This window comes from Gossypium hirsutum, chromosome A11 (genome assembly GCF_007990345.1).
Source record: "Gossypium hirsutum isolate 1008001.06 chromosome A11, Gossypium_hirsutum_v2.1, whole genome shotgun sequence".
In the NCBI taxonomy this organism is placed as follows: Eukaryota; Viridiplantae; Streptophyta; class Magnoliopsida; order Malvales; family Malvaceae; genus Gossypium; species Gossypium hirsutum.
In genome coordinates, this window is record NC_053434.1 from 62,450,913 (window position 1) to 62,523,001 (window position 72,089).

A 72,089-nucleotide genomic window follows, 5' to 3' on the forward strand; every position below is an offset into this window, starting at 1 on the left:
GCATACGAAATTTGGTTTTGCCAAGACCAATTTATTCAACAGGTAATGATGGCATCGGTTGATCCAACCATCCACCCAACCGTTGTTGCTGCTTCCATTACCTAGGAAGAATAAAACTTGCTTCATACCTCTTATACAAATAAGAGTCACACATGAATCTTTAGCCTATGAGATCACCTTTAAAGTACAATAAAAGAATCCAAATCTGACGTGATCCTTGCTACGTAGGTACTCTTTCGAGATTTGATGGAAATGCGAAGAAAAATAAAAATAAAAGATAAAATTGGGATATAACTCACAAACTTAAAATGAACTAGAAACAAACCAATGTTTTAAAACAACGTGACCTAATTTCTATATGGTTGTTTAAAACTCAAGAAGTTTGAGAAATGAAGAACCTTAACCCGCTATCTATATAGAGATAGGAACCAAAGGTATAGGGTTGACCGCCATACTCCGGAAAGAGATGAGAAGGGGAGTGAAAAGATCAGTTTAGGTTAGTGGCACAAAAACGAATTCTTGATAAGTTCGTGATAGTTTTTAAAGAACAAAGAGTTTAACACTCAAATGTATATTAATCAAAATAGTCTAACCTTACAAAATAACATGTCTGAAATATTTATAGGCTAAGGTATACAAATGGAAAAATTTGGCCTTTAATGTGAGTTACATGAATTAATGGGACTTTAATCTCAAGTATATGTTCCTTGCCGTCCATGCACTTGGAATTAATGGTGGAGGCTGCAAATTTAATTTGTTGGGACGAAATTCATGCATGCTTAAGGATGAAGAAATCATCAAAGGTCTGATATTCCCCCCTTAGTGGAAGATGGCTTTTATGATGCATGGGGATGACAAAAAAACTTCTTCTAGAAAGCTTTCAAAGGTCTCATTTAGCTCCCAAATTGGATGGTGTAATTAAAGAAGTAATGCTTGGCCAAATAGTATCTTTTCATGCCCAAAACGAACAACCATATGTGTGTGAATATATTTGATTCTCTTGTCAAAATCGAACAGTCCCTTAGTAGCTTTAAAAGGTAGCTGGCCATTGGATTGTCTAGGACACAATTAAACACACATTAGGACACACTAATTATCATGTAATGGAATTGGACACATTAAAGACTCAAAAGACTAAGACAAACATTAATGACTCCGTAATATATTTTAAGACACATTAAAAATGCAACAACTAGACATATAAAAACTATGTAATAACAAAACACATATTAAAGACACACTAATAAATAATCTTAATTTTTAAAAAAAGCTGTAGAATTAAAAATACTAAATTAAAAATGACTAAATGGCTTCAAACGCCCACATGCAAAATATTGCATGGACTTAAACAATTTTATCTTGCATTTGGGCCCTTCAAGCTTGGCCTATTCAACTTTGCAAATGATTTGGTCATGAAGGCAATATGAGTCGCTCCACTTTACATATTCATTTTGAAGCTTGAACAAATTTCTCTTCAATTCATTCATCAACCAAATCTTAGATTCTTGACTCTGGTGTCATTTATCATGAGTCAACAAATCCACACAATCTCCATGAGTATACTGGAACAAAAGAAGTAGTTATGGGTGATGGACTCACACTAGTTCAACTGAGATACATGCTTCTAATTCTAATTTTAAGATTTCTAACACTTTATGTGCTCATTCCGTTATACAAAACCTTATCTTTGTTTCAAAGTTTTGTTAAGATAATCTAACATCAGTTGAATTTTTTTATTTTCATTTTCTTATGAAGGATTTGCACACTCGAAAGTCACTGGTGCAAGGTTGGAATCAGAACCCACTACCATCTGTCTGTCACTTATCTACCCAAGTTCCAATTCAGTCATCCACATTAAAAAGTTTTACATTTTTTGAATAAATTTTCCCTACTAGTCTTTACAAAAGACAAATTTCATTTTTGCAATGCTTATTCATCTAATGGAACACACCACTTGCCATTTCATATAATATTTTGTGATTTATGATGATCATCACTAGTATTATCCACTGATAAAAAATATATATTATTGTCTATTTATTGATCACTAAAATAAATATATTTGGCTTTTTACATTGTACAGAAGAGAGTGAAGTTCAAATATTGTTTGAAAAATTCCGACCTTTAGTGGAAAAAATTTTCAAAACAAAAATCATTTCATTTTATATTGATGGGTGAGGTAAATAAAAGAGTTTAAATTTTTACCTTGAAGAAAATGGTTTTTAACATTTGTTATCACCACCTTATACACCCCAAATGAGTTTTCATAGCTGAACAACGTCATCGACATATTGTTTGAAACAGTTAAAACCTCTTTCCATGAAGTCTATTTATCACTTGAATTTTGGTTCTTTACATGTCACTATGCCACATACATCATAAACAGACTCCCCACACCTATCTTAGATAATGTCTCACCATTTCAAATATTATTTGGCAAAAATCTCAAGTATGTAGCCTTTAGAACTTTTGATTTCCTATACACATGGCTTAAACCCTACACCACTAATAAACTTGATCCTAAATTCAAATTCCAAATCATGTATTTACTTAGGCGTATAGGAAATTAATATAGGCATGTGATTAGTTGTATCACGTTGTATAACTAATTCTTAGGAGATTAGTTACCTAAAATACTGATATTCTATATTCGTTAAGATTTTGTATTATAAATCCTAATTTATAGGAGCCTATCAAGGCCAAATGTACATGATATTATGTATATATATAGGCATTTAGCTTCACGTAAATGATAACAAGCATTTTTTAAAATTTTCACAAAACTTCATGTATCAAAGTTGTAAGTTTAAAAACCCTACCCTTCCACTGTCAAGTCGTCACTTTTAACTTTCCTCTCTTTTTTTCCCGAAATCATCTCTTCATGGTGGAATTTGAACAAACATCAAAGGGTTCATCTGCGTCTAATCCCTTTCTCAATACTTTTACAACATTTCGGCTAACTCCAGCCATCGTAGAGAATAATCTCGTCACTATTACCACTTATAAAATAAATGACCACAACTACCTTCAATGGTCTCAGTCAATGATGATGTTTATAAGCGGGCGGAGTAAAGATGAATATCTTTGTAACACCCCTTAACCCTTATCCGTCGCTGAAACAGGATTATGGAGCATTACCGGACTTAACAGTTCAAATACAAACATTTCTAAATCATTTAGCATACATGTAATAAATTAATCAAATTGTCCCTTTTATGAGCCTTCGAGCACAAAATATGTGTTAGAAACAAATTGGGACAAAACCGGGTACTCAAGAATTTTTTCCAAAAACATTAAGATTTTTCAAAGAAACATAGGACACATCCTCGTGTTTCCAGGCCGTGTGGCTCAAAATGAACCTTAAAAATCAAGTTTACCCTTTCCTGCAACCTTGAACACCAAGCAACTCAAAAACAATAGTTCAATAACTTAAAAACACGATTAAATACCTTTAAAACGTGTCAAAATAATCAACCTAATGACCTAACCAATGTACCCTCATAGGTACTTCACATATATTATCAAAACAATCCAATAAAACTTCATTCAAGCCAATTCTAAAATCAAGTCAATTTCAACCCAAATTTTCCTTTATTATACTCAATTATGCATCAACTTAAAATTTTTATATTTAACTTCAACGCAACACATATATTCATGTATATAAGTGATCAATATCATCTTATAACATCATTTACTTTCGCTTCTGAAAATGACAAGCATAAGACATCCTAGGTACATGCCGACACAAAAAGAAACATACATCACCATGTTTTGAGTTTCGGATTGTTGATAGATGCTGAAGCGGCAGTTTAACTTTACCTAACCTGCGCACAGAAAACAAACTGTACGCTAAGTATAAACTCAATGGTATTTCTGTAATCTGAATGCTTAAAGGTAAAATAAGATAACATATAATAACTATAGTCATACAATTATTCAATTCAATAAGGTATTTATAACACATTCAATTTTTATCATTTGCTAACCTAGATAGCTTTTCACAATAAGAACACAAATCATTTGAACAACAATATTGTTCATTCATATTCAATTCATAAATACACAAATCATGTGTCTCTAACCATATTTCAAATCACCACTCAATATCAATCATAACACTATTTTATTCAATAACCCCAATTAATATGACACGGACTCGGACGGATACATGGATCCAACTAAAACACATCTGTTTGGCACCCAGTCCCTCATCAGATAATTCGAAGCAATAAGTTGACACCCAGTGTCTCATCAGCTATGCCAAAGTACACTGGTACCTAGTACCTCATCGAATTTATCGAAGTAATAATTTGACAAGTGTCTCATCGACTCAAAGTCGAAGTATCCCTAAACTCTTCTAATCCTATAGCATGCCATCTATATCCGATTCAGCCTGATACAATTAATAGGGTTTCAATTCACTTTTTAAATGCCACAATTATCCAATACTCAATTATCACATTAATCACAATTTCACATACATTCAATTCAATATAAAAAATGCTAACACATACCCTATTCACTTACCATAAACATTTAAATCAAAATACAACAATTAATAATTAAATTCGGATTATAGAAATACAAACCAAAATTTCCAAGCTACTCATCGTCGACTTTATTTTTTTCTTTCTTAGTTGAAGTTTCTGATACAATGTTAGCTACGGAAATTAAAACAATTAAAATTCATCAATACAATACAATTCAATTTCACATTAAATATTTCAATTTTTGTTCAACTTTTGCCTAAATTCCACTTTAGCCTTTAAACAAGACTAACTTTATTTCTTCAAAACTAAGTCCGTATTTTCATTCAATTTCCACTTTAGACTAAATTCAACTCTTTAATTTCACTCAAATCCCTAAATTTCAAAAAATTTACAATTTAGTCCCTAATACTCAAAATCTACAATTTATTCCATAATTCAATCTTTTTTTTTTCATTTCTAGCTTAAAAAGCTATCAATTTAATACCTAATACTCTAATTATTCAACATAGACAACATTTAAAACTCAACATTTTCAAAAATTTTGACATAGGTTAAGCAATATCTAATACCGAGATTTTAAAAACATAAAAAATACAAGAAAAGCGACTAAATTGACTTACCAATTGATCTTTGAACCTTAAAACCCTAATTTCTCCTTCTTTTTCTTTCTCTCATTTCCCCCTATTTCGTTCTATTCTCTGTTCTTTTTTTTCTTTTTTTTAGCTTATTCTTTTAGTTATTATTATAATATAATATATAATATAATATATATTTTATACATATACTTAAATATTAAGTATACATAAATTATTATATTCTTATGTATTTTATTTTTACACTTGTATACACAATCACCATACACTTGTTAATTAGGGTTTAATTTCTTATTTAGTCCCTTTACTTTTTTAATCTATAATTAAACTTTCACCCTTTATTCAATTTAATCCTTATACCTAATTACCCTTAATCTGGTTTACAAAAACGGAGACCCGAAAATACTCTTTCCGAGTACCTGTGACTATCGAGTTGTTACAATCTTTCTGGTGTTATCCCAAAACCAAATTCAAACAATGCTAAATACAAAACCTGGAAAGTAGAAAACAATCTGGTTATGTCTAGGTTGATTAGTTCCATAACAACTGATACAAGAGAGAATTTTTTGTTGTACATCACGAAAAAAGATATATGGGAAGCAACACGAGAAATGTTCTCTAGTAGTGAGAACACAGTCGAACTTTTTCTTGTGAAGAGTACTCTTCAGGATCTTCATTAGCATAAAAAACATGTGATAATCTATTTCACGATTCTTACTCACTATTGACAATAACTAGATTTATTCGAGATACGTGAATAGAAGTGTGTTAAAGGTCATATGTATTTTAGAAAGATTGTTGAGACTAAATGAGTATTCAAATTCTTGATGGGGCCTAAAAAATCTCTTGATGAAGTAACGGCCAACTAAACCTCTACCTAGTCTACAAGAGACTTTTTTATAGTGTGGAGAGAGGAAAGTCGAAAAGGGGTTACGTTGGGACAATCTCATATTGTCTCCAACCCTGAAGCTTTAGCCTTTGCATTAGTTAAAGACAATATATTAGATTTTGGTTCTTTTGCTGCTTAAAGTTATTCACAAAAAACCAATGACAGTCGAAGCAGAAATGGTCGTCTTTGGTGTGATCATTGTTAGAGACCTGGGCATTTGAAATAAACCTGTTGGAAATTGCATAGAAATCCCACTGATTGGAAGCTAAACCAAGATCGCAAGGAAAAAAAGAATGTTGTTTTTTTTTGAAACATCTTAACCTGGTAATTTTGCTCTATTTAGTAAGGAACAATTAGAACTTCTCTAGAAACTCAAACAAAAGGTAAATAACCCTACACAAAGCTAAAATAGTTTTGCACTACATGCAGCAAAATCATCCTCCTTGTCTTGGATTGTAGACTCAAGTGCATCTGATTACATGACAGGTGGTAGATAACTTTTCACAACTTATTCCTCTTTTAACAGCCTTAAAACAATGTCTATTGCCAATGGTACACGGACTAAAATGGTTGGAACATAAACTATTTGTATCTCAAATACCCTTACTATTAAATTAATGTTATTTGTGCCTGAACTTGACTGTAATGTCATATCTATTAGCAAGCTAAACCATGACCTAAACTATGACACTAAATTCCTTTTTAAATCTTGTATCTTTTAGGACTAGAGCTCGGGGAGGACAATTGGGAATGCTAATTTTTGTGTGGGCCTCTATGTTCTAGATGTCAACACTCCTTTAATCCATTTTGTCAGTCATTAGTATTTATTGAGTCATAGTTTTAAGTCTGCTAATTATTTTAATAAGAAAAGTGAAATCATGATGTGGCATTTTCATCTAGGTTATCCAAATTTTCTGTATTTAAAATGTTTGTTTTCATCTTTATTCATCCATAAAACTCCCAATTTATTTCATTATGAATTTTGTCAATCAATAAAGCATACTTGGGACACTTATTTACCATGATCATACAAACCAAGTCACCTTTTTTTCTCTCATTCACAGTGACATTTAAGAGCTATTTTGTATTCTTAGTATAATTGGTGCTCAATGATTTTTATTGTTAGTTGATGACCATACTCGATTGTGTTGGATGTTTCTTATAAAAGAAAAATCTGAAACCAAACACATATTTTAGCACTTTCATGGCATGGTTCCAACTTAGTTCAAAGCCAATATTCAAATCTTAAAAAATTATAATTCAAATGTAACACCCCAAACCCATCCTAGACGTTATGGCCGAATCTAGCGATGTCACATGAGAGTGTTTTTGAAAATGCATCGATACATTTATACCATTTCAGTTATTATCTTTTACTTAATCCAAAAAACGTGTTCTCACTGATTTGCTTTAAAACATATCTCTTTTTCATGGAAGCTTTAGAAAATCTTCTATTTTAAGAAAACTGTTTGCTTTAGAGAAAATCAAATTTTAATCGTGCTTATCAGTAATAAAAACACCAACAGTTCAAAAGTCAAAACTAAAAGCCAAAAAGTCTAAAGTCTAGAAATTATAACAAAACCCCAAATAAACAAGTAATCCAAAATAAAAAAAACCAATGAAAATAGTCTAAAGTTATTACGTGTGGCCACCGTCGAGTCCTCCGATACACCGATCTGCTAATTCTGAGGAGTACCTGAATAGATTAAACAGAAAAGAGTGAGTTTTGCAACTCAGTGTGTAATCTTCACAGATATCAAACATACAGAATAATCATCAGAAGTCAGAAATAGAGAGTTTAGGGCCGGAGCCCATTACAGTATTAGTTCGGGCCTTAACCCATTCAAATGTAAAATCATATATAAATTAGGGCTTTAGCCCAATCAGATACAGATGTAGAACGGAATATCAGAATCCTACCTACCAGCCTCTACACACCATCTCCGTCCAGCCCTACACACTATGTAGAGATATAATCAACCCACCCAACCCTACACACCATACTGTATCGAAATGCGACACATAAATAGAATAATGCAGCTGAGCTGCCAGATAACAGGCTTAAAGCCTTTCAGACACTTCTTCCGAAAAATCATCAACCCAATTCTCGATGCAATGCAACATACCAATATGACATGCTATAATGCAACTTAACAAATCATACAATCGGTCAGATACACTTGCTAAAAATAACATGCTTAATACATACATTTCATAGTCAGACCACAGAATCAGGGGTCTAAGTAATGCTTACCGACCCTACGGTAGGTCACAGTCGACTTGGGTGACCCGTGCAACCTTATAGATTATTTCAAAAAATTGGGCTCATACGCCTATGTGGCCTGCCTGTGTGGGCCCATACCCCCGTGTAGCCCACTCGACCCAAGTTGGCCATCCACACGGCCTGGTCCAGAATTCCACACGCTCGTGTGTTTCACATGGCCTTTTCAGCCATCATACGTCCGTGTCTTTTGCGCACGGCCTGGCTCGTCGATCACACGCCTGTGTACTATCACACGGCTTACCACACAGGTGACTACACGTTCGTGTGGCATTGATAGATTCATTTTTCGGCTCTTGTTATTTCTCATTTTTTGTGATTTCGGGTACACACCTAGTTTGAATTTGCTGTTTGCAGAATCCTAAGAACATCAGCACCTATAATCAGAATATTCAACCCCTTTAGAAACTCAAAAACGAGCCTTAACACTAATCTCAAAATGAAAAGTTGACTTACCACTACTAGAACGTTAGCCACTTCAAGTCAACTTGATGAACCATTAATACCAGCCTCACGAGTAACTCCTAAACAGTAACCAAAACCCCATTAAACACTTAATCAGAGTAACATACGAGTTAGTGAACTGAAAACTTACCACACGCTCCCCAACAGTTAAAAAGTAGGACGATTGCAAGTAAGGAAGAATGTAAAGTCGAACAAAGAGGGAAACAAAGGAATTTCGACAGCACAAGAAGTAAAAGGGAGGGAAATCGACAGTAAAACGAGAGGAAAGAGAGAAAGGTAGCCGAATTTTTTAAAAAGAAAATAGCATTCAACGAAACTGTTAACCCCCCAATTTATTTCTCCTTAATTATCTTCTCCAACTACCGACAACTTAGATTTTCTGTCAAACACAAACTCTAGCTAAGATTTTGTAGCAAAAATAATACCCTTGCTACAGCAGAGGTTCGAACCCCAAACCTTCAACACACCAACATACATCTTAACTACCAGACTAGCAGACCCATTCTGATACACATTTACTAACAATTATTTATAAGCCTATTAACCAAGGGTTGGGCTTTATTCATAAAAATATGCCAAAATTTGGCCAAGTCAGACTTGAACTTTGGACCTCACACACACACACCTAGTACACTTAACCATTAAAGAAAATACATAGTTGTGTCAAATTAACACAGAAACATATACATATATTTTTGGGGCGTTAAAATTCTACCATTCTAAAAGAAAATTTCAGCCTCGAAATTTTACCTGATCAGAAAAGGTGAGGATACTGCTGACACATCGCATCCTCAGGCTCCCACGTAGCATCCTCAGTGCTATGATTATGCCATAAAACCTTAACCAGTGGAATAAATTTCCTCCTAAGAACCTTTACATTGCGATCCAGATCTGAATTGGCTCCTCCTCGAAGGTCAGATTTGGCCGAACCTCAATTTCCTCTACAGGAATAATATGCGTGGGATCAGAGCGGTAACGTCTCAACATCGTGACATGAAAAACATTATGAATGCGATCTAACTCTAGAAGCAGCTCCAACTGATAAGCAACTAGTCCCACTCGTATCAGAATATGGTACGACTTAATAAACCGAAGGCTCAGCTTGCCCTTACGTCCGAACCTCAGTACCTCCTTCCATGGCGAGACCTTGAGAAAAATAAAGTCTCCTACAAAATACTCTATCTATTGATGTTTTAAATCCCCGTATGACTTCTTTCTAACAGGAGCCACTTTCAGTCGATCTCAAATCAAATGGACGTTGTCCTCAGTCTTAGAAACCATCTCTAGACCCAGAATATGTCGCTCATCTAACTCAGTCCAGCATAAGGGAGTGCGGCACTTACGACCATATGATGCCTCGTAAAGTGCCATCTGTATACTAGACTGGTAGCTGTTATTGTAAACGAACTCTACTAAAGGCAAGTACTCCTCCCAACTGCCTCGAAAATTAATAATACAGCCCCTCAACATGTTTTTCAGTATCTGAATTACCCTCTCCGACTGACCGCCTGTCTAAGGATGGAAAGCAGTACTGAAGTCTAACCTTGAACCCAGAGCCTCATAAAACTTCTTCCAGAATTGAGATGTGAAACGTGGATCCCTATCAAAGATGATCGACGCGGGTACCCCATGAAGTCTCGCTATTTTTGATATGTAGAGCTTGGCCAATTTCTGTAGAGAGAAGTCTATCCTGACCGGAATGAAGTGAGCAGACTTGGTCAATCGATCCACGATGACCCATACAAAATCCTTCTTAGTGGGTGTTTGAGGCAACCCACTAACGAAGTCCATCGTTACTCGCTCCTATTTTCACATCGGTATCTTAACCGGCTGCAGCAAACCCGAAGGTAACTGACGCTCAGCCTTAACCTGCTGACAAGTCAAATAGTGGGGAACAAAGTCAGGAACCTCATGCTTCAACCCTGGCCACCAGTATACATCTCACAAATCTCGGTACATTTTATTTTCGTCGATATGCATAGCATAAGGGCTACTATGCATTTCCCTCAGAATTGATTGTCTTAAATCCTCATCATTCGGTACACAAATTTGACTGCGAAAACACATTACCCTATCCTAATTAATCCTAAAATCCGTAGTAACACCACTCTCTATTTGACAGAAACGCAAATCTAGAGACTTATCCCCCATCTATTTATCTCTGATCTGATCAATCCATGTCAGTTTCATTTGAAGTTCAGCTAGTAAACTCCCATAATTAAAAAGACTCAGTCGAGTAAACATTGCTCTCAAATCGGTCATAGCCCTATGACTTAACGCATCGGCCACCACATTGGCCTTACCATGATGGTACTCGATAGTGCAATCGTAATCCTTAAGACTTTCAACCCATCTACGCAGCCTAAGGTTTAACTCCTTTTGAATGAGGAGATATTTGAGGCTCTTGTGATCAGTGTAGATAGTACACTTCTCTCCGTACAAATAGTGCCTCTAGATTTTCGGAGTGAAGACTACCACTGCCAACTCCAAATCGTGCGTTGGGTAATTAGCCTCATGCGTCTTGAGCTGACGAGACGCATAAGCAACCACCTTCCTATCTTGCATTAGGACACAACCTAGACCCACATGCAACGCATCACTGTAAGCCACGAAGTCTTTACCGGGCTCAGGCTAAATCAGAACAGGAGCCTGAATTAAAATAGTCTTGAGCTTATCAAAGCTCTCCTGCTGTGCATCAGTCCATACGAAAGGAACTCCCTTTCACAGAAGTTTAGCCATCGAAGCCACGATTAAAGAGAACCCTTCTACGAAACGTCGGTAGTATCCTATCCGCCCTCGAAAGTTGCAGATTTCTGACACATTCTTCAGTTGTTTTTAATCCAAAATCGTCTCAATCTTACAAGGATCGACTCGTACTCCCCCAGCAGAAACTACATGTCCCATAAATGTCACTTCTCGAAGCCAGAACTCACACTTGCTGAACTTCGCATACAACTATTTCTCACGAAGAATCTGTAAAACCACCCTGAGATGCTCATCGTACTCGTCCTTAGACTTAGAATACACAACAATGTCGTCGATAAATATCACCACAAATTGGTCTAGAAAAGGCTTGAACACACGATTCATCAAGTCCATAAATGTCACAGGTGCATTAGTCAACCCAAAAAGCATATTAAAAACTCATAATCTCCATATCGAGTCCTAAATACCGTCTTATTCACGTCGGCCTCCTTTACCCTCAATTGATGATACCCAGAATGCAAGTCAATTTTGGAGAACACAGAAGCCCCTCTAAACTGGTCGAATAAATCATCAATCCTCTGAAGTGGGTACTTATTCTTAATTGTTAGCTTGTTCAGATATCGATAATCAATGCATATCCTTATTGTCTCATCTTTCTTCTTTACAAAAAGAACATGTGCTCCCCATAGAGACACATTGGGACAAATGAACCCACGGTCTAACAGTTCTTGAATCTAAGCCTTAAGTTCTGTCAGCTCTTTTGGTGCCATTCTGTAAGGGGCGATAGACATTGGAGCTATGCCAGGAATAAACTCAATCCCAAACTCCACCTCGCGACTCAAAGATAACCCTAGTAGCTCATCAGAAAACACATGTAGAAAATCCCTCACTGTTCTGATGTCCCTAACCGAAGAGTCCCCGGAATAAAAAAATACTAACATAGGCCAAGAATGCCTCACACCTTTTCTGAACTAACTTTTTCGCTACCAAAGCGGAGATCACATTAGTCAGATAGTCTCCTCATTCCCCAATCACCACTACCTCACTGTCCTCCTTGGTCCTCAAAACAATTGAAATGTGATATTCGCGACAGGTTTTAAAAATTTATAATCAATCGTTCTTGAAACTAACTATTATCACGATGAAGACAAATGTACCTATCGAACAGTAGTATAGCTTTAGCAAGACCGGATTGTCGAACCCAAAGGAACCAAGAGTACTAGTAATTACTTTTTTATTATTATCTAGCCTAAAAATTAAGGGATTTGTTTATCTAAACTAATTAACTAAACTAAAGGTGCACAAAGAGAAAATTGGGGAAAAGCTTTTGGGAAAACTTGATTGATTAAGACAATACCTAAGGAAAAATCCACCTAGACTTCACTTGTTATGTGACTTTGAATCAGACGATTTATTCATTTGACTTGATCTCTAGAAATTCCTAAGTAATATTATTATCTATCTTGAGACTAATAACGCCTAACCCTAGGTTGATTAATTGAAATCTCTATCTAATTAGCATCCTAGTATTGCATTAACTCTATCTATAGACTCCCTTATTAGGTTTCACCCTAATCCGGTAAAATCTTGTCACCCTATCTCTAGGTGTGCAATCAACTCCGCTTAATTATGACAAATTTACTCTTAGACAGGGACTTTTTCTCTTCTAAATAAGTGCATTAACTTGAATCAATATCCTGGAATATTAATACAAGAATGAAGAACACATAATTAAGAACAAGTCAAATATTTATCATACAATTCAGATAATAATAACAAGATCTGTTTTAGGTTTCATTCCCCTTAGGTATTTAGGGGGTTTAGTTCATAATTATGAAAGAAAACATCTCAAAAGAATAAAGATAAAAAAACATAAAGAAAACCCAAAACTCTTGAAGAAAATTAAAGGGAGATCTTTAGTCTTGTCGATGAATCCGGCTCCTGAGATGGATCAATCGACTTTCTTCGAGTAATTCCTTGCCTCCTACTCCGTCTGTCTTTTCTAAGTGCTTCCATAGGTGTTTAAATGGGCTTTAGAATGCCTAAGAGCCCTCAAAAGTGGCCTTGTCCGAATAGGACTATATTTGGGCTCGATAGGGACACGCCCGTGTGTGATTGCTTCAGACCGTGGTCAAGGCTGCTAAATAGGCACGAGCGTGTGGTCTACCCGTGTGAGGAAGTCCAGGCCGTGTTGATTTCTTATGTTGGCCCATTTTCTCCAGTTTTGGCCCGTTTTTCGCTCTTTTTACTCTTTTATGGTCACCTAAGTATAAAACATGAAACTAAGGGATTATGAGCATAGAATTCACCAAATTTAAGGAGAAATCATCCATAAATGTGCTAAGCATGGGATAAAAATATGTATAAATTACGGTTTATCAAATACCCCCACACTTAAGCGTTTGCTTGTCTTCAAGCAAAATCCTCAACTCACAATCAAAATAAATTCTTCTCAACTTATAATCCCCATCAATAATATCTCAAAATAAGCCATAAGTAATCATACATTGAGAATTCAACTAGAAGAACATTTAAGTTTCAAACATTCCAAGTTGAGCATTTTATCACGAAAACATAGGTGTCTTCCCTCATCTAAGTGATTACCTTTGATTCAAAATATCACAAAGTTTAACATCCTCACTAAAGATTCACTCAAATCACTTGAGGTGTTTAAGGACAATAAATGAAGCACTCATTAGTCAATATCAAAAGTTATTACCATAGGCTTGCATGAAAATCCAATCTCCACCACTATATATATTGAGATGATACGTCAATCAAAAGGTCTTTAGAGGGTTGAAACGTGGCTTCGGTTAGGGGGTGTGGTCACAAGCTGAAAAAAAAGGTTAGAATCGAGATTGAATTAAAAAATTACCTAACTAGAAAAATAACTAATCATTAATTGAATACAAGTGAGCTTCTTCTCAGAATATGGAATTAACACATAAGCTAAAAAAAAAAAAGATGAATTACTACTAATATATATGTATGTATTGTAATTTTTTTTAAGAACAAGTCAAATAGCATAGAATTTTTGCTAACTATTACAATGAAAAATAAAACATAGCTAAGCAATTAATTCAAATCAAATCTCGACAAAAATAGGGATCAAATTAGGGAATTTCAACAATAATGGGTTATGGGTTAATATTGAGGGTAAATCAATGAATGGCTTGTTAGGCTCAATAGGGTTCAGCAAGGGTTAATTGTGAAGGTAGACTTTTATGGAGTAAGTGAGTTAAACCTAAGTGCCTTTATCATCTTGACATAACAAAACAATGGTGTGGTCTTGACATTCATAATCAAACAAGTTCTAGAATAACGATTCGATATTGACGCACTCAAAGCAACAATAAAAGTGAGCATGAAAGAAATAAGATATGCTCTAAAGGCTCAAGATCTAACAAAAAAATTATGGCTTTTTGATGTTAAACCTGTGAATTTCAACTCAAGATAATATCTATACTTGGGGAAACAACATAATTTTTTTTTAAAAAAAATCAACTTATCTTGCTTGATTCTCTAATTCCCTTAAAGTTTAAACAATCAATGCATAAATGCCTATGTTTTAATTCAAGACATATTAATAAAAATCAGAAATTAATCAAAATTCATTCTAATGATGATATGAGAAAATTATTTGAGAACAAGATAAAATTCAGGGATTTTCTGATAATGATATAAATGATCCCCCACACTTAAGATGTACATTATCCTCAATGTACAATAATAGATATACTGAAAAATATAGATATATAATCATTAGATAGGGAGAGAAGTGAAAGTTCCAGAATGATGAATGAACTCCTTGAATTGGAGTTATGGAGAATAATCGGCTAAGGCAATGATGAGAGTGGAGGAGGATACTCCGGTGGTGGTAGAGGTTCATTAGTCCATATGTCCTACACCAAAAGAATATTATATCTGGTAGTAGCTATGGTCGTGGTCGAATAGGACATGGCAGTCGTAGAGAACCTTTTCCAGTGGAGTTTCAAGTTCCTAAGTGATGATAAGCTTTGGAGCTCTGTATAACTATGATAAAGTCAAAAACTCTTTAGAAAATATAAGGAAGCATAATTACTCATAATGAAATAGCCGAAATTATAAATTGTTTAATAAAAATTATAAAATCTAAAAATGAAATAATATTAAAGGAAAATAAAATAGAAGTACTTAAAGAAGATAAATAAAGATAAAAGTGAAAATAAAAATAATAAATAAAAAGTTCTTAAACATCGTCATTGCCGGATGGTTTGCGAGGTGGTGGTGGCGATGAGATATGAAGGTGCTGACAAATCTGATGTAGAGTAGCATCAATGTGATCAAAGTACTGAAAACACTGTTGTTCAAATCGAGTAAGGCATTCAGAGATGTCAGAGTATGAAGCCGCCGCATGAACTGGACGATGGATGGGTGGTGGCTAAGACGGTGGGTCCTTGTGCTGTGGAGGGGCATCATCAGTATTGTCCTCTGGGTTCTCCTCCTCGATGAATTAAACCAGGCGGTGCTGGGGAGGGTCAACTCCACGTCCTCGCTCGATCATCCTCATATGAAGCATGCTCGAGATGCCCTGTGGGAACATCTGGCCGATGAGGGTGAGGGAAGATGATTGTGCTACTGTGTTGACGAGCCCGAAGTACCGTGCCAGTCTAGTTACATAGGGGCCAATGGAGATGACTTCTCTCCTATGCTGGTCCGTCTGATGGCGAATGGCGAGGGCAATGAAATAGGCAAGGTCGAAGACATACCCGTTCGCCATACTCCATAAAAAGTAGGTGTCGTGAGTGTTGACGACGCCGGTGCTCTCGTGCCGCCCTGTCATAGTGTAGGCTAAGATGGTGTGTAAGTACCTCAGGGATGGGGTGAGGGCGGATGCCTTGGAGCGACTAGGTTCGTAGGTGGAGTGAGACAAGTGGATGTGGCGATGGAGTGTTTCAAAATCATCGTCGTCCATGAACTCCTCCGTATAGAGCCCCAAAGTGATGCTGAACTCAGGTACTCTCAACTGGCGACTAAATCGTCGAGACAGAACTGGACCATTCCTGGATCATCGAACTCCGTCATAACTACTTGGAGGTGGAAAGTCGAACAGAGTTTGAGTGTGAGCTCGAGGTATGTCGGCTCGATGATCTCAAAGAATAGTCCCCACGGGTCAGTCGTCAAGAGGTCTCGGACCGCATCAGCCAGTTAGATTTGTTCAAGTGCGGCCCAGTCAATACAGCGGCCCGCACCTAGGGGTCAGGCCCATAGTATTTGAAAAAGTTCCTCCTGTGGTCCCAGTGAGGATTGGAGGAATTGGTGTCTGATTTCAGTAGTAGGACCCGAGGATGACGTTGCTCCTTTCCTCTTCTTCGAGGTGGGTACAACGGTTTTCTTGCCGCGTGGATTTGACTTAGTATCTGCAATGAAAACATGAAGTTATAGGAATAAACCGCACGAATGGAAAAATATGCAAGTATGTTAAAACAAAATACCAATATTTCATGGGAGTTTTCTGACTAAAGGGAAAGTCTACCGAAAAACAACCAAGTCCTAATAGATATATTAAATCATTATTGTGGATACAAATACGAGAATGATGCTAAGAGGAATAACTAGTGGATGCATGCATATGAGAACGATAATGAATGAAGGTTTCATAAAAAATGGCAAAGAACTATCATTAGAACTATGAAGATAACAGATAAATAAAACAAGAATAGATCATAAATTTGGAAAAAGAAATGAAGATAATAAAGAGAAAAGAGTGAACAAACGCAATAGGTTGTTGGAGGGAGGAGTTAGTCGTCTGAGAAGAGTTGTCGACCGGCAACAGGCGTGGGAGTGAGGCCGTGTGAGGAGGTGCGGTAGCTAGGGTTAAGGATTTTGGGGAAGGGGATGATGAATAGTGAGGGGTTTATATAGATTTTAGAGCACACGACCATACGACACGCCCGTGTGCCCTTATTTTAGCCTGTGTGTTTCATAATTTCAAATTTGGGGGCGTCTGAAATTCGTCCCATGCCCGTGTTCTTTGGGCGTGTCGATGTACATGGCTGTGTCGCATGGCCGTGTTTTGCTTTGTTCGCTTCTCCTACGCCCGTGTTATTTTATCAGTATTGAGCACGGGTGGTGGGCACGAGCTTGTCACACGCCCGTGCAAAATTTTCAGTTTTAACCTCGATTTCTAGACATGGGCGTGTTGCACATCCGTGTTGTTTTGATAGACTCGCCCACGGCCACGTCGCACGACCGTGGCAACTTATCACATCTCGTGTTGGAGAGAAATTTTGCCCTATTTTCACATGGCCGTATCGCACGGTCGTGTCTACGCCCATGGTGTGAGCATGGCCTAAAGCATGCCCGTATACCTGGCCGTGTGGATTAGAAACCTGTGGCCAAGTACTCAGTTAGTGATTAAATATTAAAAACTAAAAATTAAAGAAGTTAACACCATTAGTGATTGGGTTACCTCCCGAGAAGCGCTTATTTAGAGTCTAACCTCGACTTACCTCTCTTTTGCATGGTCATAGTGGTGCGAGGAGTTTACACTCCTCGTTCCTGTTATCAATTTCATCAAAATAAGGTTTTAGACGAGTACTATTTACCTTAAAAGTACCGAATTTGGGATGAATTACCTCGACTTTACCATATGGAAAAATGCTAAGTATCGTAAGAGAGATTGCTCCGTTAGGTTCAGGAGTGGTAATACGAGGGTTTTCTGCATCTAATAGTACTTTGTCTCCAACCTTAAGTTGATTTGGTGAAATATTGAGCTCGTCATGTTGTGGTTTTGGTTTATCGTGTGTCCTTGGTTTATGTGTTTTCCATTCATCTAGTTTCTCGATTTGCAGCCTCTGTTCTTCATAGATGGTTTCTTTGTTGTTACTTGAATAAGGCTCATGTGCGCTCTTCATACCTATTTTCTGCACAGAGGGTTTCACCACATGATCAGTACTAGTGGTATGATTTATGCAATCACCCTCGATTTTTGAGGTGTTACTTTAACTACGAGCTTGAAGAGTGATTGTTTCATCACCCACACGAAGTGTGAGTTCACCTGTACCAACATCAATTATCGTTCTAGCAGTTGCTAAAAAGGGCCTCCCTAAAATTAAAGGCACGTTACTATCCTCCTCTATGTCTAGAACAACGAAATCAACTAGGAATATAAATTTGTCAATTTTAACGAGTGCATCTTCAATAATACCCTTAGAGAATCTGATTGTTTTATCTGCTAATTGAATGCTCATCCTAGTTTCTTTGAGTTTCCCAAGACCTAGTTGCTTAAACATTTTGTAAGGCATGACATTGATACTAGCCCTTAAATCAACCATGGCATTATTAACATCTAAGCTACCGATTAAACAAGGAATCGTAAAACTCCCTGGATCTTTCAATTTGTTGGCCAGCTTATTCTATAGAATGGCTGAGCAAACTACATTCATCTCCACATACGACACCTCATCTAACTTCCGCTTATTTTCTAAAAGCTCCTTTAAAAATTTGACTGCATTCTGCATCTACGAAAGAGCCTCAATAAACAATAAGTTAATATGTAATTTCTTTAAAAGTTTAAGGAATTTACAGAATTGGTCATCTGAGTGGTCTTTCCTTGTCGCATTGGGGTATGGTACACGTAGTTTGTACTCTTTACTTACCTGTTTTTGGTCATTGTCTTGCACCTCACCTTTACCTTTACTTACCACAGTTTCTTGCCTCGGTTCTGGTTCAGGTGCAACTAACCCTTTCTCATCTTGAATGGTAATCGCATTGAGATGCTCTATTGGGTTAGATTCAGTGTTACTCGGTAGGCTACCTTGTGGTCGTTCAGATATCAATTTAGTGAGCTGACCTATCTGAGTTTTGAGCCCTTGGATCGACGCTTGTTGATTCTTAAGTGCTATCTCGGTGTTCTGAAATCGAGTTTCTGACACTGAGATGAATTTTGTTAACATCTCTTCAAGGTTCGGGTTTTTCTCTTGTTGGTAAGGTCGTTGTTGGAAGCTTGGAGGTGGTGGTGGTCTCTGATTTCCTTGGCCTCCCCATGAAAAATTTGGGTGGTTCCTCCATCCTGCATTTTAAGTGTTGCTATAGGGATTATTTTGAGGTCGAGGATTATTACCCATATAATTTAATTGGTCGTTTTCCATGTTGTGCCCATAAGGTGGGTATTCTGAATTGCTCATTCCTCATTCACTTGCATTGCATTGTATTACTGGGTGAACCTGTGAAGAACCAAGGAAACCGTCAATTTTTCTATTCAAAAGTTATACCTGATTAGAGAGCATGGTGACCGAATTGACGTTAAAAATGCTGGCTGCTTTCGTTGGTTTTGTCCTCATGACTTACCACTGATAATTATTCAGTGACATCTCTTTTATAAATTCATAAGCATCCTCAGGTGTCTTATTATTGATAGTCCTGCCAACGGTTGCGTCAACCATCTGTCTAGTCGAAGGATTCAACCCATTGTGAAAAGTTTGAACCTGTAGCCAGAGTGGTAATCCATGGTGAGGGCACCTTCTCAACAGATCTTTGTATCTCTCTCATGTATCGTAGAGCGTTTCTAGATCCATCTGCACAAAAAAAGATATATTATTCCTTAATTTAGCCGTTTTAACTGGCAGAAAATATTTTAGTAAAAAATTTTCGGTCATTTGTTCCCAAGTAGTGATTGACCCTCGTGGTAACGAGTTCAACCATTGTTTAGCCTTATTTTTTAATGAAAAGGGAAATAACCGAAGGCGTATGGCATCGTTAGAAACGCCATTGATTGTAAATGTGTCGCAAAACTCCAGAAAATTTGCCAAGATATTGTTTGGATCCTCATGCTGCAAACCATCAAAATGAACAAATTGTTGTATCATTTGAATTGTGTTAGGTTTCAGTTCAAAATTATTTGCAGTAATAGCAGGCCTAACTATACTTGACTCAGTTCCTGTTAAATTTGGTTTAGCATAATCATACATAGTGTGTGGAGCATGATTCTAATTTATTGGATCAGCGGCAATTGTAGGAGGTAGCGGATTTTCTTGATTTTCAGCCATCTCCTCGGTTGTGGTTTGAATATCGTCCTCTTGCTCTTCCTCTATGTATCTTAAGCTTCACCTTATTTCTCTTTGATTTCTACGAGCTGTGCGATCGATCTCACTATCAAAAAGTAGTGGTCCTGACGGGTTTCTTCTGGTCATAAACTAGAAAAACCTGTCAGAAAATAAAAGAAAAGTTAGAAAAGTGGAATTAAACTAAACTAAAAAATAAATTGCAGTAAAAGTAAAATGGCTAAAATAATAAAAATTGAGTGTTCCTAATATCTTAAGTTCCCCGGCAACGGCGCCAAAAACTTTGAAACATGATATTCGCGACAGGTTTTAAAAATTTATAATTAATCGTTCTTGAAACTAACTATTATCACGATGAAGGCAAATGTACCTATTAAACAGTAGTATAGCTTTAGCAAGACCGGATTGTCGAACCCAAAAGAACCAAGAGTACTAGTAATTACTTTCTTCTTTTTATTTAGCCTAAAAACTAAGGGATTTGTTTATCTAAACTAATTAACTAAACTAAAGGTGTACAGAGAGAAAATTGGGGAAGTGCTTTTAGGAAAACTCGATTGATTAAGACAATACCCAAGGAAAAATCCACCTAGACTTCACTTGTTATTTGACTCTGAATCAGACGATTTATTAATTTGACTTGATTCGTAGAAATCCTTAAGTTATATTATTATTTCTCTCGAGACTAATAACGTCTTACCCTAGGTTGATTAATTGAAATCTCTTTCTAATTAACATCCTAGTGTTGCATTAACTCAATCTATAGACTCCCTTATTAAGTTTCACCCTAATCCGGAAAAATCTTGTCACCCTATCTCTAGGCGTGCAATCAACTCTGCTTAATTACGACAAATTTACTCTTAGACAGGGAATTTTGCTCCTCTGAATAAGCACATTAACTTGAATCAATATCCTGGAATATTAAAACAAGAATTAAGAACACGTAATTAAGAACAAGTCAAATATTTATCATACAATTTAGATAATAATAACAAGATCTGTCTTAGGTTTCATTCCCCTTAGATATTTAGGGGGTTTAGTTCATAATTATGAAAGAAAACATCTCAAAAGAATAAAGATAACAAAACATAAAGAAAACCTAAAACTCTTGAAGGAAATTGAAGGGAGATCTTTAGTCTTGACAATGAATCCAACTCCTGAGATGGATCAATCGGCTTCCTTCGAGTAATTTCTTGCCTCCTACTCTGTGTGTCTTTTCTAAGTCCCTCCTTAGGTGTTCAAGTAGGCTTTAGAATGCCTAAGAGCCCTCAAAAGTGGCATTTTCTGAATAGGAATATACTTGGGCTCGACAGGGACACGCCCGTGTACGATTGCTTCATACCGTAGTAAAGGCTGTTAAATAGGCACGGGCGTGTGGTATACCCGTGTGAGGAAGTCCAGGCCGTGTTGATTTCCCATGTTGGCCTATTTTCTCTATTTTTGGCCCGTTTCTCGCTCTTTTTACTCTCCATGGTCACTTAAGTATAAAACATGAAACTAAAGGACTAGGAGCATCGAATTCACCAAATCTAAGGAGAAAACATCCATAAATGTGCTAAGCATAGGATAAAAATATGTATAAATTACTGTTTATCAACAACCCTTTTCGTCGCACATTTCAGACTCACCCGGTGTTTAACCAGCCAGTCTATTCCCAGAATCAAGTCAAACTCCCCAAATATAAGCTCCATCAAATCTGTCAGAAACACTGTCCCTTGAACCTCTAACGAGATGTTTCTAAATAGTTTACTCAGTCGAACTGAGTGCACCAACAGACTCACCACAGTTACCTCACTAGAAGTTCTCCCAACCAGAATCCCCAAGGTTTCAGACACAGTACTAGCTACGTATGAGTGCGTAGAGCCTATGTCTATCAATGCCAAATAAGGTACATTAAATATTAAAAACGTATCCGTAATGATGTCCGGAGCATCTCAGTCCTTACGGTGACGAGCAGCATAAACCAAAGTAGGCTACCTCGCCTCAGTCAGTCCAGCACCTCTGCCCGATGCCCTCTGTCCTTAGCCCATGCCGTTACCACCCCTGGCCTGACCTCAACCCCTAGATGGTTGTTGAACTACTCTCAGCGACTGTACAGTACGAAAACCCAGAGCTTGCACCTGATTAGTTCTCAATGGACAATCCTAAACACGGTGCTCAGTCGACCCACATCTCAAGCATACCCCAGTAGTCCTCCAACACTTGCCCGGATGGCTTCTACCACAATGCCCACACAGCGCCACCCCAGTAAGTGCAACAGGAGGCCCAAATCTCATGGGCCCATCAGATCTGGACTTTTTCTTAGGCCTTATCCCAACTTGAGGGCTCTGAATCCCTATTGTTCTTACCCCTCTCGCGATCCTTGTTCTGGTGCTTTATGCGTTTAACATCCTCAACAATATTGGCCTTCTCGATTAAAATAGAAAAATCACGCTCCCTCTGCGGAGCTATCAGCACCCTCAGGTTATCCCTAAGGCTATCCTCAAATCGGACACATCTCTCACATTCAGAAGCCACCATGCCTCGCGCATAACTGCTCAGTCTCAGAAATTTGGCCTCATATTCGGCCACTAATCGGTTTCCTTATGTCAGATTCAGAAACTCCTGTCTCCTAGAATTAATATAACTGGGCCCCACGTACTTGCCCTGGAAGGCAGTCTGTAAGAGATCCCATGTCAATCAGTCGGGCTGGGTGCCCTCCTTAACAGTCAACCACCGCTGGTATGTTTCGTTGCGAAGCAGAGAAACAACCCCCTTAAGCTTTTGCTCAACAGTAAAATCTAGGTCATCCATAATTCTCTTCGTGGCCTCCATCCAATACTCAGCCACATTAGGGGTGACTCTAGTGACACCTCTGAATAACTTAGCCCCATTGGACTGGAGTCATTCCGTAACAGACCCATGACTCTCAGATCCAGTGTTGGGCCTAGCGACCCTCTCTAAAATCTGTAGCATGGCTTGGGACAGTGCGTTGTCCCCAGCCTCACGATCATGAGTCCCAGATCCAATCTCTGTCGCAGGTGATACCGACGTCTCGCTAGTATCCAGATTCGAGATAGTATCAGATACCAAGAACTCAACTTGAGCCCTTCTACGACCCCTATTACGTCCTCTAGTACCCCGTCAATGAGTACCACATACGCTCATCATAAATTTTAGAATTTATCTGTATTAACAGTTTTATACATTGGTTAACAGTTTCAATATTTTATTAACAGATATTTTATGCAGTACAATATCAGAATATTCAGAGTCGATTATCGCAAGTAGTAGTCTCACTACAGTTTTCAGCTTACCCTGCCTAGAATGGTTTTAGTATATTATACTACTAATGTAGTTTCAGTATATTCTAATCATACTTTTAGACAATTCTAAATAGATTTTTAAGAACTTACAGGATAGACACCGGAGACTCGGTGTACCACATACTTATTTCAAAAATATTTCAAATTATTTACAAATCATTTTTTAAAACCAATCTTTAAAACCCAAATCCACAACCGGGTTTTGCAACCAGGCCGTGATACTACTAAATGTAACACCTTAAACCCTGCTTGAACGTTATGGCCGAATCTAGTGATGTCACATGAGAATGTTTTTGAAAATGCATTGATACATTAAAATCATTTCAGTTATTATCTTTTACTTAGTCCAAAAAACGTGTTCTCATTGATTTGCTTTAAAACATATCTCTTTTTCGCAGAAGCTTTAGAAAATCTTCTATTTTAGGAAAACTGTTTGCTTTAGAGAAAACCAGATTTTAATCGTGCTTATCAGTAATAAAATATCAACAGTTCAAAAGATGAAATTAAAAGCCAAAAAGTCCAAAGTCCAGAAATTACAACAAAACCCCAAATAAACAAGTAACCCAAAATCGAAAAAACTAATGAAAATAGTCTAAAGTTATTATGTGTGGCCACCGCCGAGTCCTCCGATACACCGATTTGCTAATGTTAGGGAGTACTTGAATATATTAAACATAAAAGAGTAAGTTTCACAACTCAGTGTGTAATCCCCACAGATACCAAACATACAGAATAATTATCAGAAGTCAGAAATAGAGAGTCTAGGGCCGGAGCCCATTAAAGAATTAGTTCGGGCCTTAACCCATTCAAATGCAAAATTAGATATAAATTAGGGCTTTAGCCCAAATAGATACAGATGCAGAATGGAATATCAGAATCCTACCCACCAGCCTCTACACATCATCTCCGTCCGGCCCTACATACCATGTAGGGATATAATCAACTCACCCAGCCCTACACAACATATTGTATCGAAATGCGGCACATAAACAGAATAATGCAGCTGAGCTGCCAGATAACAGGCTTAAAGCCTTTTCAGACACTTCCTTCTAAATATCATCAACCCAATCCCTGATATAATGCAACATACCAATATGACATGCTATAATGCAACTTAACATATCATACAATCAGTCAGATACACATGCTAAAAGTAACATGCTTAATACATACATTTCATAGTCAGACCACAGAATCAGAGGTCTAAATAATGGTTACTGACCCTATGGTAGGTCATAGTCGACTTGGGCGACCCGTGCAACCCTAGGGATTATTTCAGAAAATTAGGCTCACATGCCTGTGTGGGCCCACATGCCTGTATAACCCACACGGCTAAGGACACGGCCCAAGTTAGTCTTGGCCATGTGGATCACATGGACTGGCCCAGAATTTCACACACTCATATGGTTCACCCGTGTAGGCCCACACACTCGTGTGGTTCACCTGTGTGGGCCTACACACTTGTGTGGCCCATACGGCCTAATAGGTCGAGCCTGTGTGTCGTACACATCCTCTTCGGCCATCACACGGTCGTGTCATGGGCTTGTGTCTTACACGCACGACCTGGTTCATCGATCACATGCCCGTGTACTGTCACACGGCCTACCACACGGGTGACCACATGGCCGTGTGGCGTCGACAGATTCATTTTTTGGCTTTTGTTGTTTCTCGTTTTCTATGATTTCGGGTACACACTTGGTTCAAATTCGCTGCTTACAAAATCCTAAGAACACCAACACCTATAATCAGAATATTCAACCCCTTTAGAAACCAAAAAATGAGCCTTAACACTAATCCCAAAATGAAAAGTCGACTTACCACTACCAGAACGTTGACCACTTCAAGTCAACTCGACGAACCATTGATACCAGCCTTATGAGTGACTCCTAAACATTAACTAAAATCCTATTAAACATTTAATCAGAGTAAAATACGAGTTAGTGAACCGAAAACTTACTACACGTGTCCCAACAGTGAAAAAATAGGACGATTGCAAGCAAGGAAGAATGTAAAGTCAAACAAAGAGGGAAACAAAGGAATTTCAGCAGCATAAAGAGTAAAAGGGAGGGAAATCAGAAGCAAAAAGTGAGGAAATGGAGAAGGGTAGCCAAATTTTCTAAAAAGAAAATAACATTTAACGAAACTGTTAACCCCCAATCTATTTCTCATTAATTCTCTCTACTAACTACCCACTACTCAGATTTTCGGTCAAACACAAACTCTAGCTGAAATTTTGTAGCAAAAATAATACCCTTGTTATAGTAAAAATTTGAACCCCAGACCTCCAACACACCAACACACAATCTTAACCACCAGACCAGCAGGCCCATTCTGATACACTTTTACTAACAATTATTTATAAGTCTATTAACCAAGGGTTGGGCTTTATTCATAAAAATATGCCAAAATTTTCCCAAGTCAGGCTTGAACTTGGGACCTCTTACACAAACACAGTATACTTAACCATTGAAGTAGATACACAGTTGTGTCAAATTAACGTAGAAACATATACAAATATTTTTAGGGCGTTACATCCAAAAACTTCTTCAATTCAAACCTTGGTCTTTATCTCAAGTCTCACAGTGTCATTCAACAATGTTTTTGTGTTGACACACCACAACAAAATGGTGTGGCTAAACGTAAAAACTGTCATGTACTTGAGGTTACCCGATCTTTATGTTTTCAAGCCAAAGTGATACATGCATGATTGGGGTGACCGCCTATAAACGTGTTATCATTTATAATTAAATATCACACAAAAAATATATCAAATTAAATTGTCGTGTCTGCAAGTGTACGAGTGAAATTGTAATATAATAAAGTTTACAATGAAACACTAGTAAATATTCTAAGGATCGTACCGAAGGGATTGTAGATAGGAGAAATTATTATTAAATTAATTACAAAATATAATTACTAATCTAATCGAGTCACGAATTAGTAGTGTGAATCTAATTTAATATTTTAATTAAACTAAGGGTCCGTTTGGAAGCCAGGAAAACATTTTCCGGAAAATGTTTTCCTAGTTTTACTGTGTTTGGATGCTTGAAAACATTTTCCAAAGGGAAAATGTTTTACTAGACACGGGTAAAATGGCCTTCAATTTGGGGAAAACATCTTACTGATTTTTCATCTCCCCTTCATCCAGGTAAGCCTTGTTTTTCTTCCATTCTTCAACTTTAAGCCTTATTTTTCTTCCATCCTTCAACTTTTTCCATCTCCTTCTTCATACAGGTAAGTCTTCTTCTTCTTCTGTTCTTCAAATCTCTTCCCTTTTTCTTTAGTCCGTCGCATATCTTATCTTCTCAGGCAAATTTTACACGCTGCTGTTTCGTTTTCTATCTTCCCCTCTTTCTCAGGATCTCATTCCTCTTCGCAAGGTATGACATTTTCTTTAATTCTGCTTTTTCATTTTGTTTTGGTAATGGGTTTTATGATGTGGGGTTGTGGTTTTGGTGCAGAAACTGATATAGTTCCTAACCTGTATTTATCCAGATCCAAAACCTTAATCACCATTCTTTGGTCCTCTTTAATCTCAGGTTTGCTCTACATTCTTTCCTGTTTAATCATTTTCTCAGTTTTCTTTGCATGTATTATGGATTATAATAAAATCAATTAAACCAATGCCTTAAAAAGAAACCCAAAAGGAACTTAAATTCTACAAAGTAACTAAAAAAATAAATCACTTGTATTACTGTTTAGGGTGAGAATTTTTGCCATCGCCGTAAAAAGAAGAGGCGGAGGAAGAAAAAGAACTAACCCAATTGCAGGTAATTTGACAAGGCTTCTACCTTCTCTTTTAATTTACTTTAATTAAAACATTTTACAGAGAGCTTAAAATTAGAAACTTTAGAGTTAATTATAGTATAATAATAGTAATTTCACTATTTAGATCGTAATAATTGGTGATGGTGACTTTATAAAATTAGGAAATTTCGAATTTACCTTTGATTTCATTTGCCCAAACTCCCCATTCTCTCTGTCTTATTTATACTTTGTATATATTTATAGGAGTTCTACGTTTGTTCAATTATTTATTTGTTTACGAGTGTGAAGTAATGTAAACGAATAATGTGATGATTATTATTTTTAAATAATTCATGTAAAACTTCAAACTGAAAAAATTGGCTCGAGGCCTTGAACATGTGTTTCTGTTCATAGTTTAACTTTATGCTACCCAGGCACGAGTACACTTTTTTTTCTTGGTTTCTAAAATTTTCTATATATTTGGATATCATCTCATGGTATCTGTGTTTGAATATGCATCAGACATAGGTGTTGTACACGTTACATAAGTACTTTAAAGCAAATGAAGAGCTTAGATGACATAGGTTGAGCTAGGGTTGTAAACAAGTTGAGTCATAGATAACTCTTTTCGTTGGTAAGTCTCTAGTAGTATATGGAAGTGAGCTCAAGTATTTCAACATCGGGGCGCTTGTTGGTTCTCAAGTTTATCAATGTTGTTTTTTATATGATATTTATTGGTCTTTATTGAGGTGTATTAGTTCATTTCAACTTTAGTTTTATACCTCACTTGGTTAACAGTCAGGGGGTTGTAGATTTATGTTTTATGCACCTCTCTTTGATCATTTTGTCATCTAATGGGATTTAATCCTTTCGTTAATTATGACATCTATTCTACTTCCTAATTTAAAGAGATTGGATCGATTGACTTGAATTAATTTTGGATATCTCTAAATACCCTAGACTTTATAAGGATATTCTTGATGCTACTTTTCTTGCTACTTTTGGGGATTGTATTATGATTGATCTCAATGTTAGTAAGTCCAAAAAAGCTTTATATTCAAGACTTGCATAAGAATTATATATCAATATTAGTAGACTTGCATAAGGAGGAAATAGTGCCCTTTTTGTGAAATAAGTTGTTATGCTATATCTTAGATCTTAGGTTATACTTGGAGCCATATGGCTTATCTCAACATTTGTATGTATGAACCGTAGCAGGGTCATGCGAGATAGCCCTTTAGAACAACTGATAGGCCTGCCAACTACAAGAAAGCTAGCATTGAAAAACAAGATTGTGTTTGGAACTGGTGATTACTGGTGTGCCCCAACTTTGACTGCAAATATGGCATTTGTGAGAGCAGTAGCATAGACAGGGATGGCTTTGTTTACTATTGAGCATAGTCTACAGGCTTTAATAGGTAACTAGATGCACTAACCAGTCAGACATGCCGGTAAGAAGAGATCTATTTTTGGTTAAAGCGCTCTTGGGCTATGTTTATTGTTGTTACCTACAACTTATATACAATTAACCAGACTTGCTTTTTTACTAACATTTTGGCTGTTTCAATTAATGAAAGGCATAGTTAGAGAACATTTTAAAGGAAGATGGTCACTTTTGCCTATTAGATAGAGACAGATATATATAATAATTTAACCAAAAAGGCTTAAGCTTAAGAGACATTAGCCTTTATGCTTGATTATATCATATTATGGTTAACTAGCTACCCTAGAAGCTCTGAAGTTGCGGTAATAATTTGCTGATCCTCTTCAGTTAGAAGCTTGCCCATTATTTTGCAAACTTTATTATATGTCATTGTCACTAGGGCTGAAGAGAAGATTGTAAAAACCAAAATAAACTGCAGTGTTCAGTTTGCTTATGTATGGCTTTTAGCTTTTTTTTAATAAAAAGATTCACAATACTGCGTATTAGCTGGATTTTTACTCTAGAAGAACGGAGTAAAACCGTGATTGCTCTTATTCTTCACTTTTGCTTGATAGAGTAACAAAGTTTGAGTTGGTTAGATGTTGTGAGAACCAACCCATAGAATAATGGAATTGGTATGATGTGCAACATTAAGGCTTTGCTTTTATGTTATCATTTTAGCTTGGAATGATTTGTTTTTATGTATTAAGGTAGAAAATGGCTATCTCTTTCATCTCATTTTTCAAAGAAAATTATGTAAAAGATATGTTTATAAAAAAAATTCATGTAAAAAATCAACAATTAGGCTTTAATTGAAAGGGTAGAGTTGAGGTTTATGAAAATCTTATTGTCTTAGGTTCAATTCTAAGATTTATTTTGGGTTTAATTTGTTTTTTTTATTATATAAATTTTATATAAAAAGACACAAATACGTTTATAGTAATATATTTTTTTAAAATGTCTTTTAAATTTTTTTATAACTAAATTGGTGTTCAATTAACTCATGAAATTAACTCAGTCAAAATAATAATATAGATAAAAAATACAATAGGAAAAGGTTACACAAACATAATACATATACAAATATTAAAATTTGTATAAAATAGAAATAAAGTACACGAATTGCCCAAGTTAGGGAGATTTCCACATTTATTGATACAATCCCATAAATGGAAAACTAATTTGGCATGTGAATGACACACCGCAAGCATTTTCCTTCTCTCATCAGAGTGAAAGCTTTGTTGATGTCCTCAAATGGCGGATTATGTGTGATGAACTCATCAACTTGTATTTCCTGTGAAAACAATGATAAACTTATATATAGATAGATAGATGTATGGATGCATGCATGTATGCATAAGATAAAATAACATTCACAGACATGCATGGTTTCCACCTTCAAGCTTGCTGAATGTTCTACAAATTCACAACCATGGAAAATCGAGGTTTATTGTGAAACACCTAAGTCTTGCCTTTTTATTCTCAAGATTTTTCCTTTTAGGTTTTCGTCCATATATTATACTCACTTTGATGATTTAGTCTTTATACTTTAATTTGACATGATTTGGTCCTACTATTATTAATGTTTATGCCTTAGTTCAAATCACCAATATCGTTATGAAGTTCCATTAATCAAGTGATGTGGAATTAACCCCCCCGAAATTTTTGTTATAAAAATAAGTTATTTTTTCACTAATTTATCAATGAAGTAATAAGTACGAATCAATCTAACAAGATGTTATGGAAAATCTTACCCGGTTCATGTACTTGTTTACTAATGAAGGAAGATCAGATTTAGGTTTCCATCCTCCAAATAGGGACCCTTTCAATGTTTTCCCAGAAAGAAATGCTGAATAATTAGATGTTATTTCTGAGTTCATTTTTGGTACACCGTGAGTAACTGTTAAACCCCATCCCTACGGAATGGATGGAAAAGAAACTGGTGAGTTTCAATTTTGATGATTAAGAATCTTCTTTAAAACAGAGAAGGATTATCAAATCATGAGTCAAGGAAATTACGTCAAAGCACGATTGCAGTGCAGTTGTTACCATTCCGGTGTTGCCTATGCATTCGAAGGAGTAATCATATTCGCTTAATAACCTCTTTTAAATGTAAATTTATTAATATATGTAAAAACAATTTAAAATATAAATTTATTAATATATGTAAAAATAACTTTTCCAGAAAATATTTTCAGAAAATCAGCCAAATCACAAAAAATATTTTACACAGATTCATCCAAACACCAGAAAAGTAAATCATTTCCAGAAAAGTAAATCATTTTCTAAAAATCATTTTCCGGAAAATATTTTACTGCCAAACAAACGGAGCCTTATTATATTAATTAACCTAAATTAACCTAATGGGCTTTCCTACTCTTAGTGTCAACAATGCAGACCTCTAGCCTATGATCGATTAAATCCCTAATTCTCTAATTCAATAATTAATTTGTAACAACCTCATTTTTAGTGGTATGGAAATAATGGTTTCAGGACCACAAATCTAACGAGTGAGTTCGAAAATTTTACTAATTAATATTTATGAGTCAAGTATAATATTATTGAAATTCTGATTTAATAAATTTTATTAATTGGTTGTATAGTTAAGTTCAAGTGGTTAATTCCTAAGTCAAGTGATTTTGGAAAAGAGGTATCAGGACCTCGTTTCTATAAATCTAGTTTATAAATATTTTTATTAAATATTTATGGAATTATTATATAGGTGTATTGAAATTTGGTTAAGAAATTTTAATGTTTGGATAGTTAACTAATTGAAAAGGATTAAATTATAAAAGCTACAAAAGTTAAATTCTATTAATTAAAGGTGTTAAATAGTTAAATTAATAATGTCACAATGGCTTATGTGGAAATAATATAATAGGCAAATGGTATTAATGGTTGGTGCTTAAAATTGGTTAATTATATGTTATATTTTAATAAAAAATTAAAGAAAAGTTAAGTTAAAATAATAACATACCATTTTTATTTATTATGTTCATCTTCTCTAAGTCGAAAGAACACCATTGTTGACACCAAGGAGGTTCGGCCCAGCTCTATCCCATACACGTGTGAGATTTTGAGGTCCGTTTTTAATGATTTTTATGTTTTTGTGATCGTTTTAACTTAATCTAGTTAAACCAAGGGCTCATTCGTAAGATTGTTAAAAGTTTAGGGACTTTCCATGAATGATTTAAGTGTGTTTTTGAATTTATTTATTAGATTATTAAGCTTGGTTGTTAAATAGAAGTATTTTATAAAGTAATTTTTAGTAATTTTAATGTTTAGGGATTAAATTGTTTAAATTGTAAAACTACATGAAATTTTTGTAAAAAAATGGTAAATATGGGCTGTAAAGGGTTCCTAGTAAATTCGACTAGCATGATTATTCTTTAAAAATGGTAAAGTTGCAAGTTTCAAGTTTAGAGACTAAATTGTACAAAAGTTAAAAAGTTGGGATAATTTTGTAAAATAGTGATAGAAGGGTGAAATTGTATAAAATTGCTTATTTAAGTGCTAGAAAAGTATTAATTGAATGAAATTACTATTTAGATAAAAACGTTACAACCGGATTTAAATCGAGAAAAAACTAAATTTTCAGACTAGTTGTCAAACTTTTTTTTGCAACTATTTTAGTCTAGGTAAGTTCATAATTTAATTAAAGTAATTCATTTGATTTATAGAAGTAAACTGATACTTATTTATATATGTTTATAAATTGGTGATTGAATTCACAGATTTGAGAAAAGGGAAAGACCATGATTGAGAGATATCATGGCATTATAATAAAAAAGGAATAGACCATAGTTGAAAGATAATACGTTACTATACTGGAAAAAGATCAAGGCCATAGTTGAAAGATACTATGGTATCACTTCGAGATTGTGTAAGACCGTAGTTGAAAGATACCACGGCATCTTCGGAACAATGAAACAATTGATAAGGATATCAAAGGAATGGCTATTATATCAATGTTCTAAGGTTTGGTATGTGAATAAGAACTTATGAGTATTATATTAATGGATTGAAGTTTCTTATGCGAATAGAAGGTTGAATTGAGTTTTAAATAAGTGTACTTTTAATGTTTTATGCCATAATAAAGTCATTTATTTCATTTGGTTCAATGAGTATTAATGAATTAAGGTGAGTTAAATTATATGAATGTTGAAATGGAAGATGATGGTTTAATGCTTTGAATGGAATGTGTTATGCAAAATGGTATTTGTGATGAATGAAAGATATATTTGGTATGTTATTATTATGTGTTTATGATAATATTATGTGTATCTTGTTGAGCTCACTAACTTGTTGGGACTTTTGATGTGTATAGGATATTATAAGTTCATGAGCATGATAATAAAAATTATACATCAAGTTTATATAATTGAGCCTAGTAGGTAAGTTTACGTTTATAATTATACGAGCTTACTAAGAGCTAGTGGCTTATTTAGTTGTTTTCTCTTCTTGTAGATAATCGGAAATCTTGATTGGTTGGAATCTCGTCGAAGTACAATCACACTATCCATCCATCATTTTGGTAGTTTTTGGTTACATTGGTTAATGGTTCTAAATGGCATGTAATAGGAGCTTTCATACTATTTTGCCAAAGTGATGTGGCTTGAGCTTATACTTAGATTACTTGTGTGTACATATGTCTTGATTTTGGATTGTAAATGTCTACATGAATATATTTTTTTGGTCATTGGAATGACGAAAATGTGTAAGTGCACACAATCGCAACAAGTAATAAAGTGACAAGTAAATGTCGAGTTATCGTACCCACAGGGACTGTGACAAGAATTATTTATGAATGCTATTTAAAACACTTTGGTGAGGAAAAATATTTTGTTTGAAGAGGGTGATTAAAAACTAATATTTTAAACTAAGTAAACTAAATAAAAAAAAATTTAAATGCACAATTTCAAAATACGATTTTAATCAAGATGACATAATTGTGTTAGATTAATTACATTTCTTAACTTAGAATTATTAAACTCATATTTATATTGTTACGAATAAATTCTTGGCAACTTGGTAATTTGCTAACTTATGAACACACTCACCTACAAAATCCATTCATTTCTTGACTATATCCCTATGTTAATTCAACCGATTAAACAAATTTTAATAGGCAAATATGTTATTGCACATACATACTTATTAAATCAAAATAATCTCTTAAACATATCCCTATGTCAATTCTAACAATTAACTTGATTTAATAAGCACATAAAAGACTATGTGAGGTAACAAAGTATCCTTACCTTTGAAACAGTTTAATCACAATAATCTTGCAAGTTATGCAAGGCAAATGTATCGTCAGATACCGTTGCTAATTTAACCCTCAACTACCTTAGATGATTAAACATGCACTGATTAAGTACTATGTCCGTTAATTACAATTTCAATCTATTTAAATAATTAATTCATTAGTTACCTAATAATTGTAATGCAAGAGTAATTTAGTCATGATTTTACTTAATCAAGCATCTTACCGAGGCCTATAACAACATAAACACAATTTTAACAATTTAAGAAGACGAAATGCAATCAACCTAACACGAATTAAATTCAAGCTAAATTGATTAAATTAACCATTCCAAAAACATAAATATTCATAGATATGTTCATCATAACAAAAACAAAAATTAAAAAGATAGGGAACAAGAATCAAATCCGGTGTTTCTCCGTGGCTTGACTAGTTTGCTCTGTTCTTCGTTCTCTGTTGTTCTCATTGACTAAGGCTGCTATGAACACTTAATTGTTGCTCCAAATGGCTGATGACTGCCCCTTTTCCAAGAGGAGAAATCGGCAAGAGAGCAAGGGAATTTTGGAATGGAAAAGAAGAGAGAAAGTGGAGAGAAGAGAGAAAAGATGTGAATGCTTGAGATGTGTTGAATGATCAGCCAATGGGGTTTTTTATAGCTAAAGATGGCTGATAAAGTTAGTTAAAAATAGCAGCCAAAGAGCCAGCCCTTGGTCGGCCATACATGTGGCAAGGTTGATTGTTTCAACTTTGCTAAATTTAGCTTGGGGCATATCTACAAAGCCACCAATTGTGGAGGGGTTTGAATGCAACTTGAACAAGTCTTCAAGGGCCTCTTTGCAAGCTTAAATAATCAGATAACAAGCTGATTTGGGTCAGCTCTTGGGACGGTTTTTAGCCTGTCCATTTCTTGGTCGGTTCGGTTCACTCGGTTCAGTTCTACTGGACCACTTTTTTCATAATTAATTAATAATAATTTATTAACCGAAATTAAATTGGATATAAATTAAAATTAATTATATTATGAATTAATACATATAATTTTGGACCTTCTTAGGCTAAAATTTAGTTTGCCTCAATACTTCAAATTGCTTCTCGGTTTTGTGCTTCTAGCAGTGTCTGTCGAGTCATTTTTCGCCCTTTGTGCAAAACTGTCGAAAATAACCAAAATTCATCAAAAATTAGCTAAAATTAAACATTTTCATATTTTAAGTGCACTTTAATTATTTTATAAAAATTTATTATTTTTCGACAAGAATTTTATCGAAACTGTATGATTTTAAGTTAAAAAGGTATGTAAAAATGTGTAAATTTCTGTGTTTCCAGTCACCTAGTCACCTATTTATTCCTTCGAAGTAGGTGACTTATGGTAGAATTGGAATGTGAATGAAATTGTTAACTAGTGTGTATGATGAATGTTTAAGGTTGGGACTTATAGTATTGTTTTTGAATTGATTTGGTGTTTGAATTGTGGCGCCAAGTGATGGCATATTGGTTAGACACATAAGTTGAATGATTTTGGCATATTTTTTGTATGTTTGAATGTGTTTTAACCATGTGAATATGATTGGAAAAATGTTTGGTTTGATGTACAAGAAATTCTTGATGAATACGACCTGGGACACGGGCTGCCACACGACTATGTGTCCTATTAACTTTAAGTGTAGGATGAACCATACTATTACAAAGAATTACGTGGCCTGGCGACATGGCCATGTGATCTAACTTTGAATGTACGCACGGCCTATGACACGATTGTGTAACCCATTCTGAACACCCACACAGGGTGATACACAACAATGTGTCCCATACTTCGAGTTGTACATGGTTGGCCACATGGCCATGTTTTCAAGCCATATGGCTTGACCACACGGCCGTGTGACCTATGTTTCAAAAAATTTTCAATTTTTCCAAAATTTTCTACTTTATTTCTAATTAGTCCCTAAATGTTCCCAACCTAAGTCACCCTTTTGATCTCTTCCTAGGCATAAGAATACCCTTTTGTTCTCACCGCTTGAAATAAGTTATACACAACAGGATACCCTTCTGGTCTCACCTGTCTCGATATTATTTTAGGGGTGTCACTCCTTAATATACTAAGCACTCTTGAATAAACAACCAATTTTAGATAAATAATTACTTAACAAATAAATAGTTTAATAATGAATCATGTGATACATATATAAAACACAATAATCTATTCTAATATTTATAAAATGGTTAATCGGCCAAATTAATGAAATATAGATAAAAGAATAGAAGAAAGAGATAGGAGAATGCGCGTGAATAAATATATTGAAGCACGATCCCAAAGCAATCTCCGTTCATAATTGTCTTCGCATCAGAATAGAAAGGTTCCAACTACACAAACATGAAAAGAAAAGAAAACTAAAACTGAATAGCAATATTGTCTGTTTAAGTCTACCTTCAATTCCAGTGACCCTAAGGCTGCTTATATAGGCAACGACCTACTTAGTGACGGTAACAACCCATTTTTCAGTAAAATCAGAACAGTGCTTTCAGGACCAAAAATCCGATCCGAAAATAAAGTTTATTTTTATTTTGTAATATGGTCTGTATTATGATAGACATGTCGTGTGAAAATTTTGATTCGAAAATTTTATCGATTAAGTGCTTAATTACGAGAAGGACTAAGTCGCATAAAATGCGAAAGTTGAATTCTAGTAGCTATCAGGATTAAATAGCTATGGAATTCAAATCTCAAGGTCCTTATATGCTAATTAGACCATTGAAGAAAAGTATGTAGATTTTTGGTGACTCATCCATGGAAAAATTAGAAAAGAGTAGGGACTAAATTAGAAATTGAAATAATTAATTAATTAAGAAGATGATAAAAGATATCATCTTATTATTTTTGTCATCTTCAACCCCAAAATTATATGGAAACCCTAGGAGAGAGAGAAGAAACTTTCATGGCTTAATTGGGTAAGTTTCATTGTCCCGTTTTTAGTAATTTTGATATTTTTGAAACCAGGATAGCTTAATCTACCTATTTGGGGGATCAATTTGAAAAGTTATCAAGGTGTGAAATTTGGGTCATGGATGAATATGCTAAAAATTATAAATTTATGGTAGAAAATGGAAGGTTGTTGATAGATAAACAACTTTTACAAAGTGATTTTTGATGAAAACATGATTCATGGACTAAAATGTGAAGTTGTGAAATTTGATGGAAAATTTTGATTTTTTATGAATACATGTGCTGTAAATTTTGTAATGGGATTTTGATTAGGCTTGGAATAGAGAGTAAATTGCGTTTTGAAAAAGTTATGGAAAGTTATGGAAAAGTTGTGAAATTTGATGAAAAATTTTGATTTTTTATGAATACATGTGCTGTAAATTTTGTAATGGGATTTTGATTAGGCTTGGAATAGAGAGTAAATATCAAGTTTCATTTTTCGAGCCTAGGAACGAAACTAAAATTTATGGAAAAGTTAGGGGCAAAATGGTAATTTTACTTAGGACGTAAATTGAGTTCAAATAAATATGAAATATATGAAATTGATGATTAAAGCTATTTATATAGATTCGGACAACACAAATTCGAGGTTAGATCAATGAAAAGAAAAGGTTATGGATTAGTAAATTACTTACGCGAACAAGTGTCAAGGTAAGTTTGTGTAACCTAATCGAGCATGTAAATATGTTTAATTGAATGTTGTGTTTGTATGGAATGTGAATTATATCTATGTACATTATTTGAATGCTATAATGAAAAATTTAATACATGCTTGAAATGGTGAAAGAGGGGTTAAGTCCCGATTGAATATTGAATTCCGATGAATATATGTGCTTTCCTGAAATGGATGAGGTCTTACATTTGTTGCGGATGGATTTAACTCGGACGAGTAATCCTACTGACCTCATTATAGAAAGGATTTACCTCGGACAGGTAATCCTGATATAATACCTCTCAAGTATATGTTATGATTAGGGTTTAGCCTAGACTGGTAATCCTAATTGAGCTCTTCTGAGCATACGTTATATATAAAGGATTTAGCCTGGACTGGTAATCCTGTTATACGATATGTAACTCGAGAGTGTGTTCCTTGATTAAGTGCCCTAATGGGTACCCTTGAATAAGAATTGACGGATTATTGAATCGTACGCCTCGAGTGTCCTACTTGAGCATCCATCGAAAATTCAATGATTCAATAGACATAACTCTTGACATGGTGTGAGAATTATGAGATGAAATGATATTGACTTCAAAGAATATTGCATGATGAGCTAATCTATGTTTACTTGATTGATATGAAGATTTTGGTGACTAACATGTTTGATTGAATGCATGTGTTTAGGCAATTTTGCTAATGGATGGAAAACATGATATTGTATGCTTAAATTTAATAAACGGGATTGGCAAGTTTAGTTTTTGTTATACGAACTTACTAAGCATGTAATTCTTACTCCGTTTTATTTTTCCTATTTTATAGTGCTCAGAAGCTCGCGAAAGCTAGAGATCATTGGAGCATCGTCACATGATCAACTAGTTATTTTGGGGTATACATATAGTAGAATCATTTTGGTATAAATGGAATGTATAGGACAACTTGACCATCTGTGGCTTGAAAATGATGTTTGCAATCTAGCCATTGGAATGGGTAGTAATGGTTGTTTTGGTATACTTATAATGTCATGCTATGGTAGCTAAATATATGTTAAGTGGTTGTTCAAATTTTGCCTAACATATGAAATATACCAACGTAAGATTGTTTATATGCATGTAATGATATGCCTTGTTGAATGATGGAATTTTCTTAATTTGAATGCTTGAATTAGTTGGTATTTGGATGTGTGTTTTAGTGCAGGAAAATGGTAAATTTGGGTGACAAATGAGGCTAGGAAATGGCTTTATTTTGTCACATGGGCGTGTGTCTAGACTGTGTGTGATACATAGCCTGGTAACATGGGTGTGTAGTTAGGCCGTGTGTCCCCTGCACCTTGATTTTGAGAAACAAAATGCTCAGAATTGAGCACATGGGCATGTGTCTCAGCCGTGTGTGCTACACAGCCTAAAACACCGGTATGTGTCTTGGCTGTGTGAAACCTGCATCTAATTTCGAATTAAATTAGTTAACCACACGGCTTAGCACACAGGCGTGTGGCATGGCCGTGTGTACAAGTCAGAGAGTTACACGGGGTCAAACACGGCCTATAGCACGGGCGTGTCCCAGGATCACACAGGCGTGTCCCTTGGACCACATGGGCATGTCAGTCCTGCACCTTGGAAAATTTTTGTAATTTCACAAAAAATTCTTAGAGCTCCCGATTAAGTCCTGACTCGATTCTAATGCTCGTATTGGGCCTCGAGAGTCTAATTAAGGGACGTTTTGTATGATCTCGGTTAATGAATGTAATTTACATAAATTATTTTTAAAATATTCTGAAAGTTTTGGTAATGCTCTAAAACCCTGTTCCAATGACAAATACGGGTTAGGGGTGTTACAGTGACCACTCAACTCAAGATACATTTAGATATCAATAAATAAAATATTCTACTAAAAACTAGGGTCCAAATATGTAAATTTCCCATATATGCTATCCAAGGAAATCAACCATATTTTGGCTTGCCATCGTCGCGTCGTCATGACGTAGGAATGCTCCTCGTCACGATGTCGCCATCGTGAAATTCCTCCCATGACCATCGCGTTGTCACGACGAGAGTAAGCTCCTCATCACGATGTCGAGTGTGTTCTAGGCCTTGACATCTTCGCTGTGCTATCGGGTTTCCTTGTCCTGTGGCCCGATCATTTTCCCTTATATTCTTGGACTTGGATTGACATCCTACACACGTTAATAACCCATTAGTCACTCATGAGGCCCGAGTCAACCTTATGGGTCAGCGAAATAGTAGAAAATGTGTAAAAACACTTATTTTAATAAATTTTAGTTCCTAACCTAGGAATAATAAAAATATAATAATTAATTATAAAAGTGCTAGAAAATAAACTCGTTAAGTGTAGAAATGACATAAATCAACTACTACATTTGATGTTAGGTCATGGGTTGAAATTTATTAAAGACAATTCAACTAAGCTACCAATTTTCAAGCTCAAGATATTAGTCAATTTGTAACAAAATTTTGGATGGGATCTCAGCAGTTATGGGCTGAGATGTTTGCATAGAGTTTGAAGAGATATCTCTTAGCTTCGAAATGCACTTTAAATTACTCGAGTTTGAGTTTGAGAGCTCAAGTTATGATCGTTTTAATGAAGAATGAGCGAGTAAAATTTTTGGACGGGATTATTACGGGAAAATACGAGTTTCAAGCTTTAATTCGAGTTTAAACCATATTGGGTTTAATTTTTAAGCTTAATTTTTAATATATACCAGCCTAATATTGTATATATTAGATTTAATTATTTATTTATTCCAAATTTTAGGATATTTTTATGTATTTAAAATTGTTTAGGAGTTTTATATTCTTAGTCAATAAGAAAGTTTAGTTATACTAAAAAGACTTCTTGTTTAGTTTAATTAGAGTTTTATTTTAATGTAATTAACTAGCATATATAAAGGCCTTTTCATAATTCATTAGAGAGATCTTAATTAATAAATTTTAACTCTTTGAGTTTTTTTCTTTGTGAGATTTCTCTTTTATTTATTTTAGAAATATATTTTCTTTTGGGTTTTGAAGCCATGAGAGAACTCATCACCCTCCAATTTACTAGGGTTTGGGCTTTGGGGGTTGGTTAAAGTCATTTGTGGAGCTTGCTGAAGATCCTTCTTCAAAGGGTTTCATAGGACATCGACTTTTCATCACCATTTGTTGTTTTTATTGAAGGCTTCAAGGAGGACAATCTTTCCGTCATTCATCTTTCTTTTCTTTTTTTTTGTTTTCTTCCATTATTCATCCTTTTAGTTTTTTCCAAGGATTATTTCTTGAAGGGTTGATGAGAGCCATTAATTGAATTTTTTGGGGCTTATATCTCAAAGGTTTAAATTGGACACTCATCACAATATTCCTAAAAAATTCTTGGGGTGAAGCCATTCTCGCTGCAACATATCTGATCAACTATATGCCTTCTCAGGTTCTCAAATTTCACTTACCTTTGCAAATGTTTCAAGGTTAAAATCCTACTTCACATCTTGTGTCACAAATTTCCTTCAAAGTTTTCAGTTGCACTACTTTTGTTCATGTCCATTCTTAATATCGTGGTAAACCTGATGCTCTTGCACTTAAGTGTATATTTCTTGGATATTCAACCAATCAAAAAGGCTAAAAATGTTTCTTTCTCACTAACCAAAAGTTTTATAGTGCCATACATACATTCTTAACAGATTCAATATTAATATAAAACACCATCCAAACATATAACATTTTCCTTCATTTCATCATTTTCTTTCAATCATCAACAGAATCTCAACAACAAGCATTGCTTCAAAATACGAGGAATACATACATATATGCATATATCACTTCTCACTATACTACCATAACATGCTTTATAGTTTAATTAGATTTGTAACAACTCCAAGTTGCATTTATATCAAACATATACTATTTAGCTAACACCTCTTCTTCAATCACACACATATATACATGATAAACCATATACACCATTTGCAAAGGTCTATTTTCATTATTTACATGCCATAAGATAATTCAAATACTAATTTTACATTCATATAATTAAATTCAAAATGCCAAACATTTAATTCAACATTATCAAAATAGTAAAACACCAAAATGACTCTACTAAGCACTTGCCATTTAACTTACAAAAGAGGTTCATAAATATTGTTGAGTGTGGGATCTTGAATGGATGTTCAAGTTGATGCTCGAGATCTCAAATTTTACGTAACATGTGTATGGAAAGCTAATCATATGCTAAGCAATAAAGCTTAGTGGTATTTCTATAATTCAAATCAAAAAACACACTAATAGTCAATTGCATGCCAAAATTTGAATGCTTAATGAATTACATAAATACCTACTTATAACAAATAATCATGCCACCTTTCATTTCCAAGTCAAATGATGCAATCCAAACCCTACCAAATTTACTTTCTGGCTCGTTATTCATTTGCGTAACCTTTTACATAACTCGACATTTAATGTCGTATAAAAGTGCCTGTAATCCAACTTAGTAGCATATAATCAAATTCCAATCATCTTTCAACCAATCTGCAATGTATATACTTATTATTATTCCCCTATTAACCTAAATCAGACTCAAATGGATACACAAATCCAACTAACACACCAACGCGGCACCTAGTGCCTCATCGGAAAAATTTGAAGTAAATAAATTGCTGTTAGATTTGGTGCCTTAAGTGCAGTATTTTCGTCCAAGTACACTTGTAGTTTTTTGAACAGATTGATTAATAAAATTATTCCTGAATTACATTAATACTTTGTAAATTGTCCGCACATGGTTTTTGCATGCAAAAAAATTGAAGCATTTGTTGCTATCTAATTGTCTAATATTTAACTAATATTAAGCAGTATTACATGGTCGGATCATAATACAAAAAAATAGCTTATATTAGTAAATGAACCTAAACATGTCCTTAGTCTAATCGAAAATGAAAACACCAATTGAAAGACTAATATATCATCTATCAAGTCCAATTGGGGAGATGTTCTGTCTTAGGCATCAGAGTGGATGACTCCTAGAAGATAGAGACATAGATGTGATTAACTAGACTAACAGTACATTAGACTGGACCTAAGAAGAATAGATCCTGAAACTATTTATGGATTTATTCACTTGTTATGTTCATAGTGTGACATACCTAAATCCTGAGTGGATGATGGACTACGTATGTGACTTATACACTTTGATGTAAGTAAAAGCCTGAGTTCGAGTAGATAAGAAATTAAAAACTGGTGCGTTGGTTGTACAACTTTTGCAGTATGTAACGTCATTTACAACAGTGGAATTCATAACCTTAGACATAAGTAAATGATATCCTCACATTGACATTACATGGTTGATGAAAAGTAAACATGGTCACGGGTCATTCGTATTTGTGATGAATGACTTGATTATTATTTGATAGTGATTGACTTTTTATGAAGAAAGATGTAATGGTTGCGATGAGACAAAATAAAACCATATTGGGAGAATGAATATTATCTCAAAGAAATCAAGGATATCCTATGAGGGTAACACACTTACGACAATGTCATTAGACGAGTATTAAATCGAGTTAGTTTCGTAATGGTATGCTGTTGGGGAGAGTTTAGTCACAATACTATAGTGAAATGATTTCATGACTAAATTAGTTTATAATTAATAGGCAAAAAGCTAGAACTTATTTATAAATCATTTGAGCCTCAATTGCATATGTCCAATCGGTCCCGTTGCTAGCTCGTTGAAACCAAAAATGAATTACATGTTTGAATTGAAATGAACATAATGAATAAAATAGAAAAATGGAAAACTTTCAAAAAATTATTATGGTTTTCTCCAAAATGGAGAAATAAAATCATTTCGAAATGAATGTGGTTTTCTCAAAATAGAAATGAAAATGAGAAATGATTCATTTGCAAATGAATATGGATTATTCGAAAATGATCAGAAGAATGAGTTTATGATTTTAAGTTCTTTTAAAGCTCGAAAATGAAAATAAACTATTCGGTCGTAGTAAACAAGTTGAATGGTGAAATATTAAATATATTTTCTCAAAAAATTTACCAAGGGTAAAATCGTCAAAATTTATCTAAATTAAAATTGACATGAAAAAATTATGTAATTGAATATAAATATTGAATTTTATTTTGGGAAATAGAAAAATAGAATTGGGTTTGATCAGATTACAAAGTACTCAGTCAAAAATTCTAAGAAATACTCATAATTGGACCTGATGTGGGAGTGGCTCAAAGTCCCCTCATAGAATATGAAGGGGCGATAACCCTAGTAGAAGTACTAGGGGATGCCGTCCACCTCACTCCTACTCTAAGTAGAAAGTTGTTTTTTCTAGTTGAAATAAACTTTTAGAATTCAATAAGGGTTTTACTTTCTCTTCCTATAAATAGATAGCACTGGTAGAATTATTTACACTAACTTTAAGATATTATTACTTTACCGAAAAATAGAGAGAATTTATTCTAAACTATTCAATATATTTTTCTAGAATAATAATTTTATCGGTGTAACACCCCAAACCCGGCCTGGACATTATGGTCGAATCTGGAGAAGTCACATGAGAGTGTTTTAGAAAAATGTATTGACCTTCAAATTGTTCCATTTATTACCTTTTACTCGGTTCGAGAATCTGAGTTCTAATTGATTTGATTCAAACCATCTCTTTTACGAGGAAGCTTTTGAAACCCAAATAATTAATTTTAAGTAAAATCATTTTTATTTATGAAAACCTTAGTTTTTAGGAAAATCGTGTTTTGATGAGTTGCAGTTTAAATAATCACAAAACTGTAATAAGTCCCGAATGAAAACCAAACAGCCCAAGTCCAGAATTACATCAAAAACTCCAAATAAATAATTAAAAAACTGGATGTAATCAGAAAAACAGTCTAAATATTTATGTGTAGTCACCCACGAGTCCTCTGACTCATCGATCCATCAAGTCTGGGGATTACCTACACAGATTAAACAGAAAAAGAGTGAGTTTTCTCAACTTAATGTGTAATCCCCACAGAAAAATATGCATACAGCCATTCATCAGATCATAATCAGAATAAGTCTGGGCTGATGCCCATTAAAGAAATCAGTGTAGGCCTTGACCCACTTAGATGCAGAATCAGACATATGTATTAAGGCCTTAGCCCATCCCAGATACAGTATGCAGAACAGAACATATTAAACAGAGTCCTACCCACCAGCCTCTACACACCAACTCTATCCAACCCTACATACCATGTAGGGATAAAATCGACCCACCCATCCCTAAACACCATGCTGTATCGAGTGCGTCACATAATCAGATAATTGCAGCTGTGCTGCCAGATATCAGGCTTAGGAGCCTTTCAGAATACTTCCTCCATATACATTAACCTAACCCCGATGCAATGCAGCATACAATACATGATATGCAAATATGCAATTAATAGATCATACATACAACTCGGTGTACATGCTAAGGCACGTATATAACATAATCAAATCACGAAATTAGAGGGCAAGTAACTCTCACCGACCCTACAGTAGGTCCCAATCTACTTGGGTGACTCGAGCAACCATTTAGAATATTTCAGAGAATTGGGCTCACACGCCCATGTGGCCTGCCCGTGTGGCCCCCACAACCCAAATTGGCCTTGGCCGTGTGGATCACACAGCTTGACCCAGAATTCTACACGCCCGTGTGGTTCACCCGTGTAGCTCCACACGCCAGTGTGGCCCACACAACTCAATTGGTAGTGCCTGTGTCTCATACACGGCCTCGCCTGTCCTCACACGGCCGTGTCATGCGTCCGTGTCACGCGCACACGGCCTAGTTCATGGATCACACGCCCGTGTGCTACCACACGACTTACCACACAGGCGACCACAGGCTCGTGTGGCATCGACAATTTTATTTTTTGGCTTTTACAGATTCTTGTTTTCTGTGTTTTCGGGTACACACTTGGTTCAACTTCGATGCGTAATCACTCCCAAGAAAACCCAAACCTATAATCAAACATGTTTTACTCAGTTAATCCCTTAAAAGATCGAATTGAACCAAAACCCCAAAATAGATTAGACACTTTTTGAGCATAAAACCCTTACCTTGCGAACCACGAACGCTTCCCACTACGATTCGGCACTAGAACAACCTCTCACACCAGATTTTCGGCTATCAAAATAGTTAACAAAACAAAACCCAATTATCATCTTAAAAACCATAACTTTAAGGCACCAAAACAACTTATCGAAACCACACCAATGCACTCCTCGACGCAAGAGAAAATCAATACTCAAGAAAGGGACAAGGACAAAAAGAAAAATGGAGAATTTTAGGAGAATTTTGGCAGAGAAAGAAGAAGGGAATGTAAAAATTTTTAGAGAAACAAAAATGAAAACTGACAGGCCATCAAACAAGAATAAACTCTCTTACTCGCACAAGGATTCGAACTCCAAACCTCCTACACACCAACACACATCTTAACCACCAAACTAGTAGGCCTATTCTGATAAGAAATTACAAATAGTTTAATACAAGCCTATTGATTAGAAGTTAAGGCTTAATTCAGGAAAAAAACCAAAATTTGCCAAAGCTAAGGCTTAAACTTGGGACCTCACACACACACCCAAAACACTTAACCACTGAAGTAGATACATAGTTGTGTCAATTAATCGCAAAATCATAAACATAAAATTTGGGGCGTTACAATCGGGTTATATTTGAGAAAAGAATTTTTCTTTCCACATAAAAGAAAAAAAAATTCTAGTTTTGTGTTTTTATTAATTCTTTGAGCTCAAACTTGAAGTAGTTCGTGATACGAGAATAATAGAAAAGAACAAAAAAGATTCGTCTATTCGAAAGCTAGAGGTGAGCATGGGTCGGGCCATCCGACCCAGCCCAAGGCCCGCCCAAAATGTGGAAGGGTTTAGACAAAAATATAGGCCCGAAAAATGGGTTTGGACAAAAAAATAAGGCCCGTTTAAAAAATGAGTCGGGCCTCGAGGAAGGCATTTTTGGCTCGAGCCCAACCCGGCCCGACCTGAATTCACTAAAGGACAAAAAAATATGATTTTTTTACTATTATTTTCTTGTTATTTTCTCCCTATTTTGCTACTATTTTACTATTATTTTTCTACTATTTTGTTGTTATTGTTTGGATATTGCATAAAACTTATTTTATTGTTATTGTTTGGATATTGTATAAAACTTATTTTATTGTTAATTTTGTTATTATTTAAAAGACATTCGCTTTTGAAGTTGCATCTATCTTAGTGTTATTTAAGTATACATATTTTTTTAAAATTTATTTTCAATTTGTTGGGAAATATTTAATTTGATGTTTTTAGTATTTTTGATGTATCATATATATTTTAAAATTATATAAAAATAATATAAAAATTAATTTGGGTGGGCTGGGTCAAGCTTGAGTTTTAGCATTTTTATCCGGGTCGGGCTTAGGTAAAATTTATGCCCATTTTTTGGCTCGAGCTGGGCCCAGGCCTAGCAAAAGGGCCTGAATTTTTAGTCAGGCCTGGCCTGGCCCAATCCATGCTCACCTCTACCAAAAACACATGTATGATTTTTGTCTAGGGTTTATTGCTATAAATATAACAAACTGAGGCTGTTTTCAAAATTTTTATTTTTTGCTGTGCAAGAAAACCGCTTTCAAACCAGATTTTTTCCAACAATTGTGTCCAACACTGATGGCATATTTATTTTGCATATTTGATGTGTTCAAATCAATTAATGATTTAATTAATTTCTACTAAATGGTGAATTTAATATTCGAATCTTGTCAGGAATGAAATTAGGATGCTTTAATTAAAAAAAACAAGCAGAAAATAGTTAAATTGAAGCATGAGCAATAGAAGAAGGATGTAATCAGAAATTTGGAGACATTTAAGGGCTAATAAGATTTTTGACTTTGTAAAAGCCATATTTAGAAAAGAAATTATTTTATTTTATTTTATGTAATTAGTGGGTAGGTTGGTTAACCTAATTTTAGTATATGATTTGTGTATAAAAAGGGTGATGGTAACCTTTGAAAAACACACCTTGATTTGCCTGAAAATTGAATAGAAAAAAATCAATTTATTTTATTTCTTACTTTGCGTGAAAGAGTGTAGGCATTCTGCCAACTTTTGTTTCCGTTTCAATATTTTGGCTTAATTGTTTTTCACTTACCACCATTTCCATTCAAATCCACTTTCATAACCAACCAAAGCATGATTAATTTCATGTTTCACTAAATTCAAATTAGCTTTACGTCGGTATTCTTTCCGGTCAAAAATCGTGAGAAACGTATCCGTACTAAAAATCCTTCAAATCGGTATTCACTATCTCTCCAAAATATCGGAATTGACAAATTCATTCCTTAAAGTTAACTCGATTTCAATTCAAAAAGCGCGTTGGGTTGGAGTTGTTTTGGCGGATAGTTGGAGAGATGAGTCATTCGTGCTGTATTCAGATTTTCGCGAACAAATCAAGGGAGATAGCGTCCCGCGTGGTTGAGACCATTAATCCTAGTTGGGTTTTTCAAAACGCAAGAGTATCAGAATCTTGAATCGCGAACACTTATATCACGATTATATAATTGATAAGGGTTAGTTTGCAGGTCGTACTGGAATTAACTACGAGAGGAAGAATTGGCGGTTAGGATGTTCTTAGCCGCTATAACCAGCTTATTGTTTGGAGAAGAAACGTATCCGCACTAAAAATCCTTCAAATCGGTATTCACCATCTCTCTGAAATATTGGGATTGACAAATTCATTCCTTAAATTTAACTCGATTTCAATTCAAAAAGTGCGCTTGGTTGGAGTCGTTTTGGGGGACAGTTGGATAGACAAGTCGATTGTGCTATATTTGAATTTTCGTGAACAAATAAAGGGAGATAGTAATCATATTCAAACATCCCGCGTGGTTGAGGCTGTTAATCCTAGTTGGGTTCTTCAAATTGTAAGGGTATCAGAATCTTGAATAGCGAATACGTGTATTACGATTAGATAATCAATAAGGGTTACTTTGTAGGTCGTACCGGAATTAACTACGAGAGGAAGAATTGGCGGTTAGGATGTTCTTAGCCGCTATAACCAACTTATTGTTTGGAGGAGAAAACTAATTTTTGATGATCAATTCAAAAACCAGAATTCACCGAGTCTAGGGCTAAGGCTTATTATTTTTGTTTATAAAATTTGAATTTAATTTCTAATTTAATTTTATTTTCAATTTATTTAATTGTTCATTTATGCTATCTCAATTATTTAATTTGTAAACATTTCAGAACTCCCCTAATTTATTTTATTTATTTTTCATTAGGTCGTTTAGAGTTGTGGACACGACTATTGTCACGATTATCGACATGAAAAAAATTTCGTTCACAAGAAAAACACGAAAGTTGATCATAATATCCAATCACTGTGGACTCGACCCTACTATTCTTTACTACTGTTTAGAGTTATTTTATTGTAGGAATTAATTTATTTGGTGGTTTCAACGCCCTTTAAATTTTTGCGTCATTGCCAGGGATTTGAGATATTTTTTTAATTTTTGTTTGTTTTCTTTATGACTCGATCAGAACCGGGAACTCTAGAATTTGAACCAGAAATAGAGAAGTTGGCTTGAAAACTGCGAAGAGAAGTCATTTAGTGCGGTAAAGTCCACATCCCAAGTTCGAAACCGTATCTTACACTGATGACATTTTCTCATTCGACGAACTAAACGAGATGACAGAACAAACTATAGGCCAACTCGCAGCAGCCCCTATGTATAACTTATCCAGCTGTAGAAACACCGTTCAAGTTGAAATCGGGCATGATTCATCTATTGTCAACCTTCCGTAGATTACAAAATGAAAATCCGCATACCCATCTTAAGGAATTTCATATGGTTTGCACAAGCATAAAACCTTAGGGAGTAATTGAGGATCAAATTAAACTTCGTACTTTTCCTTTCTCATTAGCCGACTCTGCTAAAGAAAGGCTATTTTATTTACCTCTAAGATCTGTCAATACATGGTATGACATGTCTCGTTTATTTCTTGACAGGTTCTTTCCAGCACCTCGAGTAGCCGAATTAAGGAAGGACATTGTAGGAATTCGACAAAAGGAGATTGAATCGCTTTACGATTGTTGGGAGTAGTAAAAAAATTTGTGTGCAAGTTGCCCACATAGCCTAACTGAATAATCACTCTTACAGTATTTCTATAAAGGGTTACTCCTAATGAAAATGAAAATGAAAATGATAGATGTTGGTAGTGGATGGGCACTTGTTAATATAACACCTTAAATAGCAAGGGAGTTAATTTCAACTATAGCTGCAAACTTTCAACAATTCCGACCAACTACAGAACCCACAAGACGAGTTCATGGGTTAAGTTCTCTATCTCTAGAAGATACAATTGATAGGCTTACCAACGTTGTTCAAAATTTACTTACAGAAAAAATAAGTCCAACTCGGTTGTGCAAAATTTGTGCTATACTAGATCTCCCGACAGACTCATGCCCTATATTGCATAACTGTTCGACAGAACAAGTGAATATTATCGAAAACTTTTCAAGGCCACCCCAAAGGTGATATAATCCATATTCAAGCACCTAAAATGTGGGATAGAAAGATAATCCAAATATGAGTTATGGGTCGAATTCTTGATTCAATCAACCGTACCAACAAAGTCCGCTTCTGAACCAACAGTTACTGCCTCCAAAAACTTCTTTGGAAGATATAGTAGAAAGGTTAGTTAACAGTACCGAAAAATTCCAACAAAAGATGAAAACACATCTTCGAGAGTTGGATAAACAAATGCGTAAGCTTACACTTACAATCAGTCAATTGGAGTCACAAGGAAAATTGCAATCTCAAACCGAACCTGATTCTCAATATAATGTAAGTGTTATGACATTGAGAATTAGAACAATTTTAGAATTAGCTTCTAAAACAAATCGTACTCACAACCCAGAACGAGAATAATGGAAATTTGATCCAACGTCTGTTACGGATTTGACTCCTTAAAGGTCATTTGCAGTACCGCCTCCATTTCCTAGAAGGCTCGTCTAATGCAAAAAGGAGCGAGAAGAGAAGGAGGTCATTGACACTTTTCGAAAGGTAGAAATAAATATCCTTCTTTTTGATGTGATTAAAAAAATTCTATGATATGCAGAATTCTTAAAAAAATTATACACAAGTAAGAAAAAACTCCTGAGTAATGAAAAGGTGAATGCCAGTGAAAACGTCTTTGCTATTTTACAAAAGAAAATCTCACTTAAGTGTAAGGACCAAGGTATGTTTTCTATATCTTGCAAAATGTAAAACCCCTTACCCATACCCAAGACCGGGACAAGGTACAGGGCATTACTGTGATGAATATGATAATTCTGGAAAATTTCAGGATAAAAAATTTCATTCCAAATTAAAATCCAATCAATTATATTCATAATATCACTATTATGGACCTACGAGGCCCAAAATATACATTAAGAATGGTCTGGGACTAAACCGAGAACTTAAGAAAGTTTTTGGAAAATTTCCTAGGTTAAGCCTCACATACCCGTGTGGAGGTAATGCATACGCCCGTGTGCTTTGGGACACACTCATGTCTCTTACCCGTGTGGAATTAATTGAATTTATTTCTCATTTCGAACCTACAGGGGTTTTCACACGGTCGAGCACACGCCTATGTCCATGGCCCGTGTACTTCATATGGCCTAGACACGCCCATGTTGTCGCTCGTGCCCAAAAATTCGAGCATTCTGTTTATGACGTCATCATGCATTTAGGGTCACACGGCCAGGACACACACCCGTGTTTTAGGCCGTGTCTCTACCGTGTGTATACTACCATGCATTTTGACCTAAAAATTTTAGGTGCAAGGGACTCACGGCCATACCACACACCTGTGGGGCTAACCGTGTGTCACACACGGCCTATACACATGCCCGTGTGTCTATCCGTGTGGACCTTTTGGAGACTACCAATCTAAGCCAATGGTCAACCTCAATAACCACTCATATTCGTGAACTTCAATGATGTTTAATATGGCCTGAATATGCCCAAGTACTACCATAAATGGTCTATTGTATGTTAACCTCATTTCATCGGTTATGTACATGCTAATTTATCCTTTTCGTATTTAGGATTTACATCTCATTCAAAAACACATTTAAACTTGACTCATTGTTATAACTCATTGCCAATTATGACTTAACTATCCCAAGTGATTTGGCCACATTTCATATATCTATTTATAATATACCACATTTAATCATCATGAGAACATTTAACCACAAACAAGCACAATTAGTAGGTCATAGCCTACATCATAACCATGTTTTATGGCCATATACAAAAAGAATAAGTTTAATATTTAAGCCTTTACATAGGCCAACTAATGACACATATCACAAGATAACCAAAACCTATACATGCCATTGAAACAAAATAAAGTATCTATATACCAAAGCAAAATAATTTGATAGTGTTGACAATGCTCCAATCGCCTTCTAATCTTCACGATTCCACGAGCTCTGTAAAACAAGGAAAAGAGAGGGGGTAAGCATTAACATGCTTAGTAAGTCAGGATAACGGGAAAGTAAACTTACTGGGTATTTAGCATGCAATTATACAAGACATTCAGGCCAAACATTCATAGTAAAATTTCCTATCACATGTACTCAACCATCAAGTTAGTCTCATGCCAGTACAATGTAACATCTTTCATAGATGAGCTCATCAATTTAAACATGTCTATTCTCATTTAACATTTTAATCCCGTCGAATTTCTTGGAATCTCGATGGATATCTCGTTTACCATCAAATCATACAAGTGATCCTTTAAATACACACTCCCGTGAACCTCACTTTTATGGCAGGATTACCAGCCCAGCTAAATCCCCCACAATGTAACTCACAAAGTAATGTCGGGATTGCTAGTCCAGGCTAAATCCCTTACAATGACATATACTCCTACGAGGTCAGGTCTGAATTACCAGTCCAGGCTAAATTCAAATCCTATTCAGATTACCCGTCCGGGCTAAATCCGTCAAAGCAAACATATTCTTCGGGATGCTAGATCACTATGGGATCACCCGTCCGGGCTAGATCCTTAATACCATTATTTCATTTTTGAGTAATCCATCAGACATCCCCTTTTATTAAATTGGGACCTTTCATCATAACATTAATATTTCATGAGTAGTCATGCAGTAAATATTACTATTATAATTCATACATGTACATACATCTTTAATGTATTTTAAAGATAGTTTGCATTCGAGTTACACGAACTTACCTGGTAATTGCTTAGGTTTTGTATTTCAGTTATTCCGAAACCTTTCATTTTCCACGATCGATCTCTGAAATCGGTTCCTCGGGATCTATATCAGTAAAAATAAATTATTAATACCTCATGTTATTTATTTCAGCCCTAAAATTCACCCCGGGCAAAATGACCATTTTGCCCCTAATATCTCAAAATTTTACAACTTAGTCTCTAGGCTCGTAAAATGAAATACATGCAATTCCTTGGTTACCCAAGCCTAGCCGAATGTAATATAAACTCATACTACCCCACATTTTCCTCTATTTCACATTTCTATCACATATTTTATACCTTTTACAAAAAGGATCTTTTAGGGGTTTTTCATGAAAATCACTTTGGAAAAGATGTTTAACACACATCTAACTTTCATATCCCCCCCATAAATCATCAAATAACAAATATGTCACACATGGGTCATTTTTCATACATGAACCCTAGCTTAAAATATGGGTAGAAATGGAGAGAACATGTTACAAGGATTTCAAAAATACAAAGAACATTAAAAACGGAGCTAGGAGTCACTTACTATTGAGCTTGGAAAGTGAAGAAACCCTAGCTATGGTGTCCCTTGGAATTTCGGTAGCAAGAGGGAGAAGAATGGCTGATTTTTTCCTTCATTTTTTCTTTTTATTGATTTTATTGCCAAATGACCAAAATGCCGTTCCTTACTAAACATCCAAAATTTTCTATGCATGCCCATTTTTGTCCAAAAACTTAGTAATTGGAAAAGTTACTCTTAAGGCCTTCTAATTAATAATCTGAAGAAATTTCATTCAAATTTCTTCTAGAATCCAAGTTCTGTATTTTATTCAATTTGGTCCCTAATTTCCAATTGGACACCTTACACTAAGAATTTCTTCATAAAACTTTAACACATGCCTACTTTCACATTCTAGGCCTCATAATAGTCATAAAATAAATATTTTGACATCAGATTTGTGGTCCCAAAGCCATTGTTCCTACTAGACCCAATTTTGGGATGTTACACAAAATATGTAGTGTTGGAATTAAAATAGCCATGTGCGACATAGGTGTATATATTTATGTTATGCCTTTTTCTATTTATAAACTACAAAACACGAGTCCTTTAAAAAAAGTCTAATCATTCAGCTTGCAAATAGGTTGGTAGTGTATTCAAAAGTAGTGTTGTAGGATGTTCTTATCAAGGTAAATGAACTTGTTTTTCCTACAGATTTCTACATCATCTACGTGAAGGATGAAAAATTTGCCAATTCTTCTAATATACTACTTGAGAGACCATTTTTGAGTACTTTACAAATGAAAATTGATGTTTGGAGTGGAACACTCATTATGAAATTTGATGGTGAAGTGGTCAAATTTATTTTTTATGATGATATGGATCATCCCGATGCAATGACAAATGTCTCTAGTGTTTATGGAATGGAACCATTAAAAAAATTACATTTTGAAAAGGATAAATTACAAGTTGTACTTTGCAGGAATATAGATCTCGATGATAAACAACAAGAATTATTGACGATCAAAAAATCGATACATGAAGTTGTCATTCGCATAGAGGTCCCAAAATTAGGGCTCAAACCATTTTCAGAACATATAAGGACTTTGATAGAGGAAGAAACACACTCGAACGAAGAAGCTCAAAGACTCCTTAATCAACCAATGATGGAGGAATTCGGGAAGTGCTTTAAGAACAATGGGCAAAGGTTGAAACCCTTCAATGAAAATGTCTGTAACCTCCCAAACCTGGCCTAGACGTTATGGCTAGATTGAGAAGGCTACATTAGCCATCGAAATGGCTAAGCTAACTTACATTACTTTTTAAGACTTGAAATAAACTCATTTTAGAGAAAACCGTAGTTGTACTTTGAGTTGGCTTAAAAGCATTCATTCATTAGGTCGTGTATGCTTAGGATTCATTTTATTGTTGACAGTGTTGTTTTAGAAAAACCGTTTGCTTTTCGCTCTTCTTTAAAAAAAAAATTAAAAGTTAAACTAATGCAGCGGAAAAACCATTTTTCAAGTCATTTTGGAAAATTAGTTGCCTTATCGATTTGTTTTTCAAAAATAGTTCATTCGCAATGTAGTGGAAACTAGGGAACAATATCAAATTTTACTTAAGCCTGATATAGTGCATTATCCGGTTATTATGCTTGAGTAATTCATGCATGCAAAAATTCCCAAAAGAAAAGTTACCAAGCCACAGATAAGAGATAATTAAAAATTACAAGCCAAAACTAATAAAGACTTAATAGTACTTATTAAGAATAGTCTGAGGTCCAAGATGATTCTCCGAATGCCGAGCCTAGTCTTAATTTTGAGGTTTACCTAAAAAGTTAGACACTATGTCGAGCCTGGTCTTAATTTTGAGGTTTACCTGAAAAGTTAAACACTATTGGGGGATAAATTTATGAAAAGCTCAGTGTGATTCGAATAATTATTTAAACGGGTAAAAACATCAAATACAGTAAAACATATTAGCATTAACAGAAAAAAAACAGAACCATCATAGGAATTTCATCATTACATAGACATTATCAATAACACTCAAATATGTTGTGCACATGATGCAATGCAAAAAGGTTCCTACTCATACCATCCGCTACACATCACGAGTTCCCCAAAACCCATCTGCCAAACTCCAAAACATTATGAGCATAGCTCGATGTGGTAAAACCACCGAATAACCAATAATGCAGAAAATCTACCAGATATCATATAGTGCAATACAATCGCCAATAACATATAATATGCGATAAAATCACCAATCCCCTCGGTCCTGTAGGTGTAAAGCACTGGCTACAAATAATGTGGACCTAATATGTCACCGGTACTCCACGGAACTCCTCCATCAACCACAAAATCCCAACCTAATGCATATGCAATATGTCACACAATATCATACATAATCATATATCTATACTTTTCACATTCATTTGACATGCTCAACATGTCCTCAATAATCTCATACTTTCAGTAAATAGAAACAGTGTTCCAATCTTTCAAATTACCATTGTGTTGGTATCAATCAATATCGTTCAATTTCACATACTTTAAGGATTTTCATTGTGCATAAATAGCACCATTTTCAATACACAATGTACCAAATATCTCATGCGTTTAAATCATATATAAGCTTAATATCTCAGCACATTATATCATTCAGTTAAACATTCTCATATCTCATAACTCCAAATATGCAATTACAAACTCAATCAAACATCCATACTATCAAACCAACAATTTTGCCAACATGTCAATATTTTAAGGCTCAAAACGTACCTGGTTTGGTCACTCACAGAATTAATAATTTGATTATTAAGCCAATCCAACGTGCAAGCTAATTTATCAAATATAACATGATATTTAGCATTTTCAAACAATTTTATGAGCTTAGGACCCACACTTTATTTTTTGCTTCCTCATAGCACACTAGCGAATCTTCCAATTTTTGTTAATAATTTCTTAAACGAACCTAAACCAAAATTTAGTATGAATTCAATGGATTTACCATTAAACCAGCCCCAAAACACCCACTTATGAGTTCAAACAAATTGTTGAAATTATAACTATTTTATGAATCCAAATTAGTTAGATTCCTTACACTGTATCGATGTGAACCATAAGTACAATCAACCTTCGCCTTTATGGATGGTTTGGGGCATTTGGGTCAGCACCTAGTTCACTAATATACTGGAATCAGTAGCTAATTAAAGACTAAATTCCTTTATTTAATCAAATCATAACCTTTACCCAACAACTATGTCAAAATAACAAACTAGTTACCCTTAATTGCACTTACATTTCACGATATGTGGGATCCGAATGGCCAATCGATCAAGAATGTTTTTCCTTAATTGAAATGGGTTTAAAAGTTGATTAGGAGGGTTAAAGAACTCAAATTAATTTTCAAAAAATATAAGCAAGAACCAAGAAACAAAACAGCCCATTTTCTTGCCAATAGGTGCACGTACCATTACTTGCGGTTGCCAAAATTTGGGCTGAATTTTAAAACAGTTTGAAATGTCAACCAAATCTGGAAAAATACCTTTGAAATCATTTAAAATCCCCCAAATTCCAGTTCTGGAAATTTAGGTTTTTAATGGATAAGATTAATTAAGAAATTGAAGAGAGAAGATACCTTACCTAAGTTAATCGAGAGAAATGGAAATGGCACTTTCTTGGCAATGTTTAGGATCGATCTTGGAGTTCAAGATTTCAGATTTGGAGTTGATTTCAATGAGGAAAAATGATAGCAATATGGTGGAGAATATGTTAACAAATCTTTTCGCAAAAAGAAAAAGAAGAAAGAGATGATAAAACTAGGTGTAGGCGACGACAACAATGGGAGAAAGAAAGAAAATAGAAGAGAAAAGAGGAGAGGAAGAGGGTGAACGGCTTGGGTAGGTAAAATTTGAATTAAAGGCTTAAAAATACAATAAAAAGTTATATTTATACTTAGGGTTCAAGGGTATGGATGACATACACATTAAAAAAAAAGAAGAGATTTTGCAAAATTTAATTATTTTGCAAAGGAAGGTATTCGAAATTGGGACCTCATTTAATTTCCATACTTTCTCATATTTCTTTTAAACATTAGGCTTTTTTCTCATTCTTTAAATAATTTTGCAATATTTATTTTAAAAATAAGGCATGTCACATTCTAAGGTTTAAGGCAAAATTTGCAAAATGATTAAAATGGTAAAAGGGAAGGGATTTGAACTTGGGTTTCAAAGAACGCTTCACCAACACTTAATCAACAAACCAATACCTCATTTATTTCCTAAAAACACATAGATAATCTTAAAAATTAAGGCATGATTACTCTCTCTTGATTCCCAAACTTGATTCTACTAACCCCTAATTTTTGGGATGTTACAATGTCCAAGTGCACGTAATGGAAAAATTAATTCCCAATAAGCCAAATGAATAACATTTCAGGTAGTCGAGCTAACAACGTTAAACAAAAATATTTTTTGGGAGGCAACCTATATTTATTTTAATTTATTTAATTTTGAATTTCAGTTTAATCTAGATTGACAATAAATAAATAATAAATTTATTTCATGTTACTTTCCAAGAATGATGGTGGAGGTTGTCCCTTTTCATCCAAAAATAAATTAGATTCAACATTAAACAAAAACGCTTTTTGGGAGGCACACTATCAAATTTCAGTGATACCATTTGTTGAAACATACATACAGAATCGAACCAACCAAAACAAACCCGAATTGCCCAAACCACCCACCGCCAAATTAATATGGGGAGTACACTTGAAATTTCTATTTATTATTGTTTTAAAATTACACATTGAGGCCAATGTGGGCTAAGTAGGGGGATTGGATTAGTAAGTATGGATGATTGATTTTCTTTTCGTGCATGTCTCTCTTTTGCATGTGTTAAATCTTATGCTAGGATTATTTGTTAATTTATTTGATATTGAAGCTTTAATTTCATTACTTAGTCAATTGAGATAGTTGAGTGATTCTTAAATTAAAATGTTCATTATCTAGTTTAATCGACATGTGTATTATAAAGTTGAAATATTGTAATTAGATTATTTCATGAAAATTGATTGTTTCATAAAAATTGATTGTTTACTTTGCTTGGTAAGCATATCGTTCTTAGTTATTTGATTTTAAATATATTTGCTAATGGAAAAAAAATAATTCTACTCTGTTGATGGCTCAAGTTATGTGTGAAGATTTCGGGAATGTAACCAAATTTAGTAACTAGAATGAGGTGTTTGGGTTGTTATCTTATTTCGCGTAAAAATATTTGAGTGATGAACCGATAACTTACAAACACCCTGTTGAACGAGCTACCATAAGTAGGAAAAATAGTTTGTTTGGAGACGTGTCAAATTGAGTAACAGAGGTAAGATATTTGGGTTGTTATCTCACTTTGCGAAAAAAGGTTTGACTATGTCCCAAATTTACTACATGATTAATTAAGAAGAAATTCCTTGCAAATTTTGCATCAATTTAAATTTAATGAAATGATTGAATTTACATGTTTGAATTTTATGGACACTCATTGATTGAACTGAGTATTTGAACACTTGTTCATTTTCGCCTAAATTATTTGCATTGATTATGGTTGCGAGAAAGAGACTTGATTTTTGATAAATTATTGGATAGATTCTAATGTAGAAACATACAATATGTTTGAGGACAAGCATAAGCTATGTAGGGGATTTGATAGCATGTTAATTTTGCATATTTTACACGTTCAAATCAATTAATTTTTTAATTAATTTATGCTAATTGGTGAATTTTATATTCAAATCTTGTTGGAAACGATATTCAGATGCTTTAATTAAAAAATAAGTAGAAAAGAATTAAATTGAAGCATGAGCAATAGAAGAGGGGTGCAATCAGAAATTTAGAGATATTTAAGGGCTGATAAGATTTTTGACTTCGTAAAAGTCATATTTAAAAAAGAAGATATGATATTTTATTTTATGTAATTAGTGGGTAAGTTGATTAGCCTAATTTTAGTATACGATTTGTGTATAAAAAGAGTGTATGGTAACCTTTGAAAAACAAACCTTCGTTTGACTGGCAATTGAACAGAAAAAAATCAATTTATTTTCTTTCTTAATTTGCATGAAAGAGTGCAAGTATTTTGCCAACTTTTGTTTTCATTTCAATATTTTGGCTTAATTATTTCCCAAGCCCTTCACTTTTCACCTACCACCATTTTCATTCAAATCCACTTCCATAACCGACCAAAGCATAATTAATTTCATGCTTCACTAAATTCAAATTAGCTTTAGGTTGGTATTCTTTTCAGTTAGAAATCGTAATAAATGTATCCGCACTAAAAATCTTTTAAATTGGTATTCACTATCTCTTCAGAATATCGTAATTGACAAATTCATTCCTTAAAGTTAACTCAATTTCAATTCAAAAAGCGCATTGGGTTGGAGTCATTTTGGTGGACAGTTGGAGAGACGGGTCGGTCGTGTTGTATTCAGATTGTACGAAAAAAAGCAAGGAAGATAGTGGTTGGATTTTTATGTCCCACTCAGTTAAGACCGTTAATTCGAGTTGGGTTCTTCAAAATGCAAGACTACCAAAATCTTAAATCACAAATACGTGTATCATGGTTAGGTACTCGACAAGGGTTTGTTTGTAGGTCGTACCGAAGTCAACTACGAGAGAAAAGATTAGCAGTTAGGACGTTTTTAGCCGCTATAACCAGCTTATTGTTTGGAGGAGAAAACTAATTTTCAAGAATCAATTCAGAAACCAAAATTCACGAAGTTTAGGGCTAAAGCTTATTATTTCTATTTACAAAATTTGAATTTGATTTCTAATTTAATTTGATTTCTGATTTATTTAATTGTTCATTTATGCTATCTTAATTATTTAATTTCAAAAAATTTCGAAACTTTGCTGATTTATTTTATTTATTTTTCAGCAGGTCGTTTGGAGTAATGGGCACGGCCATCGCCACGACAAAAATTTTATTCATAAAAAAAACACGAAAGTTGATCATAATATTCAATCCCTTTGGACTCAACCTTACTACTTTTTACTACTGTTTAGCGTTATTTTATTGTAGGAATTAATTTATTTGTTGGTTTCAACGCCCATGAAACGCTAATCGATATATTCAAAGTAAAATTTTTACCCAACACTCATCGACATGTAGTTAAAACAACCCGCACTCAATCTATCCTATAACATGTCAACTATATCCAACTCTACCCAAACAATTAATAGGGTAACTAATTATCCAAATCATAATATAGCTTAGTTCATAACTTATCATTTTCATTTCATCAACCAATTTATCAATTCATATATATATCATGAGTCAACCCAATTCAAGCCAATTAGCATTTTCATCGAGTTAAACTACTTTCAATTTTATTTAATTTAGTCATCTATCTCAATAATCAACCAACATCGTATTAATTCAATTTGATTAGTCATTTTTAAGTCACCTCATTATCATAACATGCAAAATAGGGTAAATATGCAACAATTGAAATGATTCGAATTATAGAAATATAGATAAAAAATTCCAAGCTATTTGTCGGCGACTTTAGATTTTTCTTTCACTCTCGACGAATCCAGGCTAACATTAGGTACGGATTAACATAAAATATATCACACTATCAATAATCAACCAACTCATAATCAATTATCAATTTATATAAATTTTGTAATTTATTCAATTTAATTCTGAAAACCAGGACTAGCATAACTTTCAATTTAAAGCTTCAATTTGAATTTTAATTTCACTATTATCCATTAGGGACCTCCTATCTATTATTTTACATTTAATTCAGTTTAGTCCCTGAAGTACAAAACTATCAATTAAGTTTTACAATTTAATCAATTTCCTTAAACTAAGCTTAAAATCTATTAATTTCACACCTAAAACTTCATAATTTTAATAATGAAAACTTCCTGAAACTTTAATAGTTTTACAAAGTGATACATGGACTAGCTAAATCAAGCTCTCCACTTCAAAAACATAAAAAAATAAGAAGAAAATGAACTAATTTGCACATACCAATAATGGTCGAAAGCTTCAACTCCCTTAGGGTTCTTTCTTTCTTTCTTTTGTTTTTAGGCAAGTGAGGAAGAAAATGATAATGGTCATCTTTTCCTCCATTATTTCTATTATAGATATAATTAACTTAATTAAACATAATTAAATTAATAAAATTTAATTTAAATTATGTCATTAGCCTTTTAATCCACCGCACACTAACATATGTTTTAACATGGTCTAATTGCTATTTTAGACCTTTGGTTAAGTGCAATTTAAGTTCTCGAGTCATTTTCTAATTAAAAATCTATAGCGGCTGGACTTTACAATTTAGTCCCTGAACCTTAATTAATCATTATGTGACAGCCCAAAATTGACCCTAGTCGGGAAGTGGTTTCGGGACCACAAAACCGAGTCTTATAAATAATTAAATATTATATTCTGTGTTTATGATGTGCGTAAATGCTTGTGTGATAGTTCCATACTTTAATTTGGTCAGTGTATGTGGAATTTATTAGTAGGGACTTATGTGAGACAATTTAGAAATATGCTAGGCAAGTGTTCAAGTGGCCCATTAATATATGTGGGAAAGTGTTTGTCCTTGCATGTCAAATTAGCCAAATTAAAGCATAGTGGCTGGCCATGCTATGGGTGGAAACATGTCACCAACATGTTATGCTAGTGATGTATGCTAAGAAAAATAAAATAAAGAGCATGGTAATTAAACAATGAAAAGGAAGGGTGATGAAAAAAAAATGGTCTCATCCATACCCCCCCTTGTTGCCGTGAGTTGAGGAAAGAAAACAAAAAAAAAATGTGTTCATTCTTGAACACCTTTGGCCGAATAGAGGAAAGAAAGGAAGGGGAAGAGCTTGAGAAAATCGGCTATGGTGGTTTGCTAGACTAAGGTATGTTTGATGTTGTTCTTGAGATGCATGCATGTTTTAGTAGTTGACTTGAGTTCTAAAAACCCATGGTTCAATTTTGTGGATTGATGATGATTTTGTGTTTTGCCATTGATGAGTGCTTGAGCTTTTTGATAGTTGTTGATGAAAAGTGAAAGATATGTTAAAGATTAATATGTTAAATTAAGGCTTGGTAAGCTAGCTATTAAGGTGAAATGCTAATGTTAGTATTTGATTTGGTAATAATCTGTTTGGGGACAGCAGCAGTAAGGTGATTTTGGAAAATCGCCATAATTTGTAGGAGTTGAATTAGAAGCTGAGTGAATTATGCCATTAAAGCTTGAAGAGTCTATTTTCTTACAAAAGAAACTATAAAAACAAAAGAGTTACCGATCTTGAGATATTTGAAGTATTGTGGGGCTGAGTCAAAATGACTACTAGATTCCCTGTTCTGTTTTTAGGAAATCATTATAAATTGTACAAAAATGATTATAAGATAAAATTTATATGCTTAGACTCCTTAATGAGTCTAGTTTCAAATGCGATCAAATACAACACATTTTGAATTCTGTAAAATGAGAAATTTGATTCGTAGTGAAGAGTGGTCAGAATAGTCAAATAGTGAAACAGGGGAAACTTTAAGAAAAATCTGGTATTGATTGGCCAAGCCAAAAATTCTGAAAATTTTATGGATGGAAGATATACGAGTCTATATTCAGGGAAAATTAACGGCTAGTGATTTGGAGTTTTGTAGCTCCAGTTATAAACAATTTAGCGACTACTGCTCAGGAAAACAGCTCGTAGTGAATATGTGATTTTGTTGTAAACATTAATGAAAATTTGCCAATGAGTTATTTATTGACTATTATAAAGCTTACTATAATCTATGTGTGTGAAGGTCAAATCAATATATATATTATTCTGAAAGTAATACTTGAATAGTCGATTAATGACTATTTTAAATTTTGTTAAACTTAAGCTCAAGAGCAAAAGGGAACTAGATCCGATAAAGGCAAAGAAAAGATCACTGAGTAGTCGAGTTGGAACCGTCTTACCCAACACAAGGTAAGTCATTAAGCATGTAGTTGGTATTATTTCAAATGGTCATAATGTTTATGTATTGATGCTGAATGGAATGAATAAATATACATATATATATATATATATGCATGTACGTATGTGATGATGAAATTGTTGAATGAAAAGAAAAGAGGTAAGATGTACTGAGTTGTTGATCTCGGCACTAAACGTGCGGGTATAACCATTTATGACCATGAGATTGGCGCTAAGTGCGCGGGATTAAATTGTACAGCACTAAGTGTGCGATTTGACTATGTTGCACTAAGTGTGCGAAATGAATATGATGCACTAAGTGTGCGAATTGACCATGCGGCACTAAGTGTGCGAGTTTGACTATGTAGCACTAAGTGTGCGATTTGATTACGTAGCACTAAGTGTGCGAGTTGATTATATAGCACTGAGTGTGCGGACTCAATATACATTCGTGAATCATTATGGACACTATGTGTGCGACACTATTGAGTCGATCGCGGACAGCAGATCGGGTAAGTGTCTTGAGTACATGGCTAATAGGTGCTATGCTTATACTTGGTGTTGAGCTCGGTAAGTTTGAACCTATGTGACAACTATACTTGAAGTCACGTACATAAAATTTATCGTAGGATGGGTGAAAGGCCGTTTAGTCGTTTGAGTGTAACGAAAATAAATTGATTTATGAAAATGCTTCAATGTCCTATTGATGAGTATATGGAATGTGAATGCATGAATTGATATGAAATTGAATCGATAGGTTGGAGGAACTATGGTATGGTTCGGAATGGATGGAGTAATTAGCCTCGTTCCATTTTGTTTTCTCTTGTGATAATGTTATTGATGAATGGTAGTGCATAGCTTATGACTTACTGAGTTATAAACTCACTCGGTGTTTGTGACAGCCCAAAGTTGACCCTAGTCGGGAAGTAGTTTCGGGACCGCTAAACCGAGTCACCGAAATGTTTGAATGTGATACTTATTGTCTAGAATATGTAATTATGAATGTGTGAAAATTTCAAGCTTCAATTTGGTTGATTTCATGTGAATTTAGTCAATAGGACTTATGTGAGAAAATTCTAAAATGTGATAGGTCAATGTGTGAGGACCTATTAGTGCATGTGGACAAAGGGGGACTTGCATGTCAAATTCCCCCCTACTAGTAGTGGCCGGCCATGACAAGCATGGTAGACCAAGTTTGATGGCCAAGACATGTCATAGACATGTTTTGTTGGTGCATCATGGGTGGAAAAAAATAAAATAATAGGCATGGAAATTAAATAATGAAAAGGAGTATGATGATTACACAAAAAAAAAAAAGTGAGTAGTTGATTCTTTTCCCCCCCATTGCCGTGAGCTAAAGAAAAGAGAGGAGAAGATCTTTGTTCATCCTTTTCTCACCTTCATTTAGCCTAAATTAGAAAGAAAAACAAAGAAAAATTTTCTCATCCTTTGGTTCATCCTTGGCCAAAAATTTTATGGAGGAAAGAAGAAGAAAGGTGAAGAGATTCGGCCATGCATGTAGCTAGGCTAAGGTATGTTTGATGATGTTCCATGAGATGCATGCATGTTTTAGTTGTTAGCTTGAGTTCTACCTAGCCCATGGTCTAAATCTTGCTATGTGATGGAAATGGCACTTGACCATGGATGCATCATTCTTGGTTGATGTTTGATGTTGTGGTGATGAGGCATGAGGATGAGTTAAGATTCGGCCTAGGTGGAGGTCGTGTTAATGCCATTGCATGCAAAATATGAAGCTTGTTAATGATGCATGTGATGATGGCTTGATGATTCTTGAACCTCCTTTTTAGCATTTTTGTGTGAGCACATATGTGCATTGGTTGCTAAATGGAGAAGAATCGGTTAGCAAGATGTGTGCTAAGGCCGAATGTAACTTTGTATGTTAATGAGCAATGCATGTGTTAAAATGATGAAAAGGGGGAGGATGCTTTACTAGTGTGTATATGTGTGTATTAAGTGTTGAAATCGACCCCAAAAATAGACATGCATATTCGGCCAAGGGGAAAGAAATTAGCTAATATGTTGTGTTGGTGCATGATTTTTGCATGTATGAGACTTTAATGTCTAATGTATAAATATGGGCTAAGTGCCTTGTGTTCATCTTTTTGATGCCTAAATGATGAAATCAATTTATTTGTTTAATTAAGCTCAAGAGCAAAGGGGAAATAAAACCGATAAAGGGAAGGAAAAAGTGGTCGAATAGTTAGCGGAATCGTTCGACAACACCCGAGGTAAGTTCTTGAGTAAGAGAGCTTAAATTACGATGTGATTAAATCATGCTCTATGTGTGGCTATTGAGCCGAATGTGCAAGGACGATATGTGCCTTGTGTTTGAGTTTCGCAAATGAAAATGAAATATGAATGTGCCATGAATTATTGTTAGATGTGCATGATTAATTGAATGCTGTCCGGGCTAAGTCCCGAAGGCTTTGTGCTAAGTGAATATATCCGGACTAAGATCCGAAGGCATTTGTGCGAGATACAAATTCCGGGTTAAGCCCCGAAGGCCTTTGTGCGAGATACTAAATCCGGGTTAAGTCCCGAAGGCATTCGTGCGAGTTATTAAACCCGGGTTAAGTCCCGAAGGCATTCGTGCGAGTTGTTAAATCCGGGTTATGTCCCGAAGGCATTGTGTGAGTTACTAAAACCGGGCTATGTCCCGAAGGCATTTGAACGAGGAGCTATATCCGGTTAAATCCCGAAGGTACGTGATTTGGTAATGAATGAGCTTGCTGTAAAATTCCAGCGAATGCTCGAAAAACATCCCAATATGGGGATATGTTACGTATGTGTTGAATTTAATCGAGCCCTTACAAATAAATGTTCGCTCAGTTGATAAACGAGCTACCGGCCTTCGGCTAAGTTAGTCTATTGTGTATGTACATAAGGGTTGTTAATGTTGTGAAGCAAGTTTGATATCGGTAAATTGCGTATTGTGAAATATTCCGTTTAGCTAAATGTGTGTTATTCTTTGTTTATGCTGGAATTCCTTGCTCAAAACTTACTAAGCATAAATTGCTTACTCGTTACACTGCTCCTCTGTTTTATAGATTTTTGGTTCTCCAGCTATCGGACTCGGGATCTTGAAGTCGAAGTCGCCCACACTATCAAAGGCTCTTTTGGGTACTATTTTGGTTGAATTTTGATATGGCATGTATAGGACTACCCATTGTTGTTTTTCGAGTACTTTATGAAATGTATAAGTGTACAGCCATGCGAAAATGGCTTGTAGAAGTGGAGTATGGCATTAGACCATTCGTGTTTATGAATGTATAGATGGTTTCATGATGTAACTATAGTTGGAATAGAAGTGTTGAGCAAATGATCAGCCATTGGAATGGCTAAGTATGATCATATGTGGGCATATGTATGACAAGGCCCTAGTTGGTCCATGAAACCCCGAAAATAGGTAAGGTTTACTTTGAAAACAGAGGCTGACAGCAGCAGTGGTGTGGATTGGAAAAATCACAAGAATTCGTAGGAGTGGAATTAAATAGTGAATAAATTATGTAATCGAACCTTGATGAATCTACTTTCATATGAAAGTAACGAAACAATCATATGAACAGTACAGTAAGAGATATTCAGGTTCTTGTGGAACAGGGCCAGAACAGTTTCTGGATTCCCTGTTCCGACTTTGGAAATTCACTATAAATTGACCAGAGATAATTAGGAGTCATACCATATATGTATGGATTCCTCTCTGAGTCTAGTTTCTATAGAAACAAACGGCATCAGTATTGAAGCTCTGTGCAGAGAGATATCCAAGTCGAAATGGGAAAAGGTCAGTGTAGTCGACCCCTGTAACATGGGAGACTTTGACTAATAAACTGTACTAATTGGCCCGACCAAAAATTCTAGAAAAAAATATATAGGTGGGGACATGAGTCTAGTTTCAGGAAAAAATCACCAAACTGATTTTCGAGTTGTGAAACTCAAGATATGATTTTTGAAGCGACTAGTACTCAGACTAGGCAGTGTTTGGAAGGAAATTTTTCAAAGTTTGTTAACATCTCGTGTCCGACTCCGGTGTCGGTCTCGGGTTCGGGGTGTTACATTTTATTGGTATCAGAGCCAGGTTTAGTCGATTCTAGGACTACCGTAATGTTTTGGGTCTAGCTATACATGCCATTTTATGTGATTACTTGATAGTGTGGTGATTTCTGACAATTGTAAATGTGTTTATTTATAGTAATGGATCCCGATCGTGACCAAGAGGTAGCTGATGATCTTGAGAGTGTAGCGCCTGCTCCCGCACAAGGGACAGTGCCGGCAGACTCTCAACCTAATGCTAGTAATCCGAATGATGAAGCTAGACAAGCATTCTATAGCGTGATGAATGATTGGTTTAACCAATACATTCGAACTAATATGGCTGTTCCACAACCTCCATTCCCGACAAATACTACCCTCGCACCTACAATACCACCGGTAACGGACCAAATAAGGTCAAATAAGCCCCCAGTTGACAGAATCCGAAAACATGGGGCTACTGAATTTAAGGCTATGGATAGCGATGATGCCGAGCAAGCTGAATTTTGGCTGGACAACACTATCCGGGTACTCGATGAGCTATCTTGTACACCCGATGAATGCCTAAAGTGTGCTATCTCCTTGCTACGTGATTCTGCCTACTATTGGTGGAGTACTCTGACTTCTATTGTGCCCCGAGAGCAAGTAACTTGGGAGTTTTTCCAAACTGAGTTTCGGAAAAAGTATATCAGTCAGAGATTTGTTGATCAAAAACGGAAGGAATTTCTTGAGCTTAAGCAAGGCTCCATGTCGGTTACTGATTACGAGCGAAAATTTGTTAGACTTAGTAAATACGCTCGGGAATGTGTTTCGTCCGAAGCTATTGTGTAAACGCTTCGAGGATGGGCTGAATGAAGATAAAAAAATGTTCGTTGGCGTTCTTGAAATACGAGAGTTCGTGGTACTTGTTGAACGAGCTTGTAAAGCCGAAGAGCTTAGAAAAGAAAAGCAAAGAGTTGATGAGGGAACTGGAGAGTTTCGTAAAAGATCCTCGGGAAGGTCTCTTCAACAGACATCAAAGAGATTTCGAGATGATGCGGGCCAGTTTAGAGGCACTTCGGGCCTTTTTAGACGAGATCGTGATCGACCCCCTGTGGGTACACGAGGCACTTCGGTCGCCAGTGTTGGGAATGAACGTCGAGATAGAACGAAGTGTCGATATTGCGGTAAATGGCATTCGGGGAGTTGTAGATTCCCTGACCGCTCCTGTTACAAGTGCGGATCAGTTGACCACTTCATTAAAGATTGCCCGAGGTTGTTTGAACAGAATGAAAATCAGAGTAGGAAACCGGGTGCTACCACTGCTCGAGGTAGACCATCTGGAAATACGGGCAATACTAGTGGTGGTCAGAGAGGATCTAGAGGTGATATAACCAGATCCGAAGCTCGTGCGCCTGCTAGAGCTTATGCTATACGTGCCCGCGAGGATGCTTCTTCGCCTGATGTTATTACCGGTACATTCACTCTCTTTGATACTAATGTAATTGCTTTGATTGACCCCGGTTCTACTCATTCTTACATATGTGAAACCTTAGCATCCAGTAAGACTTTACCTATTGAGTCTACTGAGTTCGTAATTCGGGTGTCAAATCCCTTGGGTCATTACGTGCTTGTCGACAAAGTGTGTAAGAAATGTCCCCTGGAAATTCGAGGTTCCTGTTTTCCGGCGGACTTGATGCTTTTGCCGTTTGATGAATTTGATGTTATCCTTGGTTTGGATTGGTTGACCGCGCATGATGCGATTGTGAATTGCAAGAGCAAGACTATTGATTTGAGGTGCGCAAATAACGAAGTAGTCCGAATTGAGTCTGCGGACTTGGAGGGGATGCCAGCTGTAATATCAGCAATGTTGGCACAGAATATGTAAGAAAAGGGTGCGAAGCATACCTTGCGTATGTACTTGATGACAAAGAATTAGAAAAGAAACCCGAATCTGTGCCGGTGGTTTGTGAATACCCGGATGTTTTTCTGGAAGAATTACTGGGCTTACCACCTGTTCGGGAGGTAGAGTTTCGTATTGAGCTTGTACCTGGGACTACGCCGATTTCGATAGCTCCGTATCGTATGGCACCAACCGAGTTAAAGGAGTTGAAAGCTCAGTTGCAAGAACTGACGGATAGAGGTTTCTCTCGACCAAGTTTCTCACCTTGGGGTGCACCAGTATTGTTCGTGAAAAAGAAGGACGGAACCATGAGGTTGTGCATTGACTATCGTCAGCTGAATAAAGTGACGATAAAGAACAAATATCCGTTGCCGCGCATCGATGATTTGTTCGACCAACTGAAGGGAGTCTCAGTGTTCTCAAAAATAGATTTGAGATCGGAGCTTTTTGGGGCTCGCTGGTTATTACCGACGATTTGTGAAAGGTTTCTCGATGATAGCCACGCCAATGACGAAGCTACTTCAAAAGGATGTTAAGTTCGAGTGGACGGAGAAATGTCAGAAAAGTTTCGACCAACTGAAAACTCATTTGACTAAAACTCCAATTTTGGTGCAACCCGAATCAGGTAAAGAGTTTGTCATTTATAGTGACGCATCCCTACTTGGGTTGGGTTGCGTATTGATGCAAGAAGGTCGAGTCGTGGCCTATGTGTCGAGACAATTGAAGCCACACGAGAGGAATTATCCGACCCATGATCTCGAACTAGCTGCCATCGTGTTTGCTTTAAAAATATGGCGACATTATCTGTTTGGTGAGAAGTGCCATGTATTTTCGGATCACAAAAGTCTCAAATATTTGATGACTCAACGAGACTTGAATCTGCGACAAAGACGTTGGCTTGAGTTGTTGAAAGATTACGAGCTTGTCTTTGATTACCACCCGGGAAAGGCTAATGTGGTTGCGGACGCCTTAAGCCGGAAGTCATTGTTTGCTTTACGAGCGATGAACGTGCATTTGTCTGTTCTACCAGACAATGTGTTAGTAGCTGAATTAAAAGCTAAACCATTATTGACTCACCAAATTCGTGAAGCTCAGAAAGTCGATGATGAATTGGTTGCAAAACGGGCTAAGTGTTTTCCGAACGAGGAATCGGAGTTTCAAATTGATGATGATGATTGTTTGAGGTTCAGAAATCGTTTGTGTGTTCCAAGGAATTCGAAACTCATTTCGATGATTCTGAACGAAGCCCATTGTAGCCGAATGTCAATTCACCCGGGGAGTACGAAAATGTACAACGATTTGAAACGTCAATTTTGGTGGCATGGTATGAAACGGGACATCTCCGACTTTGTTTCGAGATGTTTAATATGTCAACAAGTGAAAGTGGAACATCAAGTGCCTTCAGGATTACTCCAGCCGATCATGATACCCGAGTGGAAATGGGATCGAGTCACAATGGACTTTGTGTCCGGACTGCCCTTGTCAGCAAGTAAGAAGGATGCGATATGGGTTGTTGTTGATAGACTGACTAAGTCGGCTCATTTCATCCCCGTACGTACGGATTTTTCATTGGATAAACTAGCTGAATTGTACATTTATCAAATTGTGAGATTACACGGGGTACCTGTTTCTATCGTGTCGGATAGAGATCCGAGATTCACCTCACGATTTTGGAAGAAATTGCAAGAAGCTCTGGGTACCAAGCTGCATTTTAGCACTGCTTTTCACCCCCAAACCGATGGTCAATCCGAGCGGATAATTCAGATACTTGAGGATATGTTGAGATGTTGCATCCTCGAGTTCAGTAGTTCATGGGAACGGTATTTACCTTTGATTGAATTCGCTTACAACAATAGTTTTCAATCAAGTATTAAGATGGCACCTTACGAGGCTTTGTACGGTCGTAAATGCCGTACACCATTGTTTTGGACCGAGCTCGGTGAAAGTAAAATTTTCGGAGTTGATTTGATTAAAGATGCTGAACAGAAAGTAAAGGTAATCCGTGAAAGTCTAAAGGTAGCCACGGATCGTCAGAAGTCGTACGCAGATTTGAAACGAAAGACATCGAGTATCAGGTGGGAGACAAAGTGTTCCTTAAGGTTTCACCTTGGAAAAAGATACTCAGGTTCGGCCGTAAGGGCAAGTTGAGCCCAAGATTCATTGGGCCGTACGAAATCTCCGAACGAGTTGGTCCGGTTGCGTATAGATTGATTTTGCCCCCAGAGCTTGAAAAGATTCATGACGTCTTTCATGTTTCGATGCTTCGACGCTATCGATCTGATCCATCGCACATAATTAGCCCATCAGAGGTTGAAATTCAAGTCGACATGAGCTATGAAGAAGAACCGATGCGTATCCTAGCTCGTGAAGTGAAGGAGTTACGAAACAAAAGAGTTCCGCTAGTAAAGGTGTTATGGCTCAAACACGGGATCGAGGAAGCTACTTGGAGACCGAGAGCTCGATGAAAGAACGATACCCAAACCTATTTACCGGTAAGATTTTCGGGGACGAAAATTTCTTAAGTAGGGGAGAGTTGTGACAGCCCAAAGTTGACCCTAGTCGGGAAGTAGTTTCGGGACCGCTAAACCGAGTCACCGAAAT

At 35.4% G+C, this 72,089-nt stretch overlaps 1 protein-coding gene and 1 non-coding gene across 2 annotated transcripts; both read left to right on the top strand.

Moving 5' to 3' along the window:
* The first annotated feature begins 19,911 nt into the window (after window positions 1–19,911).
* On the top strand, window positions 19,912–20,018 carry LOC121210583 (small nucleolar RNA R71). Its single transcript, XR_005905698.1, has one exon. It is a non-coding gene; the product is annotated as a small nucleolar RNA R71 (small nucleolar RNA).
* A 5,848-nt stretch (window positions 20,019–25,866) lies between these two features.
* On the top strand, window positions 25,867–27,614 carry LOC107959491 (uncharacterized). Its single transcript, XM_016895565.1, has 5 exons — window positions 25,867–25,876; window positions 26,927–27,007; window positions 27,083–27,153; window positions 27,269–27,312; window positions 27,476–27,614. Exons 1-5 carry the CDS (start codon window positions 25,867–25,869, stop codon window positions 27,588–27,590), a joined length of 321 nt encoding a protein of 106 aa, XP_016751054.1. The 3' UTR covers window positions 27,591–27,614.
* The last annotated feature ends 44,475 nt before the right edge of the window (window positions 27,615–72,089 follow it).

Bases quoted from the DNA above. Each gene is read 5' to 3' on its own strand.
- LOC107959491 (XM_016895565.1), top strand. The intron at 27,008-27,082 runs GTAAGTCTTCTT...TTATCTTCTCAG, and splicing joins CCATCTCCTTCTTCATACAG to GCAAATTTTACACGCTGCTG. The intron at 27,313-27,475 runs GTTTGCTCTACA...ATTACTGTTTAG, and splicing joins TTGGTCCTCTTTAATCTCAG to GGTGAGAATTTTTGCCATCG.